This window comes from Gymnoscopelus braueri (genome assembly GCF_963280865.1).
Source record: "Gymnoscopelus braueri genome assembly, chromosome: 13".
In the NCBI taxonomy this organism is placed as follows: Eukaryota; Metazoa; Chordata; class Actinopteri; order Myctophiformes; family Myctophidae; genus Gymnoscopelus; species Gymnoscopelus braueri.
The window spans coordinates 43,979,117-44,051,205 of record NC_137615.1 but is presented as its reverse complement, the minus strand read 5'-3'; the positions used below and the strand labels follow the sequence as shown (position 1 = coordinate 44,051,205).

General features: G+C 40.9%; 4 protein-coding genes and 2 long non-coding RNA genes across 11 annotated transcripts in view; 5 read left to right on the top strand and 1 right to left on the bottom strand.

Moving 5' to 3' along the window:
- The window catches only part of LOC308099157, a 5,156-nt gene extending 4,950 nt beyond the window's left edge, over nt 1-206 (top strand). Inside the window, exon 3 of the long non-coding RNA XR_013934359.1 lies at nt 111-206. This is a non-coding gene — a long non-coding RNA (uncharacterized lncRNA). The remainder of the gene's footprint in view (nt 1-110) is intronic.
- A 96-nt stretch (nt 207-302) lies between these two features.
- LOC308098676 lies at nt 303-2,854 on the top strand. Its single transcript, XR_013934304.1, has 3 exons — nt 303-377; nt 688-788; nt 2,423-2,854. It is a non-coding gene; the product is annotated as an uncharacterized lncRNA (long non-coding RNA).
- Nucleotides 2,855-23,109: 20,255 nt separating this feature from the next.
- On the top strand, nt 23,110-25,368 carry LOC308099340 (uncharacterized protein). Its single transcript, XM_080448084.1, has one exon. The coding sequence runs from the start codon at nt 23,514-23,516 to the stop codon at nt 25,263-25,265; it is 1,752 nt and encodes a 583-aa protein (XP_080304210.1). The 5' UTR covers nt 23,110-23,513; the 3' UTR covers nt 25,266-25,368.
- Nucleotides 25,369-31,294: 5,926 nt separating this feature from the next.
- Nucleotides 31,295-52,410, top strand: LOC308099339 (uncharacterized protein). 5 transcript variants are annotated; one of them, XM_080448080.1, is made up of 3 exons: nt 31,295-31,538; nt 35,104-35,379; nt 49,582-52,410. In XM_080448080.1, exons 1-3 carry the CDS (start codon nt 31,355-31,357, stop codon nt 51,102-51,104), a joined length of 1,983 nt encoding a protein of 660 aa, XP_080304206.1. In that variant the 5' UTR covers nt 31,295-31,354; the 3' UTR covers nt 51,105-52,410. The 5 variants fall into 5 exon arrangements, with proteins under 5 accessions (XP_080304206.1, XP_080304208.1, XP_080304209.1 ...); XM_080448082.1 differs by lacking the exon at nt 49,582-52,410 and adding an exon at nt 36,361-39,229 and having other exon boundaries at nt 35,104-35,373; XM_080448083.1 differs by lacking the exon at nt 49,582-52,410 and adding an exon at nt 36,445-39,229.
- Nucleotides 52,411-55,932: 3,522 nt separating this feature from the next.
- On the top strand, nt 55,933-62,393 carry LOC308098675 (uncharacterized protein). 2 transcript variants are annotated; one of them, XM_080447083.1, is made up of 3 exons: nt 55,933-56,144; nt 57,519-57,794; nt 59,170-62,393. In XM_080447083.1, exons 1-3 carry the CDS (start codon nt 55,967-55,969, stop codon nt 60,690-60,692), a joined length of 1,977 nt encoding a protein of 658 aa, XP_080303209.1. In that variant the 5' UTR covers nt 55,933-55,966; the 3' UTR covers nt 60,693-62,393. The 2 variants fall into 2 exon arrangements, with proteins under 2 accessions (XP_080303209.1, XP_080303208.1); XM_080447082.1 differs by having other exon boundaries at nt 57,519-57,800.
- Nucleotides 62,394-67,994: 5,601 nt separating this feature from the next.
- The window catches only part of LOC308098901 (uncharacterized protein), a 4,564-nt gene continuing 469 nt past the window's right edge, over nt 67,995-72,089 (bottom strand). Inside the window, exons 2-6 of the mRNA XM_080447367.1 lie at nt 71,827-71,937; nt 70,856-70,942; nt 70,299-70,381; nt 69,560-69,760; nt 67,995-68,436 (exon numbers count right to left, since the gene is read on the bottom strand). Coding sequence (XP_080303493.1) covers nt 69,578-69,760; nt 70,299-70,381; nt 70,856-70,942; nt 71,827-71,875 — 402 coding nt within the window. The 5' untranslated portion in view covers nt 71,876-71,937 and the 3' untranslated portion in view covers nt 67,995-68,436; nt 69,560-69,577. The remainder of the gene's footprint in view (nt 68,437-69,559; nt 69,761-70,298; nt 70,382-70,855; nt 70,943-71,826; nt 71,938-72,089) is intronic.

The following is a 72,089-nucleotide window of genomic DNA, read 5'->3' as shown; positions in this document are numbered from 1 at the left end:
CCCTGGGTGTCCCTGGACACCACTTTGAGAACCACTGGTCTATGCATGGAAATGTGTGTCTTCAAACAGCAGTGCAGCACCCTTCACTAAGTTAACCCTTTCTGTCTCAGTTCACCTGATGTGTCCGAATGGACTGTCATCCTGGGCCGTCTGAAGCAGAATGGCGCCAACCCATTTGAACAGACTCTGACTGTGACAAAAATCACAGTGAGCATGCTGACCGGTGACAACAACGTGGCAGTTCTCAAACTGGCGTCCCAGCCCACCTTCTCTGACCACATCCAACCAATCTGCGTGGACACTGGACACTGGTTCAGACACCTTCTCAGCAGGTTCTACGTGCTGGGCAGTGGGCTGGGGATTGGGAGAAGGAGGAGGTGAGTCCCTAAATAAGGCTGGGGTCATTTTTGAAAATGACTGAAAATGCAACAATAGAAGTTTATACTCAGTCTTGAACTTCAAGTCTTTGAACTTTACCACACAAATTGCTCATTTTATTTTTCATTTCTTATTCAGACCCTGAGGTATATTTTGTACCATTGCAGTAATGCTCAAAATGGTTCAACTTAATTTCTTGGAAGTATATTTACATGAATGCTGTGGATTATGTGTATAGTTGTCCAGGTTAAACTGTGTCAATTTCTCTGCTTCCTCTTCTGTCTTCCTCTTCTGTCTTCCCGACCTCAGAGCAACAAGATCTACAGGAGTTTGAGACCTCTGTGGTGGATTGTGGGAACGCCTCATCTAGTAGTGACTCCATATGTACAGGAGCTGTGACACTGCAGCAGGTAGAGCTTCTCTTTTGGATACCACACTGCAGTTTATGCAAAGACTAGAAAAATGCTCCTCGGAGCACAGGTCTCCGCCAGGTCAGGTAGGTTATTTTGGCCTCCTGGTGGCGCTATAATAGGCCAATGTGAAAAGGGTGCCATTTCTTCTTGGGCCTTGCACGGCAATTGGACACTGCATTCATGATTTGAGGCATTTTGTTCCAAAAATGCGTTTTGCAAAATTAGACCTGCTGGTGGCGCTATAACAGGCCAATGTTAAAAGGGTGACATTTGCTCCTCAACCTAGTGAGAATGTGCGTGCAAAGTTTGACCGCAATCGGACGCTGCGTTCATGATTTGCGGCATTTTGTTCAAAACAAGCCACTACTGCAAACTTTAGATGTCAATCTTAGCCTATCAGGATGGAATATGAAAAATCAAACACATCCGTCTTGATCACATGACTATAGAGATCATGTGTACCTATGTGCGCGAAATTTGGATAGAATCGGAAGGAGTAATATAAAAAAATGTGTCCTACATAAGTCGGCCTCCTGGTGGCGCTATAAAAGCCAGATGTGAAAAATGCAGGGCAAAGGTTTTTCCTTGACCTCTAGGGAGTGCGCTTACAAAGTTTTACACAGATCGGTGCAGTTATAGGTAAAAACACGAATCGGCCTGTTATAGCGCCACCATGAGGCTGATTAGAAAATGTTCAAGTGGCATTTCTTCCTGGGCATAGTGGAAATATGTGTGGAAAATTTCAAGGAAATTGCATGCTGTGTTCATGATTTGAGGAATTGTGTTCAAAACGGAGCACTCCTACAAACTTTGGAAGACATTTTTAGCCAATCAGGATGGAATATGAAAAATCTGAAAGACACTTTTCGTTTAATGCCTATAGAGATACCGTGTACCGATTTGCGGGATTTTTGGACAAAATCTGTAGGAGTACTGTCAAAAAATATGTTTTGCACAAATCGGCCTCCTGATGGCGCTATAAAATGCCCATGTGAAAAATTTGGGGCAGAGGTTCTGCTGTGGCATCCAGGGAGTGTGTGTGCACAGTTTCACTGCGAGCAAGCCAACGGTGCCGGAGATTAGCTGTCCACAGACAGAATGACGGACACACGGACGGACACACGGACGGACGGACGGACGGACAGGGGGTAAAACATACTCTCTTGCCATGCCTTTCTAGCCTGGTAAACCCTCCCTCCAGAAATCTCATTTGTATTTTATCAAATGGAAATGAGATTTCCGGAGGGAGGGTTTACCAGGCTAATGCCTTTCGGCCTGGCGGAGACAATAAAGGCCAATTCATGCTTTGTCACATGGTTTTAACATCGGTAACAGATTTTCAAGCAGGAAATAATCGGTTACCTTTTCGATTAATCAAACAATCGAGAAGTTTTTTTATATACTGTATCAACAAATCTATGTATTAGAATTAATTTCATAATCTCTGAAACGATTATTTAAGGTATTGTTGAAATGTTTTGTCTGTAATGAGAAGAGAAAAAAAAGACAAATATAAATCAATGTTTCCCCCCCAAATTTGAGTTGAGTAAGTCAGTTATTTATTTTTTTATATTCGATTTCATCGATTACTTGGTTTAACCATGAACTGAATCAACTGTGTGCCTCTACAGGGTGATGCTGGAGGTCCTCTGGTGTGTAAGCAGGGTGCCTTTTGGTTCCAGACTGTGGTGTTGACTGTCTCCAACAGCGGCAATCAAACGCGGGGAAAGGCATCATCACCATCGGTTTTCACCAAGACGACCCGCTTCCAGTCCTTCCTGGTGAATACAGTGGGGAGCCTGTTGTCTCCAACTAGCACCACTTCACCCAGCGTGGACACAACCACCACATCCTCACCCAGCGTGGACGCTATCGCCACATCCTCTGCTCCTCACACTCCTTTATCATTTATCCTCCTCCCTCTCACATCACTGAGCATCCTTCTGTCTTTCTGGTACTAGCCTCCAACTGTTCCACGGGTGGAGTCTAGTGGTTCTCAAACGTTTGCATGTCAAGGACCCCCAAAATGATTTTGTATTTGGCCGCGAACCTCCATCTCAAAATATTCTTTTAGTTAGGGGATATTAAAAAAATCTTGGAATAAATTCCTTACCAAAAAAAATCTTCACCAATGTGTTTGTAAATGCACATCTCACAAAGACTGAAATGCAGTTTCCCTAGGAGAATTTTTGACAGCTGCTGAAAGTTGGGGTACCCACCATTTCCCTGCATTTCCATGCAGGGAAAAGAAAATCAAATTTTAATTCTGTTTTAAGTAGCATATGAGGGGTCAAACTAGGGTGTTTTTATGATTCTGAATCCATTGCAAGCATTTGTTTTGCACTAAAACCACTCCTTGGGCTAAAAACGGCATAGCCATCCTTTTCCAGGTATACTTTTTGTGTAAAAAGCCCATTGACATTGGGCTGTTTTTAGCCCAAGGAGTGGTTTTGGTGCAAAACAAATGCTTGCAATGGATTCAGAATCATAAAAACACCCTAGTTTTACCCCTCACATGCTACTTAAAACAGAATTAAATGTTTTTCCCTGCATGGAAATGGTGGGTACCCCAACTTTCAGCAGCTGTCAAAAATTCTCCTAGGGAAACTGCATTTCAGTCTTTGTGAGATGTGTTACTAGACACCTTTACAAACACATTGGTGAAGATTCTTTTTGGTAAGGAATTTATTCCAAGATTGGAAATTCTTCTGCTAATATCCCCTGACTATTTGGCAAGTGACACTGTTATACTACGAACAGTATAAATTAGGCTACTGTAGGCTTAGGTTGGTTGGCTGAATCAGCTGATGTGAGACCAGAACGGTTTATTATGAAGGTTTGTTAGGTTCACTTGACATAGTGCTTGAAAAAGCATTCATCTTCTTACTCATTCACAGCCAGAACTTTTTATTTTTTGCGTTTGCCCACTGCCAGAGATTTTTCATTGAAAAAAAAAAAGTACTCAGGAGCCGAGATACAAAATGTTTAAGTTTTAAGTTAACAAGGAAGTGGATGGGAGTCTAGATCTTCAAAAAAATCATATCTCCTTGGTCTTTGGGTTAAAAAATAAATGATTTATTTATTTATTTTAATTAAAAGTCGTTTTAGTCGTTCTTGGCAGACAGGGTTAAAGGACAAAAGTCGTTTTAGTCGTTCTAGGCAGGGAATGAGTTAAAATGGCCCATAATGGATGGCTGTTATTTATTGATAATCTTTGGCAGGGGACTATGCTTTGGCAACATAATACAGTATGAGTTATTGAAAAACCAAGAACAAGGCAGAGGTGAAGGACTCCATGATATGGACTTGCAAGCTCACAACCTATGACGCCACTATTATAAACATTCAGTAATGTTAAAGGCGAGCTGATATGAGGTTACTGTTAACTAACAGTATGACATGCGTCTGTTAATCAAACTTCCACATAGAGCTGTTTTATTATTCTAGACAAGAGGACGGTGCTGCATGTTGAATTTAAACAAAAAGGGCTTCCGCTAGTTACAAACAAATCTCTTTTTAAAGTTACAGTACAGTACAGAATGTTTAAGAAAATATTTGAGGCGACAAATATTCAATACATTAACAGAAACTCCATCGGCACTGCCTTGTTTGATAATTATATATTTTTTACTTTGTGGACCACCGTGATATCCAGGACGATGCCCAAAAAAGCAAAAACACATTGCCTTCTTGTTGTATTCTGGTGTTTTCACTGTTTGTTTTGGTAGACAGGGATGTCTTTGGTCCCCGTCGGGTACACCCCCGCATTCCTAAACCCCCCCACTTATACACACCCCCATTCCGAAACCCCCCCCCCCCCCCACTCCTACACCCCCCCACTCCGAATTTTTTTTTCGGAATGGGGGGGTGTAGGAGTGGGGGGGTTTTGAAAATTTGAATTAAACCCTGCCATTCCGAAAAATAGATATAAAAAATATATATATATATAATTATTATTATTTATTTATTTTTTTCAATAGAAAGTATTAAGGGAGTATTAATATATTAAAGTATTCTGGCGCAGCTGTTCACCTCCCCCCACCTGCGTGCCCCCCCCCCCCCACCGGGACCCCCCCAGGACCCCCCCCCCAGGCCCAAGGTGTCATTCATAATAATTTTATATTTTGTGCTTTGACACAGAGCGGTTGAGATTTCATTAAGCCAGATCTTTGTCAATTTTACTTGAATTCTTATCATTTTAATGTTTATATGATCTGTAAAATGTAGATTTTCATTTGGCAGCAGTCATGCATTTATTGTAATTTATTATAATGTATTTCTTATTTTCTGTCATTTATTTCCACGCACGTAACATTATCTATCTGTCTGTCTGTCTGTCTGTCTGTCTGTCTGTCTGTCTGTCTGTCTGTCTGTCTGTCTGTCTGTCTGTCTGTCTGTCTATCTATCTATCGCGCTACAGAGCTCGTAGATTGGCTATTTTTTGGTGTCTGTCTGTCTGTCTGTCTGTCTGTCTGTCTGTCTGTCTGTCTGTCTGTCTGTGTGTGTGCGTGTCTGTCTGTGTGTGTGTGTGCGTGTGCGCACAGACAGACAGACAGACATCTTTCCTGTACAAATGAGACTAACAAGTAAGTCGAATCCCATGCTATGAGCTTGTAGATCTGCTGTTTTTGAAAGCATCAGAATCACGTGCGCGAGGAGGGAGCGCGCACGCGCGCAATATTAAAGTCTTCTGGCGCAGCTGTTCATCAGACCAAGACCACAACGTCATTTGTTATTACCATTCAGGTTCAGTCCATTAATATTGTATTCAGAATAATAAAATATTATTATCATGCTATTATCATTATTAATGCGCGCACGTTGATTGACGGGTCAGTAATCACGTAGGCCTACTCTCAGAGACGCTCACATGCTCAGGTTCCTCAGATGTTTTCTCGTTAATTAACCCACATCTCGTCACATCTCACATGAAGTAATATACGCATCAGTGGTGGAAAAAGTACTCAAATGTTTTACTTAAGTAAAAGTAATACTGCAATGTAGAAACAGGCCTACTCTGTAACATGTAAAAGTACAGAATTCAAATTTTAGTAAAAGTATCCTACATAGCCCAAGTATTGTTATCAAAATGTACTTAAAATACCAAAAGTAAAAGTACTCGTTATGTAGAAGGTCCCATTTGGCAAGTTTTCAAATGTATAAAAATCCTTTGAAAATAGCAAATCTATAAGCTCACACAATACAATTATTTATTTGAGCTGGAATCAGTTTATAAGCAACAGCTGTGTAAACTGATTTTGGGTGACATTGAGTGGTTATATTTATATTTACATCTTCTAAATGTAACCTAAAAAATGACCCCCCCCCTACACCTACACAGACAGACAGACAGACAGACAGACAGCTCACAAGTTGTGAGCTTGTAGATCGGCTATTTTTCTTATAGCCTATAAAATATGGCTGTAGTGGTTAATGTAGTTTATAATATAATAATTTATATCTGCAAAGTGTAGGATTATTATTATTATTATATTATTATTCGTTGCATAGTCCAATACAAACCAATGCTTCAGTGCGATCTGCCCAGTACTTCACAGGTGTGGCACCTAGTGTTCAAATAATAGTACTGCATCTACCAAAAACACCCACCTACTTGGTCAGTGAGATATCCAATATAGGCTATGTATATATATATATATTTTTTTTAGCAGCATACAAATGCAACAATCACATTGAAAGTGTCTTAATTTCCACCAATGAACATTTTTCAAAGCATTTTCCTAATTACTTTCCTTATTCAATGTTCAAAATACTTTTCTGAACATGGTTACCCTTTTCCCAAATTGGTTTCAAACAAATATTACACACCCCTTCCCTATACTAATTTAACCCAAAAGAAATGCATTGACTGCTTTCAAGCCCTATTTAAAAGTGTCAAATAGCTGGTCTACAAGGTCACAATGTGTTGCATATTTCTCTTCTGCTATCTTCCGAACATTTTGGAAAATCTTTGCCTGTAACCACACAACAGAAATAGGGATGCCATGATGCAGGCTGGAATAAAGTGGGAGTAGCACAAACATATGAGACATATATCTCCACTTGACCAGATGCCAACGTTACTCTTTCAACATTATTATTGCACTAACAGTGACCAGACAATAGCAGCCAAACATGTTGTAGTTGAATTTTATTATACTAGACATAGGGAAAACCCGACAATCCCAAAATTGGAAATCCCATCCTAAGCTACTAACAACAGTGGTAACGAAAAACTCCCTCTATAACTTTAACTTTAACTTTAATAGGAAGAAACGTCAGGCATCCCCAGGCTGTAGGGTGGGCGGCCATCAGCCATGACCGGTCGGGGGGAAAGAGGGGGGGGGGGGGGAGAGGGAGAAGAGAAAGGGAGAGAGACAAACGGAGAGACAGAAAGAGGTAGCAATCCACAGGTGTGCTCCATGGATGCCCGGTCTGCAGTCACACTGTAGGGTAGAACCGGGACGAACGACGCGCAGGGACGGTTGCAACACGGACCTTTTTTCATGCTACACTTAAAATTCGTCACATCCGGCGACGTCACCCTCTTCGGTCGAAAACATCAGACACGATTTTTTTCCCAGTTCTGATCAAAATTGGCAGAGTTGAAGCCACTTTTGTGTATTTCGACACTGTAGTAAAAAATACCCTATTTGAGTGTTTTCCATTTGTACTGCTGTGTTTATTTGGTGCCGATTGTAAATGGATTTTGTCTGTTAGGCTAATCTGTGGGCTAACTCTCAGTGAAGGTTCCATTGAAAAATATTCATTAGCTTTTGTGCTAGCTAGCAAAACATCCGGGGAGGGCAGGGAGGGACGAACGGCGCATTAAGCCACTCGATGCATTACGGACAGGGAGGGACGAACGGTGCATGTGTAAAACACAAAGTTGAGGAAACAGACAGAGGGGACATTAACATGATACATTTATTTGACTATCAGCATGGTCATTTGCTCGTAGGGTTCTACTGAAGCATCAATGAGAGTTAGATGCCAGAAATGTAACGTTTGTACTTGTTATAGGACATTTCATCCGACCGCGCCGTCCGACCCCCGTGTATGCACCGTTCGTCCCGACTGGCGGCCGTGTGCGGAGAGTAGCGCAACGTCACTTTACTTACCGATTGCGTTCGACTCGTTTCACTAAAATTAAAACGGACTGCGGGTAATGGGAGAGGACAAGTGTCTCTTGTTCACAAAAAAGTATGGTTACATGAAATTAAGTAATCTCTGTGCAGGGAGGGAAATAGAAAAGGGTGCGTCGTTGGACCCCACTCTCCCCTACATCTGCGTCTGAGGGTCCGTAGTGATAGCGATCCATCTGTGAAGGGGAGACAGAACTCGGGGAGAAAACTCCCCGGGGAGTGGAATGAGTGGCAAGCCGTTCTGAAGTGTACAGTACAGGGTAATTTAATATTGCACTCATGGGACATCCTATGAGGTGTGGAGTCAGTATACAGTGGTGTGTGTGAATGTTGCATGTGTGAGACATGGTGTATTGCAGGTGTGTGGATGGTCAGTGATATGGACAGAAAGAATGGGACAACCTGCTCTGGGCATCACAGGAAGTTCTGGATGGTGTGCGTGACTGCATGCCAGTACTCATCGACGGTCCTGTCCCCGTTGTCGTACTGTTGGCGGATGGCCGCAATCCTGTTTGAGAAAATCATTATGCAATTAATATCAGTAATTTGACAAATTAATATAGTGGTACTGTTTTTAGGTTTGCATTTCACAATAACTTCAATAACATGACACTGAATTGCAGCCCCAAGATACCCTTCTCCTTAATTCTCCCATGTGGATGCTCCTCAAATGATCTGAGCTAAGCTTAGGTCTTTTTTAATTATTCTTAGTATAAAGGTGTCAAACCTCTCCTCCAGCTGTCGCCATTTTTTCCGCTGGGGGACCCGTGGATCTCCTCGTTCTGCCAAGATGCAGCCGGTCTCCACCTAGTTTGGGAGAATTAACCAAGCTTTGAGATTTCTGGGGAAAAAAATGCTTACCACTAGCCTTCTTCACAAATGTGTTTATAAAAGTGTCTAACAAACCAGTCTCTGCTCATCCTTCAGGCGACGAATGAAGAGCCAGATGGAGGGGCGGTGCCCGACCCTGGTGTTCCATCTGCGGTGCCAAGCTGAAATAATCATATAGCTTAATAAGAACTAGGCTTCAACATGGCCCATTGACATTCCACACCCAAATTGCTCAGTTTTATTGAAGGAAATTATTTGTAAAGAGACAATAATAATAATAATAATAATAATAATAATAAAAGGTGTTACATTCAACCCAGTTATTCGTCCGATTATCAGAACGACGGCCAAATACGCTCCAGACAGCAGACGGGAACAGCGCGGCCTCGCCCACGTAGGTGTTCTCCATGTAGTCAATGAATTCATTAACCGGGGGGTACTGGAGAATCAGACGGCGTGTCACTCTACTCCGGCAGAATGTCCTGAAATTGAGCCTCAGGACTAGAACAGGGAGGAAGCATGTGGCCATAGCCTTTCTCACCCACATTCTGACGTTCCTGTCCTGCCTGTATGGACCTGCAAACGTTGAGTGAAGAAGTAAAAATGTATAAATACTACAACTAATTTCATAAGTACTCAACACTCAATACCAACTTTTTTTTTAAACAAAATACCAAAATCCTTCAACCCATGAATGAATGGTAATTTGCCTGTTTTGAGGCTATGAAATAAATGGTAAAACATAACATTGCAAGAGGTCATTATACTGTCCTCAAATGTAAATGAAGAATATCATAATATTAATAAATTGTAGGCCTATTATGAATAATTATAATAAGGGTAATAATAATAATAATATTGCATTTGTTTGTTTATATATATATTTCATTTTAAATTATTATTTCTGGCGAAAATCAAATCACAGACAATGACTCCTAGTTGTGTTGTGTACATTAGTGTAATAGGCTACATCACTGACCTGCCAGGCCCAGATCCTGCACTTTTCGCCACAGGCTCTGGCAGAGGTGGAAAAAACATCCTGTGACTAAAGTGGCAGGCAGCTCAGTCCTGAAGGCGTTCATGAGGCCCATTTCAAAGTCTGAGAGGACTCTGTCAGGAGTCCATCTGTGTGAATGGAGGGATGGACATTATAGATGAGAGAAAAAAAAGATTATTCTATTATTATTCTTCAAAATATTTGTATTTCAGGTGCAGTGAGATACAATTGGCGTACACACTTTTCCAATTTCCAATACTTTTACCTCTACTCCACTATATCTCAGAGGCAAATATTGTACTTTTACTCCACTACATTTATGTAGTACTTTTACATTTGGTACTTTAAGTACATTTTGATGCCAATACTTCTGTACTTTTAATCAAGTAAATTTTGAATTCTGGACTTTTACTTGTAATGGAGTTTTTATAGTGCAGTATTGGTACTTTTACTTAAGTAAAGACTTTGAGTACTTTTTCCACCACTGCACGCACACACACACACACACACACACACACACACACACACACACACACACACACACACACACACACACACACACACACACACACACACACACACACACTTACGGCTCTCCTGTGACGCGCTCGACTTTTCTTTTCACGTGACGCAGGACCGCAGAATACATCACCTCCTCCTTCCCCCTCATGAGTACAAAGACGAATGGCACAACCCTCCCCATGTAAAGGCCATGGATGGTGGTCAACTGGTAGAAAGGCCTTGGACAGGTCTTAAATGTCCCATCAATGTATATCTAAAACAAATATATAATTTTATTGATACTGATATAAATTAGACATAGCCTGTATATATTGCGCAAAATTCTTATAAGTATTCGTTACCAAGCATTGATCATATTTGACATTTAAAATAATTATACATTTCAATTTAACTGACAGAATGTTTCAATGCAGAGGGGTTGGTCTAACCTGCTGGCAGTGAGCGAGTTTGATGAAATTGTCATCTGTCCCGAAGACCAAAAAATCATGTTGGCGGTTATGTCTGGAGAGGAAGTTTTCCCCATCCCAGCTGCGGGCCCATTCTCCCCCAACATTCACGTCTTGGCAGGTGTGTGGAATGGGTGGCATGAGGGCCGCCCGACGCCTCTCCAGCCTTGTGCTTAGGGCATTGAATGGGGGAATATGCTGCAGCTCTTCTGCCAGAGCTTGGGCCACCATGTCATCATATACCCGCCGTATGGGGATGGTGGGATCGGCCGCTACCCGCTCCAGCATCCGTTGGATTAGGGCGGTGGTAGATATCAGGTCCACCTCGGGAGCGTGCCCATGGTCCTCCGGAGGCCTCAGAACATCGACCTGTGGTGCGTCGGCATCCATGTCCACATAACGCGTGTGGACAAAGACATTGCATCCCCGGTAGGCACAACGCCAGTAGATCCGATCCTGCTTTGTTTGATTCCGCAGGTAGCGGAACCCATCAATGATTAGCGCTCTCCCTCCTCGACTATTGGCAACTTGTAAATAAGCCATTTTGTAAAGAACTTAGGTAAAGTTTGTTTGTAGAAGACTGAATCTGTAGTTGGCAGCTCACTCTTGCGAATTCACTGTCAAACTCGTTATGGTTGATTGAGTCCTTTTTATAGTAGCTGCTTTTTCATTGGCCATTCAATTAGTAAATTTGAAGTTCCCCATGTACAGAGCTGGTGTTAGGTTGTGGTTGATTAGTATAGGCTACTCGTTTCCTCTAATTCAATGGACATCGACACTTTCGGAAGACATTTTGCCCCCCGAACCCCGACTTCAGTAACAAAGGCTACTGTAGTTGTCACCTCTGTCAAGTGTGGTTGTCAGATGTTTAACAATTTCACTATTTGGTTTAATTTTACGCTCAAGAGCTTAATAAGCAAACAAAATGGTCCTGGAAAAAGACACACCAGGAGATATTTTGCTTAATTGTTTCTGAGAATACCTTTCAGACAGACTGGATATATATATATTTATCAGGACATCCAGACCGGTTTGCAATGACCAGTGGTGGAAAAAGTACTCAAATGTTTTAGTAAAAGTACCAATACTGCAATTAAAGTACTCTGTTACAAGTAAAAGTCTTTAATTCAAAATTTACTTGAGTAAAAGTACAAAAGTATTGGTATCAAAATGTACTTAAAGTACGAAAAGAAAAAGTATCGCAGAAAATAAAATAGCAGAAAATAGCAGATCTACAAGCTCACAACGCCTCGCATCACGAGGCATTGTAAGCTTGTAGATGTGCTATTTTCAAATATTTTTGTAATTTAACTTTTGGTACTTAAGTATATTTTGATGCGAATACTTTTGTACTTTTACTCAAGTACATTTTTAATTCCGGACTTTTACTTGTAACGGAGTAGCCTACTTCTACATTGCAGTATTTTTTTTTTTTTTTTTTTTTTTTGAATATTTTATTTTTCATTTTAATTTTTCACAAAGTATACATACATACATACAACCCCCCCACAACCCTCCCTCCTCCCCACATACAAATCCACATACATAAAGGACAGCACAGATAAAAAAAAACAAAAATAAATAAATAAAAATAAGGTACAAAAAAGAAAGAAAAGGAACATTAAGAAGAGACAAATCTGTTGTAAAAACATTAAGTAGCTTCGAGAAATAATAGATCTAGACCGAGATAGCTGTAGATAACAACCTATTCCATCTCTGATACAGGTTGAGGTAGGGACAACGTTTCCACATAGTCCAAATAAGGCTGCCAAATCTTCAAAAAAGTGTCAAACCCATTTCTTAAGCTATAAGTAATCTTCTCAAGAGGGACACAACTGTTCATTTCTGAGAACCATCTCGCAATGCCGAGGGGGGAGTCAGACTTCCATGTTATTGCAATGCACTTCCTAGCCACTCCAAGTGCCACCTCTATAAATTTAATTTTGTGTCTTCTTAGTTTTGCACTGATAGCAGTGAAATTGCCTAAGAGGCAGACTTCAGGGTCTAACGGGAAGGGAGCCTCTATAATTTTAGCCAGTGTGTCACAGAAATCATACCAGAATGTTTTAACTTTTATACATTGCATTGTACAATGCAAAAAGGAGCCTTCTTCTGTGCTACACCTAAAACATAAATCTGATATCCCAGAATTATATCTATGTAACTTTTGAGGTGTGTAATAAAGCTGATGGAGAAAATTATAATGAGTCAGTCTATATCTAGAATTAATAGTAGCAGAGAGGCTATCACGACACAAATCAGACCACAAACCTTCATCAATAGTAATATTTAAATCAGACTCCCATCTCTCTCTAGATTTGTGTAAGCCTACTCTCGGGCATTGACTCAGCAATAAAAAGTACATATTGGAAATGAATCTGTATGAACACGGGCCATTATGTAACCAATTCTCCACATCAGTAAAAACCGGTAAAGTCATCTCAGGCCCCAGAGTCCTTCTGAGATAATCCCTTAGTTGCAGAAAACAGAAAAAATGTCTGTTTGATAAGTCATATTTCCCCCTCAACTGTTCAAAAGTCATGAGCTGTCCATCTTTATAACAATGTTCCAGGAGTTTTATTCCATTGTCATGCCATGACTCCAGAATTCTATTGCCCACAAACATGGGTAGAAGCCCGTTTTTCTTCAGTGGAGTTCTAGGAGATAAGTCCGTTCTACACTTAAGAATCTTGCGGACCTCATACCAAGTTTTGATTGAATGAATTGAGAAACAATTTTTTGATTTGGCCGCAATAGTTTTGGGGTTCCATTTATAAATAAACTCACTGGCCACTGTTTCTTTTAGGGCATGCATTTCCATTTGAACCCAGGAGGGGGCATCATCACCCTTAAAAAGAAAAGAAATGAACCTCATTTGAGAAGATAGATAGTACATCTTGAAATTTGGCAATTTAAGACCCCCTTGACAATAGTCCCATGTAAGTTTCTCCAAAGACACTCGTGGAGTTTTATTGTTCCACAGAAACTCCCTGACTTTTTTATTCAAGGACTGAAAGAAGCTTTGAGGTACTGGGATAGGCAGAGACTGAAAGAGATACATCAGCCTGGGCAATATATTCATCTTGATGCAGTTAATCCTGCCAATCAAAGTAATAGGTAAGGGTTTCCATCTGTTCAAGTCCTCCTCTATTTTATTAAGTAACACAGTATAATTAAGTTTAAAGAGATTTTTCACATCCTTGTCTATGTTTATGCCAAGATATTTAAAGCCATTTGGGGACCATTTAAAAGGGGTTATTCCTTGATAGATTGTGTAATCAAAATTTGTAAGAGGAAGTATTTCACTCTTATCAAAATTAAGTTTGTAACCTGAAATGGTGCCATAATCGTCAATCAGGCTTTGTAGTTTAGGAAGAGACACAGATGGGTTTGTCAAGGTCAGACATACATCATCGGCAAAAAGGTTGATCTTGTGAGTTGACTGACCCACCTGGAACCCCTGTATATCTGCATTTTGTCTCACAGCCTCCGCCAAAGGCTCGATGGCCGCGACGAAGAGTCCTGGAGAAAGCGGACAGCCCTGGCGGCTTGACCTACTCAAGGGGAAACTGGCTGACATTTGGCCATTAGTAGTGATTCTGGCCTTGGGGCTGTGATATAGTGTTTTAACCCAATCAATAAAAGAGGGCCCAAAGCCAAATTTACTCAAAACCTTGATCATATAAGGCCATTCCAATCTATCAAAGGCATGGCTGGCATCCAGTGCCACAACAATACTGTGTTCAGGTTTAGATTTGGCCAATTGAATAATGTTGAACAGTCTGCGAAGATTATTACTGGACGATCGATCTTTAATAAAACCTGATTGATCTTTGTTGATCAATTTAGGCAGATACTGCGCTAATCTATTGGCTAGGATCTTGGAAATCAATTTATAATCTGAGTTTAATAATGAGATAGGTCTAAATGACGCTGGCTTTAAAGGGTCTTTGTTTTTTTTTATGAATGACGGTTATAATAGCTGTAGAAAAGGAATCAGGAAGAGTCTTAGTTTCAGATGCCCTATTGAGCACATCTACAAAAAGAGGAATTAACAAGTCTTTAAATTCTTTATAGAATTCAGGAGGAAAACCATCCTCTCCGGGACTTTTGTTAGACTGCAAAGACGACAGTGTTCGTTCAATTTCTGCTGTAGTGAATGGCCGTTCAAGATCATTCTGCTCTTCTTGATTTAATTTAGGTAATTCAATAGTAGATAAGAATGTATCAATTTGAGTTAAATCCTCTGGTGATTCTGATGAATACAATTCGGTATAGAACTGCTTAGAAGTATCATTAATTTCTTTTGGGTCACATGTGATCAAGCCAGCGTTAGTCTTGATAGAATTAATATTCCTTGAGCTTTCCTCTTTCTTCAATTGCCAGGCGAGGACCTTGTGTGCCTTGTCCCCCAACTCATAATATCTCTGCTTAGTTCTAAGAATAGCTTTTTCAGTTTTATAAGTACCCAATGTGTTATACTTGAGTTTTTTATTAACCAGTGAACGATGCAATTCTGTACAACCAGAGCGTTGGAACTCTTTTTCTAGATCTAAGATTTCTTTCTCAAGTTCTTCCATTTCTACTGTATATTTTTTAGTAAGAGCCTTTGTAAAGGAGATTATTTGACCCCTTAAATAGCATTTCAGACAATCCCATAGAACAAAACTATTGGGTGAGGATGGACAGTTAGTTTCACAGAAAAACGTAATCTGATCTCTCACAAACTTTTTAAAGTCTGCTTTTTTAAGAAGGGTTGGATTTAAACGCCACCTATAAGAATTTTGTATCTTTTCAGGTATTAATATAGACAGGGTCAAAGGGGAGTGATCTGAGAGTAATCTGGACAGATATTCAGATTCCACTGTTCTATGTGTTAGCTGTGTAGATAGCAGGAAGAAATCAATTCGACTATGGGTGCCATGACGGGCAGAGTAAAAGCTATAATCTCTATCCTGTGGGTGCAACTGTCTCCAGATATCAGTTAAATTCAAATCTTTCATGAATGCCAAGGTAGACTTTGCTGCCTTTGTTCTTGTCACTACATTGGTTGACGACCTGTCCAGAATCGGACATAAACAGAAATTCCAATCACCGCCAGTCAGAATATTACCCTGAGCCCTCGAGACCTGAAGAAAGAGATCTTGAATAAAAGGATCGTCGTCATAGTTAGGGGCATAAACATTCAAAAATGTCCACGGTTCTGAATACATTTCACAATGGACAATCACATATCGGCCCAGTGGATCACAAATAGTCTCCTGTATTGTCAAGGGAATATTCTTTTTAACCAATATCGCCACTCCCCTTGCTTTAGAATTAAATGATGATGCAAACACCTGTCCTACCCATTCCCTCTTCAGCTTCTTATGTTCACTTGCTATAAGGTGAGTTTCTTGTATAAAAGCAATATCAGTATTAAGCTTTTTTAAATATGTAAGAACTCTTTTCCTTTTGACAGGCCCATTTAAACCATTCACATTAAAACTTATAAATTTTACCACATTGACCATTTGTCCTATGAAATATATTTTTTTTTAACTAACCAGTCCAGTTCAGAATCTCCCAAAACTAAGTATCTAGATAAGTGTATGTCTCTTCTAACACAGGAAAAAAAGAACAAAACAAACAAACAAACAACCCTCCCCCCCGGTACCATCTTACCCAAACCTATGGCACCAATCAAAACCCAAAAGGGGCCATGTGTCTCGCACTTGTCAAACAAAGACATGCCTGACTAACTACACACACTGTCAGGTCCCGAGCTTAAAATAATAGTTAACAGTAAACCACTCATTCTTGAAAAAACAAAAATAAGCACCATGAGTGTCTATTTGGCTGACTAAGAATATAGCCACAATAAAATGAAACCGAAAAGCATCTTATAAAAATTTAAAATAAACTCAACTCTCAAAAAATAAATAAAAGCAACCATCAATGAGTGTCTCTTTGGTGCACAACAGTGTTGACCCAAAATAGCACTACTATACAAAAATCGTGATGAGATTGAAAAAAAAAAAAAAAAAAAAAAAAAACACTTTACGGTAAATAGTCGTGAATTCTCTTCTCTGATGTCCAGTTGTAAGACTACATCTTCCAATGACAATGAAAACAAACCAGAAAAAAAACTAAAATAGTACCTTAATTACTTTTCAGATTAGAATATGGTGTAAAGATAGATGTGATGATCAGTCCTCGATTCCTCCGGAGTCCCCCCCCTCTGGGAGATCCCCCACTGGGGCACCCCTTCCTGGGGAGCCCCTTCCCGGGGAGCCCCCCCCCGGGGGAGACCCTCCTGTGAGACCCTCGAGAAAAGTAGCGACCTCCTTCGGCGTTTTGAAGAACCTCTTCTTTCCATCAGGCATATCAACCCGGAGCGTAGCAGGATGTAGGAGAGAATAACGGAGGTTTCTCTTTTTTAACTCCTGTTTCACTTGGCCAAACTCCTTTTTGCGTTTCAGGAGCTTGGCTGTCACATCTGGAAAGAACGACAGGGGTGTCCCTCTGTAACAAATGGGTCCTTTCTCCATCGACAGCTTCGTGGCGAGGCGTAGAATCTTGTCTCTGTCTTGGCACTTGAGTAGGCGAATGAGCACCGCTCTCGGGTATTTATTTGATCGCGGTCCCGTCCGATGTATGCGTTCAAATATCAATGGTTCGGTGAAGTGTTCCTCACCAAAAATGGATGGAATCAATTCAGTAAAGAAACGCACCGGGTCGGTTCCCTCACTGCCCTCTTTAAGATTGGTCACTCTGATATTCACGCGTCGGCTGTAATTCTCGAGCTCATCAATTTTCTCAAGTAAAAAGTCATTTTCTCCACGCAGCTTGTTAACATCCGCGTCCACCACAACAAGCTGGTCCTCGGCTGTGCTGATGCGTTCTTCAGCCTCGGTAATGCGTGTGCTCACGCCATCAATTAAACCCCTCAGTCCAGAAATGGAACGATTAATTTCGTCAGTTTTAGAGTCCAATTTGTCAGATAGGGCCTTGTTACCCCGTCGAATCTCCTGAAGTATGCGTGAATCTGCTCCAATCTCCTCATCTGGTACACGAGAAGTATCAACAACATTAGCAACACGTTGCTTGCTAATGCTAATGCTAACAGCTGGAGCCGTTCCCTCTGGCGTCGAAGTTTGGTCCTCCATATCGTCGTTATTCTGTCGTATTCTGGCTGAAATGGATCTTGTCAGCATAACAATGTCTTAAAATAGAAAAAGTAGCACTCTGGTTGTGTTTAACTGTCAAAAAAATTAATTAAATCAGGATAAATGTCGGAGCTCCAAAACCCTGCGTCTGCCTAGCTCTGCTGCATCACGTGACCTCTACATTGCAGTATTGATATACTTAAAGTAATACTAGGTAACTTTTTCAACAAAACTAAAGTTAAATTGTATATCTTTTGCGAGTGGCAAAAGTTTCACAACACCCACTCCGTGAATTTCACCCCCGGAAGCCTTTTATTTATATATTTTCTATTGAAAGTGGACTGGGGGGACACTCCCGGGGAAATGACGTTCCTGGCCAACGTCATGACGTCGTGGCCGACGTCCCCAGGAACTACCGCAACGGTTTCCTGTTTGGCCAGGAACTACCGCGCTATAACAAAAAGGAACCTCACGCTGATGTTAAGATAATGTAGGATTGGAAGATCGAAAAAGAACAGAAAAAGAAAGCACAGCTCATGGTAACTAATGCTCCACTGGCTAAGAGAAACGATCCGTAGATAGTATAAAACAATTAAAAGATCGCTTTTTGAAACGCTTCCGGCTTCCGGTGAAAACGAATGGAATTCTGGGTAATCGAGGATTACGGAAATTGTATGCAGTGACGGTAGTGACCAGCAGAGGTTGCTAAAAATCGTTATTTGGGATTCTGCATTGTATAACTTTAAGTAAAACCTTTGAGTACTTTTTCCACCACTGTCCACTTCAGCCAGTTATGAAAGTAACTAACTACACTTTAGTCCTAGTAGTTAGGCTACTTTGCAGTTGCAGATGTCAACTATTAGCCATATTAACCACTCCAGACATATTTTATAGGCTTGAAAATAGCCGATCTACAAGCTCACAACTTGACAGACAGACAGACGTCTACCACCGATCTACCACAGCCTGGGTGTCTGTCTGTCTGTCTGTCTCAAAAGTCAGCGGCCATAATGCACAAACAAACACACGCAGTTAACCCTGACGTTACTTAAAACCGTCACTTTTGCCCATATATCTATCTATATATCTATCTATCTCTATCTATCGAGTTCATCTCGGAATTAAATGATTATATTATTATCTATAATATTATAATTATTATTAATCAGTACTGATAAATGTGCCACGTTTCTCTGATCCAACTAAGATCTAAATATCAATCTAGCAGCTAGGGGATACATTAATTCACGTTAATTTAGTCACTCTACCCAAATACGCTCTCTCTCTCTCTCTCTCTCTCTCTCTCTCTCTCTCTCTCTCTCTCTCTGTACAGACACATGCTCGCTCTACCCCAGTGCGCTCTCTCTCTCTGTAGAGACACACGCTCGCTCTACCCCAGTGCGCTCTCTCTCTCTGTAGAGACACACGCTCGCTCTACCCCAGTGCGCTCTCTCTCTCTCTGTAGAGACACACGCTCGCTCTACCCCAGTGCGCTCTCTCTCTCTCTGTAGAGACACACGCTCGCTCTACCCCAGTGCGCTCTCTCTCTCTCTGTAGAGACACACGCTCGCTCTACCCCAGTGCGCTCTCTCTCTCTGTAGAGACACACGCTCGCTCTACCCCAGTTGCGCTCTCTCTCTCTCTGTAGAGACACACGCTCGCTCTACCCCAGTGCGCTCTCTCTCTCTGTAGAGACACACGCTCGCTCTACCCCAGTGCGCTCTCTCTCTCTCTGTAGAGACACACGCTCGCTCTACCCCAGTGCGCTCTCTCTCTCTGTAGAGACACATGCTCTCTCTCTCTCTCTCTCTCTCTCTCTCTCTCTCTCTCTCTCTCTCTCTCTCTCTCTCTCTCTCTCTCTCTCTCTCTCTCTCTCTCTCTCTCTCTCTGCACTGGCCTTTTTTACTGACACACACAAACACACTGACAAATATAATAACAATAATAATAACAGTAATAATAGCATAATAGTAGTAGTAGTAATAATAACTTAATACTACTACTACTACTACTACTAAGTGTAATAATAATAATAATAATAATAATAATGACACTATGTTTTTTATTATTCTGAACACAACATTTATGGACTGAACAGAATGAGCTGAAAATATACTTTTATTCAAATAATTATTAACCCACCTCATACATGCATGCAAGTGTAGCAGGGCGGTATGAATAATTATATAATATAGCCAACACCTGGGGAGTAGCACCCCAGGAAATATTTATAATGTAAACCAACCACCTGAACATATATTACTCCTCACACAAGTTCGTTGTACAATTATAAAAAGGCAGAAAAGTAAAAAGTACAAAAAGCTTTATTGTAATAATGGTAACAGGCCAAACAGGGTAATCTCATCAATAATAAAAGTAACAAAACATTTAATAAGAAAAAAACAATCGGGCAATGCACTTAATAAAATCTATTTGCCTATAGGGCCAGTGCTGCAAGTTATAATAGAATGCCGTCTGTAGGCCTACAATCTCATGAAAATAAACCAAACCAAAGAAACAACACTAAATAAACAATAACAAAATAAGCAATAACACTAAAACAAAATAAACAGGGAGGCTGGCTGTGAGCCTGAGAGTGTGGACCAATGCGTCAGAAAAGAATACGTTCACCCATATAAGGGCATAAGCTCAGCTGGAGGGGAACCTCAGAATGGATTATCAGTGTGAGAGGGTTCTTAATGCGTGGGTTTTTGGAAACCTGCAAAGCAGCAGTGGAGTATCACGGTGCCCGAAAGGACAAACGGCCGTGTCATTCTACCATTTACAGTATAATACTAATATTCATTAAGACGGGTGACAGGAGCAGAGAGAGACAGTCACGTACCGCGGTGCAGCAAAGGCGTAAGCCACAATGGCCTGCCTGCAGCGGCGAACACCGGTAGGAGACAAACTGTAATAATAAAGGGCCATGGTTATTATAGTGCCTGAAATTAACTTGCTATACTGCGGAGAAGGAGGACCACCAACGTACCCGTTGTGCAGCATGAAGCACTGCACGCCCGGCGCAAAACGCCAACAAGATGGGTTGACACACCAGGGCTACAAAGGACACAAACGCTCATGGTCAAGTTCAAGACCATGCACTACGCAGCATAAAGCAAAGTGCATAAACAGCAAGATGGAGAGACATACCTGCGCTAATGCGCGATGAGAACACAGGCGGGCCCAACAGGCCAGCCTGCTGATAATAGACCAGTGTGGAGAGACAGACAGCTAACTGTGTTTGGAGGTGCGTTGCTTTAATACTGTGCCAATCAGCCCACTGATGAGTGGACGGCAGCTAGGGGGTCCTTGGGCTGAAAAGCCTTGTGACAGATGAATGATAGATAGATAGATGGATAGATGGATAGATAGATAGATGGATATATAGATAGATAGATAGGTCCCGGTGGGGGGGGGAACAGCTGCGCCAGAAGACTTTAATATTGCGCGCGTGTGCGCTCCCTCCACGCGCACGTGATTCTGATGCTTTCAAAAACAGCAGATCTACAAGCTCATAGCATGGGATTCGACTGACTTGTTAGTCTCATTTGTAGAGGAAAGATGTCTGTCTGTCTGTCTGTGCGCACACGCACGCACACACACAGACAGACAGACAGACAGACAGACAGACAGACAGACAGACAGACAGACAGACAGACAGACAGACAGACAGACAGACAGACAGACAGACAGACAGACAGACAGATAATGTTACGTGCGTGGAAATAAATGACAGAAAATAAGAAATACATTATAATAAATTACAATAAATGCATGACTGCTACCAAATGAAAATCTACATTTTACAGATCATATAAACATTAAAATGATAAGAATTCAAGTAAAATTGACAAAGATCTGGCTTAATGAAATCTCAACCGCTCTGTGTCAAAGCGCAAAATATAAAATTATTATGAGTGACACCTTGGGCCTGGGGGGGGGGGTCCGGGGGGGGTCCCGGTGGGGGGGGTCACGCAGGTGGGGGGGGGTGAACAGCTGCGCCAGAATACTTTAATATATTAATACTCCCTCCTCAGTTTTTTTTTTCTATTGAAAAAAAAAAAAAAAAAAACATTTTTTTTTGCCGGGCTCCCAAACTTGGGGGAGCCCCGCAAAAAAAAAAAAAAAATTATATATATATATATTTTTTATATCTATTTTTCGGAATGGCAGGGTTTAATTCAAATTTTCAAAACCCCCCCACTCCTACACCCCCCCATTCCGAAAAAAAAATTCGGAGTGGGGGGGTGTAGGAGTGGGGGGGGGGGGGGTTTCGGAATGGGGGGGTGTATAAGTGGGGGGGTTTAGGAATGCGGGGGTGTACCCAAAAAATATTGTGTGGCACTTTTGGTTGTTCCAAAGTTTTGGCATGTTAATGTAGTGATTCAGTACGTTGAGTGAACTTGAGTCCACACACAAACACATACACGTGCACACACACACGCACGCACACACACACACACACACACACACACACAGGGGCACTGTTCCTGTGGGTTTCGTTGCCCGGGCAGGCGGGCACCCAGGAGAAATGCCGAGCACCCAGCTCATGCGCCCGTGTGTGTACGCACAGTGCACACTGCACATCCGTGCATGTCATGGATTGCCAATCCATAACATCAACGACAGACAGAGAGAGGGAGCAGGCGAGGTAGAGAGATGTTTCCTCCACAATTTAAATATAAAAAACATATGTAGAACTTATATTTTGTGAGATCATCAATAAATGCCTTCTTTTATAATGTCGGTACAATGGCATTAATTAATTAGGCCTACTTTGTGTGCGTTCGTGTTTTTTTTCTTTTTCATACTTCAGGCTCAAGTGAAAGTGTGGGCTATTTAATACAAGGTGATATTTATCTGCTCCTTATTCGTTAGTTAGGCTAAACCTTTGTGAAATCTCGACTCCTTATCCACAAGTTTCCTAGTGTTGATATGGTGCTGAAATGTGCGTCATGTGAGTGAGTCATGTGTGTCATAAAAAGCCCTAGGAGGACATTCATTGGAAATTACTATTAGCAATCAATTAAAATGAGGCCTTTTTGGGGGGCCGCGGTGGGGGGAGGGAGGGAGCTGGGTTGGGTTTTAGCACCAGTGAGGACAAGCATAAATCGGCGTCTATGCGCACTCACGCACGTGCGCACACTCTGATGTTGTTCAATCATTGCTGAATGTTCTCTTCTCCTCTCCTTCTCCTCAGAGGAAGCACAGCTCAACCTCTCTGTGTGGGAGGAGGATTTCCTCACTGAGCAACAGCAGGAGTGGAATTCCAGTCCGAGGCAGAAGAACCCAGAGTCCCTGCAGACTGAGAGGAGCCACAAGGAACCTTTGAGCAGCAGCCAGGACAGAAGACCAGAGGACGACACCATCCATGACACATTCACTCCTCAGAGTGTGAAAAATAAACATGAATATACAAAGTACAGGAAGAACCTCTACCTGTCACTTCAGCTGAGCAGATACCCATAGAGACTGATGAAGAGGTCCCATCTCCAGGACTCTCTGAGGCTGAAATTGACAACGACAAGGACTGGGGGCAGAGCGATGCTACTCAAGACACAGACAGTGACAGAAGTGAAGAGTGGAGTAACAGTGGACAACATCGCACACTGACTGCAAAGACACCACGGATGAAGAAAAAGCTAAAATCCTGCATCATTTGCAAAGTGTGTGGGAAATCTTTCCTTGCCAAAGTCTCACTGGTGAATCATCTGGAAATTCACCCTAAAGATGTCTGCGGGCTGTGTGGGAGGCACTTTGAGACCGAGGCGAATTTTAAACTTCACCTGAAAACTCACATGGAAGTGAAAACAGTGGTTTGTGATGTTTGTGGGAAACGCTTTGGCAGTTCTAGCAGTTTGGGGGCGCACATGAGGATCCACACGGGAGAGAAGCCGTTCTATTGCAATGAATGTGGTAAATCTTTCAACTGTCGCCAAAATATGACACGACACTGCAGGATCCACACTGGGGAGAAGGCCGAGAAGCCATACATTTGCAAAGTGTGTGGGAAATCTTTTCACGACAAAGTCTCACTGGTGAATCATCTGAAAATTCACCCTAAAGATGTCTGCGGGATGTGTGGGATGCACTTTAATACTGAGGAGGATTTTGAACTTCACCTGAAAACTCACAAGAATTTGAAAGCAAGAGCTTGTAACGTCTGTGGGAAATTATTTGGCAGTTCTAGCGGTTTGGAGATGCACATGAGGAGCCACACAGGAGAGAAGCCATTCAATTGCAGTGAATGTGGTAAATCCTTCAACTGTCGCCACAATATGACAAGACACCTCAGGATCCACACGGGGGAGAAGCCTTACTCTTGTATCACATGCGGTAAATGCTTCAATGACCACTCTACATTAACACGACACCTGCAGACTCATTTACAGCAGACGTCGAGAAAGCGGACGTTGCAAACCAAGCGTAAAGTGTGCGGTAAAGATTTTCACGCAATGACGCCCCTCGCGAATCACGGCAAAACTCACACCGAGGACCTCTGTGGGGTCTGCGGAACACGATTCGAGTCGGAGGAAAGCTTGAAGCTTCATCTGCAAACTCACGAAAACAGAACAAAAGTGTGTGAAATTTGTGGCAAGCAGAACTCGGATATGCTAAAGCACATGAGGACCCACACAGGAGAGAAACCCTTCAGCTGCAGTGTGTGTGATAAATCCTTCAGCATACGCCAAAATATGACAAGACACCTCAGGATCCACACGGGGGAGAAGCCGTACTCCTGCACCACCTGCAGCAAATGCTACAGTGACTACACTGCATTAAAACAACACATGAAGACTCATTTAAAAGACAAAATACTCACTGTAACCACTCCTGTGTTTGACGGTGGGGATGGTAATGCGGAGGTGCAGAACAGCACAGCGCAGGTGCCGAATAAGCGAGTGAAACAACAGTTACGTAATGTGTGTTGTAAAGTGTGTGGGAAGGAGTTTCGCTCCATGCCGTCCCTTGTGAATCACGCCAAAACACACACCGAGGACCTCTGTGGGGTCTGCGGGACACGATTTGAGTCCGAGGAAAGCTTGAAGCTTCATCTTAAAACTCACGGCTACAGAAAGGTTTGTAAAATGTGTGGCAAGTGTTTTGGCAACAACACGCTTCTGAACAATCACATGACGAGCCACACGGGAATGAAACCGTTCAGCTGCAGTGTGTGTGGTAAATCCTTCAGCGTACGCCAAAATATGAAAAGACACCTCAGGATCCACTCTGGGGAGAAGCCATACTCTTGCACCACCTGCAACAAATGCTACAGTGACTACTCTTCTTTAAAAAGACACAAGTGCTGCTTACAAGAAAATACACTTGCTGTAACCACTCGAGCAGTTGAGAATTGGGATGATAATGCAGAAGGTGAATGACTGTCCGTGTCCAGCGCTGGTGACGAACCATTTTTCACTCCATGGCGTCCCTTGTGAATCACGTCAAAGATCACACTGAGGACCTCCGTGGCCCAAAAACAGTATGACCTTTGATGTGAACTTTTCAAGTGGTTCTCTGCAAGGTTATTGAAAATACTTTTTCATTGCTTTTTTTCTTTTATTTTTTTATTATTATTTTTTTACAGTTTTTTCTATTTCAGTTTGGAGATGTTAAGTGTGTTTGATGGTTTAGTTTTAATTTAACCTATAATGACATGTCCAAGATAAGAACGCAGGTTGAAAGTTCTGTGAATAAATGTTTGTATTCAGTAGTATATATATTTGTCTGGGGCAAGATTCCAAAAGGTTAGAATAAGTATTGTGTAATTAAAAAACTAAATTTACAAAAATGTATTGACGGCATTCTAAACCTGTGTTCTTATCTTGGGCATGTTATAGGTGAAATAAATGAGTCAATCTTCAAAAATATCAACGCATTGTGACGTGTTGTGAGCCTTTAGATCGACTCTTTTTGTCGCTATTTTTGAATATTAGTCCACAACAGAGCTTAAACTGTAAAATACTTGGCGTATATGTGATTTTCTTCATGATTTTAGTGAGCATTAGTTTTGTAGACACAACAGATTTTCAGTTAGTTAGTAAATCCTCTTATTTTGTTTTTACTTCAGTTAACTAAAATGTTTTGTTCAATTCCAGTTTTTGCATGTATGGAATGTAATTGCAAAAAAAACGTAATAATAATAATAATTTGAAGACTTTGGAAGTGAGATACTTTCAAGACCTTGTTAACTGAGCTCACTGGTATATTACACATAGAGAAAATTCACTATAACAATATAAATAAGCTTTCTGATATGGCAACCATTTTTGGATCACCTTGCTCAGTGTGACAGTGGACCTGTTCAGCAACAAACCTTATAGTGTTCCATCCATTTTTCACATTGAGTCCTTATGCTGGAAGGAGTGATAACTGATGATTGTTGGAGTGGGTGTTGGGTGCCTCTGTGTTCCTCGGGCCAAAATGTACTTAAAGTACCAAAAGTAAAAGTACTGAAATGTTTGAAAATAGCCTAGGTATAAAATAGGACTAAAGTGTTCAATATACGTTTTATGATGTAATCATTTATATCTGCAAAGTAACTAGTAATGAAAGTTTTCAAATAATTGTAGTGGAGTAAAAGTACAATATTTGCCTCTGAGATGTAGTGGAGTAGAAGTAAAAGTATTGGAAATTGGAAATACTCAAGTAAATACAAATACCTCAACATTGTACTTAAAGTACAGTACTTGAGTACATGTACTTAGTTACTTCCCACCACTGGCGTCGGAACGGTATTGGCTGGGCGTGCAGTGGGTTCTTCCTCCTTGTGCAGTTCTCAGTGGATGGGGTTGGTGCCCTGCCCTGGGAATGTGTCTTATTCTGTCTGCTGGGATAACCTGTGTTGCTGGGTGCTCACTGCTCACTCTGTGGCAGAGTTATGGAGCTATTTGACATTAACCTTTGCAGGAGCATGTCACTCACACCGCTTTCAAAGCAGTCTGTGTCTGTCTCTTCTCGAAATATGCACTGTTTATATTTTTTCATTTCTCATGATTTCTTCCTTTGTCTTTCTGTTTTGTGTGCCCTGTGTTGTGTTGTGTTATGTACCTGTACTATAAAGAATCACAGTAAAAGTATTATGGGGGGAAAATGCTCAGTTCTTCCTTAACCAAAGACGAACCTTTCCACAGAGTACACATCTGTTCATTATTTGGAGATATGCTGCAAACTGACGTATACATACTGTGTGTGTGTGTGTGTGTGTGTGTGTGTGTGTGTGTGTGTGTGTGTGTGTGTGTGTGTGTGTGTGTGTGTGTGTGTGTGTGTGTGTGTGTGTGTGTGTGTGTGTGTGTGTGTGTGTGTCCGTCCAAGAGAGTATAACCGGTACGAAAGTGAAAGAACACGAGTATAATCGAAGTACTCCAAGATCATGCTAGGGCTGGGGGTTCCCAAAAATATATCGAAACCGATATTTAGGGCCAATAACTGACTTAATCACGCTATTGTAGGTTAATCAAATAATTGAGAAGCAGGTTTATATATATATGTGTATATATATATATATATATATATATATATATATATATATATATATATATAATTAAATATTGAATTCCTCATATATGAACTAATTCGAATCGATTTTTTAGAATAATCAAATAGCTAATTAGTCTGATCACCCTGTATTATACTTTTTTGCACAATAGTGGTGTACAAAAATAGCTCATTACAAGCTCACAATGCATTAATGCTACGTGTTGTGAAGTTGTAGATCTGCTATTTCCACTTTTTTTATAATCGTCCTTTATCATAACCGAGGCAAAAGTTTGAAATAATCGTGATATCGATTTGAAGTATTATCGCCCAGCCCTAGGAAATGTTTAAAAACATTAAGAGAGGTTGTCTCTTTCTTGTATTAAGTATCCTTAAGTATAATTGTACTCCTAAAGCCCTCTCCAGACCAATCTGAGTCGGCCCGATTTTGGGCCGAATTGGCTTCGGGAAGCGTCGGCCAGTCGGTTAGGGGTCCGTCGGGGGGTCCGTCGGGACCTTTTCGGCCGACCCAGAGCCGACCGAACATGTTCAGCTTTTTAGCCGACTGGTAGCGCAGTGGCAGTGACAACAGAGGGCTGTCGGTGTTGCCAGATTATGTGAGAGAAACAAGCGACCATGTCTATGAAAACCTACATTCACTGTTTCTTGTTGTTGCTCCCAGAGAGAGATTGATTGATTTGCCCTACTTTTGCGCTGTGGTGATTGGGAGCAGGTGTGTAAATTTGTCCAGTGACGGAGTCACATGCATCCGTGTTTATGTATAAATATGTAATGCGCAAGCATGTAAACATGTCCTTCTGAGTGGGAGTTCAAGCATTGCATAGAGAGAGAGAGAGAGAGAGAGAGAGAGAGAGAGAGAGAGAGAGAGAGAGAGAGAGAGAGAGAGAGAGAGAGAGAGAGAGAGAGAGAGAGAAACGGAGAAAGCGGGAGGGAGAAAGAAAGGGAGAGAGACGGAGAGAGAAACGGAGGGAGGGAGGTAAAAAGCGGCAGAGAGAGAAGGAAAGAAAGAGAGAGGGAGAGAAAAAAGGGAGAGTGAAAGATTGAGAGAGAAAGAGCGAGCGAGAGATTGAGGAGACGGAAAGAGGGAGAGAGAACGAGCAATTAAGTGAATTGCTTTCACCTGCTGCTGCTGCTGCTGTGCGGAGTGTGCTACAGGGCATATCTCCGCCAAGCCAGGGTGACCTACCCAGGCTCATGAAATTCATATTCAGGCATAGTAGCCAATTAGAATGAAATCTTCAAAAACTGACTCATATACTGATACAGAACCATATATTGGCTATATATTATGGCTGTCGGGTGGAAATCTTGTATGTTCCTTTTTTATTATTATTTAAAAACAATTTAAAATCGTGAAAATAGCCAATCTACAAGCAGTAATTATTAATAATTAAGAAATACTATATTTTAAAGAGTGAAAAATCAACTAAAGTCATTATTAGTGCAAGTTCATTCACATTTCATTTGAATGAAAATAACTTGTGGGTAAAATACATTCTGTGAATCTAATGTGATTAATGTGACCCCTACTTCAGTCAGTGAAGTCCAGGGCTGAATGTGACATATTGAGACCTATATAACTAAATATTGGTCATTTGCCAACACATTATTTTGTGAAATAAATGGGTAATATTTCACAGATAGTTATACTATTCTTATAATATATTAAAATACAATCATCCTTAACCTTCAAGTTAAATGCATTATTTCCTTAAAAATCATTTTTGGACTTAAAAATCGTTATTATTTTTTTGGATGGCCTTCCTGCCCTGGCAGGAAGGCCGGGCAGGGCCTTTGTGCCCTCCAAAAAATTACAACACCAAAGGCCAAGTGGCCTTGCCCCTAAAATGACGAAATTCCAGGCTTGAATGCAATAGATGTACTCTGAGTCTGTTACAAGTAAAAGTCCGGAATTCAACATTTACTTGAGTAAAAGTACTAAAGTATTGGTATAAAAATGTACTTAAAGTACCAAAAGTAAAAGTACAAAAATGTTTGAAAATAGCAGATCTACAAGCTCAGAACTCGTGCATCGCAACACGTTGTGAGCTTGTAGATCTGCTATTTTCAAATAGCTTATAGGTACAAAATAGGGCTAAAGTGGTTAATGTATGTTTCATAATGATTTATATCTGCAAAGTAACTAGTAACTAAACATTTCAAATAATTGTTGTGGAGTACAAGTATAGACAATTGGAAATACTCCAGTAAAGTAAAAGTACCTCAAAATTGTACTTAAGTACAGTACTTGAGTAAATGTACTAGTTACTTTACACCACTGCACGTCAGTGAAGAAAAAACGCTGGGAACATCCATAAGTGGCTTTGCAGGGAAACAAGCCCAAAGTCGCTTATAATAAGCAGACCTGGCAACGCTGGCACGCTAAAAGTCAAATTAGCACATGAATGGCCAGTCGGCTGACAGACTTAAATGGTAACTTTTGCCAACCGAATACCAGTCTGTTGCAGTCTGGAGTAGTCTGCAATAGTCTGGACGAGTCTGTTTGGTGCGGAGTTGCCTTAAGTCAGAGCTAGTGTTAATTAGGCCTATATTCAATTATGATTCAAATTAAATTATCCATTTGTTTTGTATAAACTACATATCACATCAAGCATAGATTATTTTTCCAAAGATATATTTTGAGCTGAGCAATTAAATGCAAATCTTGCCTGTGAAATTCATTAGCTCTAGTCTGCCCATACCAGGCTATAAGTAAGTCTGTCAGTCAGTCAGTCAGTGTCTGTCTGTCTGTCTGTCTGTCGCAGCATTTTGTGTTTTAGGAACCATTATGGAGAGCAAAATGCATTTGCTGTACATTTGCCTCATTATTCAAGAGTGACTAGGCATTGGTAAAAAGCCTAAAACAGGGAATGGGCCCAAGGGAAAGAAAACAGAACAAAACAAACAAAAACAGCCAGTTCTCCCCAAACATCAAGGCACCCTCAACTTATTTCAATTGTGTCAATTGATACGCTATCATATCCAGTAGGCTACACTTAAGTACAATATTGGGATACCTACTTTTAAATGTTAAAAAAAAGAGAGTCTAGCATATCATTATATTACAGCTTTAGTTAGGCTGCTAGTTTTGAATAATAGAAAACTGATTTAAATAATAAATCATGATATTACAGGTTAAGCTACCCAGCAGCACGTAAAGCGGTTAAAGTCAGCCCATCTTTACCAGCTGCACCATTGATTGATACATTACAATTTACAACAATCCAATAATATGATTTTGAAATGTAATGGGCAATTCAGCACAACTAAGTTGACCTGGCCAGACAAACCCAAGAGGCCTTGGACCAGATTGTTCAGTGGGCAGATATGTGAGGATTCAAGATCTCCTCCTCTAAAAGTCAATTTACTGCATGGTATTTGGGTTTAGGAGGAAAATTCCAGCCTTGAACCTTGTTATGAATGGTCATCCCATAGAGAGAGTAAAGGTCTTCAAGTTTCTGGGTTTGTGGATGGATGAAAAGTTGACATGGAAATCTCATATTGAGAAACATAGGCAAACATCCAGACGGGCTCTGTCAGTGTGGACAGCTGGACATGTCTTGTTCTCATCTGAGAAGTACAGAAATAAGAGGCTGTAGATTTTGGGGGAATTGGCAGATCAGGGTCAATTCTTCTATTTTAATGCTTTTTTTTTACACACCAGAGGTGAATTGTCAGCATATTGGAATAACAGTCTTGAGCTTTCTCCACTCTACTGATCTACATTATATTCGAAAGTGTAGGGTAAAGCAGCAAACCCCTCGCCTGTGGAGGGCAGCATTACACTTATCAGTGTACAGCCTGCCAGAAACTAAGAAGAAGAGAAGTAAGTGACCCAGCCGGAAGTGCAACGTCGGGACAGCGGAAGTAAACAAATGTAGTTTTTTCGTTGCTCACGGAACACAGCTCAAAGACAGATCATTGCTCTCGTAAAGAGTCAGTGTTGATCAGAGCCGTTTAACAAGATACCAAGATGAGTCAAATTCAGACTGTGAAGCAGTTTCTGTCTGCAGCTGCTGCTGAGATCGTGGAAGCTGTTGAGAAGATGATCTCAGGATACGAGGAAGAAATGTTCCAGTCCAAACGAGAGATCAGTCGACAACGCAAGATGCTCGATGCGCTTCTACAACCTGAGATCAGGTTAAATAGAATACCAGGTAGGCTAAAGTATGCGATGTATCTGATTGATGTGCTTTTTTTTAGCCACGGATCCTGGAAAGGAGCTGTGATTCACCGTATCCCCCAAAAAAGACAATGTACCTGGTGATCCGTCAACATGGAGAGACATATCTCTCCTCCCCACCATCTACAAAGTGTTCATGAAATGTATCCTGTCTTGTGTGCTTCCCTGGCGGATAGACAATGACATCTTGTCATCAAAGCAGCTGGCATACATCGACAGACAAGGGATGAATGAACATGTATTTTGTTTTAAAACTGGGGTCGATGATTTTAAACATGAGTCTTCCTGGACTTTCGTGATGCTTTTGGTACTCTAACCCATAATGTCATGTTTAATGCCTTAGAGAAAACACAGCTACCTCAGGTATTTATTGATACTATTAAGGATGTGTATGAAACATCTTACATACAGGTAATATGTGGAAAACAACTCGCAGACCCAATACCTCTCCAAGTAGGCATTTACCCATTAAGACCTGAAGCCGATTCTACAAATGTCTTCTAAATCCCAACAGTATTCTGAAAAAAGTATGTTTCTATATGACCTGCTGAGACGTACACCTACCTAGGTCATAGATTTAACATAGGAGGGGAATGGAAAGAACAGGTTGATTTACATCACAACTGAGTTTACTGCTAGGCTGAACCTGATCGATGATTTACCACTGCTACTGCTGATGAAGTTGGAGGCTATTAGGCAGGTTGCCCTGTCTAGAGTTCAACACCTCTTCTCCAACGTTCACCTAGTATGCAAAACACTAAATGACAAAATAGTTAACTTAGTGAGGAAGTGGTTCGGACAGTCGGATTTAACACCCACACCACCAGAGACATTATTTTCCAGTCCAAACAGGGAGGTGAGTTTGGCGTCCCCAACGCCACAAGGCTGGCTCACTTGTTAAACATGCTAAACAATGATGACAAGACTGTCAGGGAACTTGCTAGATCTTCTCTGTTTTTCACCCTCTCTTGCCCCTGGCAGTAGAGGGCGAGCCAAGTTTCCTGGGGTTCAGAAGAAAGCCCAACCTTAAAATTGACTCACATGCTACTGGGTTTGGGGTGTCGTCAGATTGGCCTGACCTCAATGACCTCTGTGTGAGAACTGGAGTATCCCTGCTCTGGGTTCGACCTGACTTGAACACTGTAGCAGTTTCTGAGGACATTATTACCAACTGTTTGGTCTCAGTAAGGGCTACTGTTATTGATATAGAACATCATTTATCACCAGTCAAAATTATGCAGTTGATGAGCATATAGACACCTTTACAGTCAAAGCCAGATTACAGGTCCAGAATTTATTGACAGAAAAAAAGATACAAAGAGGATAATCTAAGCTTTCCATACAGTTGCAATGTTGGTGAGTTTAACATCGTTTGATACAATCAGATAGGACTCTTCTGTTTGGATGTAGGGATGTCAAGGGTTGGTATTGCAACTCTAGATCTCTTTCTTTCCTTTATTTATTCAGGGGAGCCCACTGAGAGCAAGCTCTCTTTTTCAGGGACGCCCTGATAACAGCATATAACACATATAAAATACATACATAATGAAAAACGATAACAAACATTTGAATCATATTACAATCATCACAGATGCAAATAAACAGTGTTACATGAAACAGGTGCAGTTACTATGAAATGTGTCCTCGAGAAGTACCCTAAATGTCTCTATTGAGACCAATCGCTCCAGTTTCAGAGAGTCCTGAAGTTTGTTCCATTTGTGTGGAGCATAATACATGAAGGCAGTCTTTCCTTGTTCACGTTTCTTACGTGGACTGGTATATCTAATGTGTTTTTGTGAACGTGTTGAGTGTCCAGAAACCTTTGGTTCTAAGAGCGAAGATAGGTATAGAGGAAGCTTGCCACACAAGGCCTTATAAATAAAAAGAATACAATGTTGCTCTCTGCGTACTGCGAGAGATGACCAACCCACTTTATCATATAAAATACAGTGATGGGTGTGATAGTCATCACCAGTGATAAAACGTAGGGCACTGTGGTAGACTGCTTCAAGAGGCTTAAGTGTAGAGATTGAGGCATGCATGTATAGCACATCACCATAGTCAAACACAGACATTGACAGATTGAATAACAGTTTTTCTGCTGGAAAAAGAAAAACAGGACCTGTTTCTGTAGAGGAAACCAATCTGCCCTCTTAGTTTTTTGGTTAGGTTCTCCACATGAATCTTAAAGGGTAAGACCACTTTGGTTGAGGTTTGGGTTGTGTAGTTACCTTGCCACTCCAAAGGTGGGCAAGAAATCAAAAATAATTGCTCCATTGATTAGAAATTGATAATTCAAAATATGCTCCTCATTGACTTACATTGTACGGTAAAACAACTCTCAAAGTCACTCTTTTAGCACATAAATGAACCCAAACATAGCTGATTCAGACAATATAGAGCATCACCAAACCCAGTACTGTTTGTTTTTTTTAATAAAAATGTCAACTTCCCGTTGATTTTACTATTTGAAAATCTGGATCCGGATCCGCGGATCCAGTCCAGGTTTTCTACTTATTAAAAATGGCAAAATCAACAGGAAGTTGACATTTTTATTTAAAAAAAAAACAGTACTGGGTTTGGTGATGTTCTATATTGTCTGAATCAACTTAGTTTGCGTTCGTTTATGTGTTAAAAGAGTGACTTTGAGAGCTGTTTTACCGTACAATGTAAGTCAATGAGGAGCATATTTTGAATTATCAATTTCTAATCAATGGAGCAATTATTTTTGATTTCTTGCCCACCTTGGAGTTACATCATGGCAAGGTAACTACACCACCCAAACCTCTACCAAAGTGGTCTTGCCCTTTAAATGAGAGCTTGGAATCTAGCCAAATGCCCAGGTACCTATAAGATGAGACCAGTTCAATTTGTTCACCTTTCAGAGTGTAAACACCAGTAGAGGGATTTGTGTTTGGAGATCTGGTAAATACCATGCATTTTGTTTTGTTAGCGTTCAGGACAAGCTGAAGTTGAATTAGAGCCCTTTGAAACCTATTGAAGGCAGTCTGCAAATTTGCAGTGGCCGCTTCAAGCGTTGGGCCAATGCTGTATAAAATTGTGTCGTCCGCATACAAATGGCCATCCCATTGCGGGGAGGGGAGTGCAATATTATTAACATAGAGGGTGAACAAAAGGGGGCCCAAAATTGAACCCTGAGGGACACCTTTACCAATATATAGAGAACTAGATCTAAAACCATCAGCTACAACAGCTTGTGTTCTATCAGTCAGATAATTGCAAAACCATCTGACAGATAGAGATGCCAGATATAGCATTATATCAGAATTATCAGCATTATAGTGAAGAGTTGCTTGCGGCTAGATTGTTCCAACTGCTCTGTAGAATTATTGTGTGGCACTGTTGGTTGTTCCAAAGTTTTGTCAGTACAGCAGTAAAAAAAACACACACACACACACACACACACACACACACACACACACACACACACACACACACACACACACACACACACACACACACACACACACGTTGTTCAGTCATTGCTGAATGTTCTCTTCTCTTTCCCTGCTCCTCAGATGAAGCACAGCTCAACCTCTCTGTGTGGGAGAAGAACCCAGAGTCCCTGCAGACTGAGAAGCTCAAACCTTTGAGCATCACCATAGAGCCCATTCAGGTCCTTGTGAAGCATTTTCTGTCAGTGACTGCTGATGAGATCGTGGAAGCTGTTAAAAAGATGATCTCAGGATACGAGGGAGAAATGTTCCAGTCCAAACGAGAGATCAGTCGACAACGCAAGATGCTCGATGCACTTCTACAACCTGAGATCAGGTTAAATAGAATACCAGGTACAGGTATGTGTTCAAATATATCTGATTGACGTGGTGACATTAGCCCTAGAACGGCTGTATTTCATGTATTCCAGATACACAGCCATAGATCACTACTATGCCCGTCCGGGTAGCAAACGGGATCTCTGTATATTAGTCTCACATGGTCTACATCATCAATTCTAGTAATGGTCTGAATTACAACTTGTGTTACCAGAAAAAAGCTCAGGTAAGCCTCTGATAGGCTGGTCTAAGGAGGTCCGTGGTTTCTAAATTCATTATTTATTTTTGGTCCTTAACTAGCCCAACCTGTGACCTCCCCCTTCGCTGTATCTCTGGGACTCTGTGACATAGCATTGCCATCATAGAGTTACGATATATCTATTGCCATCCAGAATCGGATGTAAAAAATAAATAATGTAAACAGTTGTTTAACAGTGAAATGTAATTTCTTCAGATGTCTCCTTTACGGCAGACATATGTAGGAACTGTGGGTGGGCTGGGGGTAGGACCGGTGACCTTGTGATTCCCATACGTTCTCTATCCATTCAGCTATGGCCACCCATACTACCTTTTATATATTTTTAGGACATTGTGAAATGGGTCATAAATGTCCGGCACCCCCAGTTCTGAATGGCAAAGCTATGTGACTGAGTCCTGGAGCTACAGTGAAGGAGAGGTCACACATGGGGCTAGTGTTCAAACAATAGTTGTGCCTCAGATGTTCGATATCTATTCATCTACCTACTGTCAGACTACCTGTTTACTACACAGCTGTTCTAACCAATTAAGTCACAGCTCCTTTGGTTACTATGGCATCAGTAGAGATGCTACAATTAAAGGAATAGTTCCGTTCTTTTTAATCCAAAGGTTCTTGGATGTGTTTGTGTGCTAGATGAAAACTATTTTTTTTAAATTGGCACTACTGAAGAACCTTGAAATGTGCAATATACTGATGATGTTTCAACCTTGTTAAATGTTCTCTTCTCCTTTCCTGCTCCTCAGGGGAAGCACAGCTCAAAAATAAACATGAAATAGACAAAGTAGAAGTTCCTCTACCTGTCACTTCAGCTGAGCAGATGATCATAGAGGCTGATGAAGAGGTCCCATCTCCAGGATTCTCTGAGCCTGAAAACGGAGATGACGATGACTGGAATGCTACTCAAGATGGAGACGGTGACAGAATCGAAGCTACTCAAGATGCACAGCACAGTGACGGAAGTGAAGAGTGGAGGCCAGGCAGACAACATCGCACACTGACAGCTAAGACAACACGGACAGCTAAGACACCACGGACAGCTAAGACACCACGGACAGCTAAGACACCACAGACGAAGAAAAAGCTAAAATCCTGTATGATCTGTGGGAAATCTTTTCATTATGAACGCTCATTGATGAAACATGTGGCAAGTCACCCTAAAGATGTCTGCGGGCTGTGTGGGATGCACTTGAAGACAGAGGAGGATTTTAACCTTCACCTGAAGACTCACAAGATTGTGAAAGTACTCAAAGTAGTGGTTTGTGATGTTTGTGGGAAATGCTTTGACACTTCCTATTTGGGGATGCACATGAGGAGCCACACGGCAGAGAAGCCGTTCAGATGCAATGAATGTGGTAAATCCTTCAAGTTTCTCCACGACTTGACAAGACACCTCAAGACCCACACTGGAGTGAAGCCTTTCATATGCGAGTTGTGTGGTAGATCATTCAGCACACACAACACTTTGACAAGACACCACATGATCCATACTGGGGAGAAGCTATATTCATGCACCATCTGCAGCAAACATTTCATTAGGTACGCTACATTAAGAAAACACATGCGGACTCATTTAAAAGACAAGAAAATCACTGTAAACACTCCTGTATTTGACGATGGGGATGCTAACGCAGAGGTGGAAGACAGTACAGCGCTGATTACAAATGAGCAGCCGTTGCGAATCATATTATGTAAAGTGTGTGGGAAGGATTTTCACTCCAAAGTCTCATTGGTGAATCATCTGGGAATTCACCCCAAAGATGACTGCGGCCTGTGTGGGATACACTTCAATACTGAGGAGGATTTTGAACTTCACCTGAAAACTCACATGGATGTGAAAGCACAGGCTTGTGATGTTTGTGGGAGACGCTTTGCCAAACTTTTCTATTTGGAGAAACACATGACAACCCACATGGGAGAGAAGCCGTTCAAATGCAATGTGTGTGATAAAACCTTCAGACAACGCAGCGGTATGACAGAACACCTCAGGATCCATAGTTGGCAGAGGCCGTACTCGTGCACCACCTGCAGTAAATGCTTCAAAACCAACGGTAATTTAAGACAACACATGCAGAGATGCAGACTCGTTGAAAAGATGACCACTCCTCCTGTAACCACTCCTGTATTTGACAAGGGGTATGTTAATGCAGAGGTGGAAGACAGTATAGCACAGACGTCAGAAGAGAGCAGCCGTTCAGATGCGAGGTGTGTGATAAATCATTCAGTGTACGTTGCACTTTGACAAGACACCACATGATCCACACTGGGGGAGAAGCCATTCTCTTGCACCACCTGCAGCAAATGCTTCAGTGACTACACTACATTAAAACAACACATGAAGACTCCTTCAACCCATGTAGACCGGGAAATAATCTGTCATTTTAAGATTTCTTTGGCTATTAAAAAATAGCAGTTATACAAGCTCATACACCGATGGCGGAGGAAACCATGCAAGGCACCAACCTGCTCATCGGGAGCAATTAGGGGTCTTGCTCAAGGACACTTCGACACTAACTCTGGGGGAGCCCGGGATCGAACTGGGAACCTCGCGGTTCCCACCCGGCCTCTCTACCGGCCACTCTACCACTGAACCATTGCCGCCCCTATCTGCTATTTTTGAAAAATCGTGAAAATGTGTGCAAATCTTTGAATATGTTTATATTTCTAAAGCAAACATTTGTAACTCAAATCTTTGCTTCTGGGCGAGTCTACAAATGTCTTCTAAATCATATATATATATATTTTTTTTATCGGTGGTTCTCAAACTTTTTCATGTTAAAGACCCCCAAAATGATATGTATTTGGCTGCGGACCCCCATCTCAAAATATTTAGTTCCAGGGACCCCCCAGAAGCAAAGATTTACAAATGTCGCTTTAAAATTTTTTTAAAAAGGTTTTGCAAAAAGTGTCACGATTTTTCATCTGCCATTTTTGAATAGCCAAAGACCTCTAAAATGACAGTTGCGTCCCTGAATTGAATGGGTTAAAAGACAAAACACTCACTGTAACCACTCCAGTATTTGACGGTAGGGATGGTTATGCTAGAGCTAGACGTTATGTGGAAGACAGTAAGTGCAGGTGACAAACATCAGTCACTATCTGTAAAGTAAAGTGTGCGGGAAGTATTTTCTCTGTATGGTGTGGAGAGCATCACCTTCACCAAGGAGACAGCTTGTGCATAACATGTTGAAATCAATTCAGTCTTTCTTCAATTTTATTTTGTTTTGTTTTCATCATGGTTTGAAACACAAAGCTGTACATTTGAGCATTGTATTCACTAATTTACTGTTTGTTAAAAGTGTAGAATATGGTAATTCTCACTTGTGTTTTGGAGTTGGCTGGTTTCTGCCCTACAGCATGCACAGATATGCTGTTACAGACAGAGAAATGGAACGGGGCGAAAACATAAACCCTGTCCACCTCCGATGACCGTGACACAACCGTCATTAATGGTTTTGAACTGTACTTACTCGTTTATTTAAAAAAAAATCTGTCAGTGTAAACCTGAAGATTGTTTATAATTATTTTTTTTATTTTATAAATCAACATGCAGCTTTGCTCAGAACCCATATGGATCCTGCTACCTTGGGTGTTTGGACTTTTGAAAGATCTGCTTCCGTGGCTATAACATTAAAAAGAGTTTATTCCCATACCACAGGTTCTTGCATGTCAATTACCTGTAGCTCTATAAGGCAATTAACAGTGTTTCACTCATATTGTTTTTTGTATTCTGTTAAGGGCCGTCCACACCAAGCACTACAATGATATCTACATCATTTAGCTCTAGTCGTGGTGTGCACTCTTCCATCCACTTGAATTAGAACGTTTTTTAAAACAATATCTTTATACAGTAGTTATAGTGCTTGGTGTGGATGGCCCTTTATGGTATGTTAAACAATGTTTTCTATCATGTTTTCTTTAAGATTACTTGTAGTGGATCATCAGTGCTCTACAATACAGTGAAAGGTGGGGTTTCTCTTGAGGTGGAGGTGAAGAACTTCAAGGGAATTGCAGGAGTCTATGATAGTTGGAAGCTTTTATGCTACATAGAAGGTGGAAGGCCATGAAGACTATTAAGTGATTAACATGAACATAAACATGCACAGTGCATCATTATCTGAACTAAATGTACCCTTCAACTTATTGTTTATACCCTGAATGACTGGTGCAGATGAGGTACAGTTACAGGTTTTGCAGCAATTGCAGAAGATATTAGGCCTTAATTGTGGAATGTTCAAGCATGCTCTAATAATGTGTACTTTACATTGACTAAAGACCATTTTCAAAATATTATATTTTTTTGCATCTTGGAAACATTGTAACATTGAGGTGCCCACTCTTCCTTGGTGTCCACTCTTCCGGTTACCATCTGAAGGACGAGTGAAGCTAGTCTGTATATATGTGTGTGTGTGTGTGTGTGAGATCCCCCCCCCCTCTTTCTCCCCGATTTAGTCGTTATGCCATTTGATTCCTCCCCACACAGTTGTCACTGCTGTTGTATCCTACTAATTCACCTGCCAGTGAGGAGGGGAGCCTTCATCCTACCCCTCCCACCCAACACTTCCTGCTGAGAGGTGCCGCCCCAGCCCATAGGAATTGGTCACCCTCCCTGCCCGGCTTCCCTCCCCCTCCCCCGAACACGGGCCAACTGTGTTAGTATAGACATTGGACAAAGCCGGATGCACCATCCGTTTGTGTGTGTGTGGTAGGGAGATTAGACGGAGTGGATGTCATGAAACAAACTATGTAATGTCCTGTTAAGAAAAGAGGATGAAAATAGTGAATTCAACTTCATATGTGAAAGCAGCTAGGAAGGTTGGATGAAATGGGAGAAAATGACACTGATTGTTTAATTAAAAAAGAAATGTTCATAGATTCTTAGAATTAACCAAAGTAGTGATGCTTGGGTTAATGTTTTTTTTTATTAAATTGTTAAATTGTGATATTATCAAACATGTCAGACATTCTAGATTTCCCAAAAGAAATGCATGCATTTAATTCACCCTGAAGCAGGTAAAAAAAACTAACCTCACTGGCATTAAAACCTGACATTACTTTGCCATTAACTAATTAATTAATTATTATATATATATATATAACTGTATGATGGAGGCTAGGTGTACATATTGGATAATATGAATGTGAAAGGAGATTATGCTGTGTTGAAGGAGGAACTGAAATTCTCCCAGAAGGTAGTGAGTATATATATATGTGGTGTACCACATTCACCATTCTTCATTTGTTTGGTAGGTACAGTAAATACATCACATCAATCATAAATCATTGTTTTCAAAGACGTACAGTAGGTTGAGCTGTGTTTCACTGCATCTTTTAGGAACCATTATGGAGAGAAAAATGCATTTGTTGTGAATATACTCAAATGCTAACAATTCACCTCATTGTTTGAGTTATTAATGGGTTTAAATAATCACTTAAAAGTTTTTATAGTTGCAATCTTGTTATATTTAGAGTTTAAAGAGAACTTTTAGGCTGTTTGCTGGGAAATTACAAATTAGTAGCCTTAAGTTGTGTTCAGTTGCACTGCTTAAGAGAGAGTTTGTTGTACTCTAAATTTATTATTATCCAGCTATAGCTTGTCATTACAACTCATTATATCCATGTATAGCTAGTAGGGGTGTGCCGATACACTAATTTCACGAAACGATACGATACGATATTTGGCTCACAACTTCGATACGATTTCGATACGATACGATACGCACTTTTTTTATAATGAAAATATATGGGGGAGAAAATGCAAACAAATAATTCTGTTTTTGCATTATTCAGACATGCAAACTTGTAGCTTTTCAGCTACAATAGCCGTTTTGAATCCAAATAGGGCAATAGTGTGACACCTGACCCAAAAAACAACATGTTGTCACCCTTTTCACCTCGGGCTGTTTGCATGCCTGACTATTATTGTAAAAAAAATAAAATCTATATATGTCTCTTTGCTTGGCTTTACAAATAGACAAACTAGGCCTACAGACTGATGCTTGCTCACTTGGGTATTAGTGCAGTGTAGATGCTGCTGACCACTGTAAAGTAACTAAGTACATTTACTGAAGTAGCTGTACTTAAGTACAATTTTGAGGTATTTTTTACTTTACTGAAGTATTTCCAATTTTCAGTACTTGTACTCTTACTCCATTACATCTCAGAGGCAAATATTGCACTTTTTACTCCACTACAACTTTAGCTACTGGTTACTTTGTAGATTTTTATTATTATTACAAAACATACATTAACCACTTCAGCTCTGTATACATTTTGGCCATTTGAAAATAGCCGATCTACAAGCTCACAATGCGCATTGTGAGCTTGTAGATCTGCTATTTTCAAAATAATTGTATACATTTGAAAACTTGTGAAATGGGGACAATGGACATTCTGCATAATGAGTAAGTGTAGGGTTAAGCACAAAACCCCTCGCCTGTGGAGGGCAGCATTACACTTGTCAGTGTACAGCCTGGAACGAGAAGTTACCCGGCCGGAAGTGCAACGTCGGGACAGCGGAAGTAAACAAGTGTAGTTTTTTTAGCTCCGTTCCGGTAGCAAATATAACACATCCGGTTTTTGAGCTAGCAAATATAAGGTTTCCGGTTGCCTTCAAAGTAAGAGCATGGCATTTAATGTTTTATGAAAGACATACATGCATTTCGAAAAAGACATTTATACAGTGGTGGAAAGTAACATATGTATATACGTATATGTATATGTATATGTATGTGTATGTGTATGTGTGTGTGTGTGTGTGTGTGTGTGTGTGTGTGTGTGTGTGTGTGTGTGTGTGTGTGTGTGTGTGTGTGTGTGTGTTTCTCATGGCATGGTGTTTTTTTCCCTCAATTTCTTTAGAGCACAAAGCGCAAATACCATTGAATATAATATATATGTATATATATATATATACGTATATGTATATGTATGTGTATGTGTGTGTGTGTGTGTGTGTGTGTGTGTGTGTGTGTGTGTGTGTGTGTGTGTGTGTGTGTGTGTGTGTGTCTCAATGCAACAACTACAGTAGTTTAAAAACAGTTTTGTCTGAATCCAGCCACTGTAGTCCACACACTAAACCTATATTTTCTACAGAGGTTGTGAATATTTGATTGTTAGGTTAGTGCATCAATGATCTTGTTGTACAGTATGTTAAAATGTTTTGTTGAAATGTATATACAAAAAATCTGTTATTTCTAATTATGCTGCCGGTATCGTGTCTGTGATTATAATGAGCAGGGGATTTGAGCAGGTCACAGCTGATTAGAAGGTTGTAAAGTAAGGGTTTTTTTTTTGGCAAACTGCAGCATCGGGTGAAGAGTAAATTATATATATATATATATATATATATATATATATATATATATATATATATATATATATGTATGTGTATGTGTGTATGTGTGTATGTGTGTGTGTGTGTGTGTGTGTGTGTGTTACATAGCAGGTTCAGCCACCCTGTGAAGACACAGAAAGTGTAGTTGTAAAAGGATTCATTCAACTTATTAAAGTTAGTCCCCTTAAGGTTATATGTTTTAGTGAAGCAGGAGTGAGACTGTGGCACGATGTGATTAAGGACAGCGCTGCATCATGGGATGCCACTGGGGGAATCATTAAGAGTAAACTAACAAAGAAAAGGATTTTGTATTATGAGATTGTAGTAAGTTCATCCACTTCGTCCGCTTCAACTCCTGTAGCATTTATGATCAGTGAACAACACACCCAGACTGTTGTAGAGGAGCTCCTCACGGAATTGAGGTGCAAAGAGAAGGAGATATTTGGTGCCAACACAACACCCATGCAGATTAATAGTGATAGGTCCATAGTGCTTTTGAAAGCCAGTATGCATATCTTCAATGGAGATAGCATGAAAATGTACTTGTTACGCTGCTGGAGAATAGTGAATGGAAAGGCAGATAGCAAAGATTTGAATTTTTGTACCATAAGAGCATGTAAGAGTCATCTGATGAAACAGGCAAGTCACATTTGCAAACAACAGTACAATACTAGAGATTATAGGTTTAAGTTGGCTATGTTCATCTTCAGCGCTTTAGTTAATGCCAAAACACTGAAACAAGCAGGTAATATAGTATCTGCTGCTTGTATTGTACTTGGTAGCAAAAGGAACTCCAGCGAGGTGGCAGCTAGTCTTGGCCGCATTGAGGATGAAACACAGAAGCTGCCAGGAATTGCAGGAATTATTGATAAAGAGCATGATCGACAAGACAATTCATATGACACTGCGGTTGATGATATATTTGATTTGACTGCTGATGTTTGTGAAGGTACATCTCCCTTCAAAGACTATTTTGAACAACTAAGGGCTACAGCCAATAATACAATTAAAACCAGCAATGACACAGGTGAAAATCAATACCATGGAGAAACTATTTTAAACAAACTGTTCTCAAAATTCCTCCCAACTATTCCAATATGGTCAGATCTACTCTCAGGTGATTTGCAGCGATTCTCTGGAGCCTATGCTGCACAAATAAACCAGGGTAAGAAAAGTACAGCTATTAGTGAGGCCATGTTCAAAAACACAAAAGTGTTGCTTTTACGAAATGAGAAACACAGACTTGACGAATGTATACAGCAAATACGCTCACTATACAAGCAGTCAGCCCTAGATTTCATTGACAAAGTAGGCTACAGGATATCACAGGCATCACAGCGTCCACAACCACCACCTGTAGAAGAGTGGAACAAAAAGAGAACTCTGCCGCCACAGCTGAGGACAGCTCTTATCAAAATAAGCCACAAGCAAATTCAAAGATTTTCTTACAAAATGACAGCTCAGCAAGTGTGCCAGACAAAACAAAGGCACAAAACAGAGGCACAAATGAGGAAATATGCAATAGTATATGCAGGTTTGCAAATAACGAGAGTAATTGTTGGCTAAATGCAACCCTACAATCGATACTGCATCTGCAAGTAGTACAAGATAAATTGAAACAGTTGACACCTACTTATATGGTTGAGATTTCATCTATGCCAGGGAATTTAGCAGCTCTCATCCAAGCGTTTTTTCAAAATCCAGGGCACACATTTGATGCTAAAACAATCCAAGACGTCACTCAAGAATTAGTCAAGAGCATCCCAGCGTTGTCCTTGTCAATGCACAATGACCCACTAGATTTGATACACCAATTATTAATCTGGTTGCATGATTGTAGTGTCCAAACAACTGCTATGGCAAAACATACAGACATCTGTAAAAAATGTGCATCGAAAGTTGAAAGCATTTCATGCTGTACCCGTTTATTATACATTTGAGTGATCTTTGCACTTAGGTACGTTGCACGCAGTACCATTTTATACTTTTGAGTGTGGTTTGCACTTCCTAGAACTTCCAAATTTTTACAGTTTTGCATGATGATTGTGTTTGAATAATGTCAAGCACCGTCTCCTGTCCAGTGTCCAGTGTCCAATTTGTATACACTATTGTCTGAAAAGGGACCTTTTCTGACCCCTGACCTCACTGGACGGCCCGCCACTTTTCCAAATACAGCTCTCCCGCTTAGCGGAGAGTGTGGCGGTGTAGAGGGGCTCTCCCCGAACGCGTGCGTACCTCCGAAGTTCCGGCGCCAAGCACCGTCTCCTGTCCAGTGTCCAATTTGTATACACTATTGTCTGAAAAGGGACCTTTTCTGACCCCTGACCTCACTGGACGGCCCGCCACTTTTCCAAATACAGCTCTCCCGCTTAGCGGAGAGTGTGGCGGTGTAGAGGGGCTCTCCCCGAACGCGTGCGTACCTCCGAAGTTCCGGCGCCAAGCACCGTCTCCTGTCCAGTGTCCAATTTGTATACACTATTGTCTGAAAAGGGACCTTTTCTGACCCCTGACCTCACTGGACGGCCCGCCACTTTTCCAAATACAGCTCTCCCGCTTAGCGGAGAGTGTGGCAGTGTAGAGGGGCTCTCCCCGAACGCGTGCGTACCTCCGAAGTTCCGGCGCCAAGCACCGTCTCCTGTCCAGTGTCCAGTGTCCAATTTGTATACACTATTGTCTGAAAAGGGACCTTTTCTGACCCCTGACCTCACTGGACGGCCCGCCACTTTTCCAAATACAGCTCTCCCGCTTAGCGGAGAGTGTGGCGGTGTAGAGGGGCTCTCCCCGAACGCGTGCGTACCTCGGAAGTTCCGGCGCCAAGCACCGTCTCCTGTCCAGTGTCCAATTTGTATACACTATTGTCTGAAAACTGACCTTTTCTGACCCCTGACCTCACTGGACGGCCCGCCACTTTTCCAAATACAGCTCTCCCGCTTAGCGGAGAGTGTGGCAGTGTAGAGGGGCTCTCCCCGAACGCGTGCGTACCTCCGAAGTTCCGGCGCCAAGCACCGTCTCCTGTCCAGTGTCCAGTGTCCAATTTGTATACACTATTGTCTGAAAAGGGACCTTTTCTGACCCCTGACCTCACTGGACGGCCCGCCACTTTTCCAAATACAGCTCTCCCGCTTAGCGGAGAGTGTGGCGGTGTAGAGGGGCTCTCCCCGAACGCGTGCGTACCTCCGAAGTTCCGGCGCCAAGCACCGTCTCCTGTCCAGTGTCCAATTTGTATACACTATTGTCTGAAAAGGGACCTTTTCTGACCCCTGACCTCACTGGACGGCCCGCCACTTTTCCAAATACAGCTCTCCCGCTTAGCGGAGAGTGTGGCGGTGTAGAGGGGCTCTCCCCGAACGCGTGCGTACCTCCGAAGTTCCGGCGCCAAGCACCGTCTCCCGTCCAGTGTCCAATTTGTATACACTATTGTCTGAAAAGGGACCTTTTCTGACCCCTGACCTCACTGGACGGCCCGCCACTTTTCCAAATACAGCTCTCCAGCTTAGCGGAGAGTGTGCCGGTGTAGAGGGGCTCTCCCCGAACGCGTGCGTACCTCCGAAGTTCCGGCGCCAAGCACCGTCTCCTGTCCAGTGTCCAATTTGTATACACTATTGTCTGAAAAGGGACCTTTTCTGACCCCTGACCTCACTGGACGGCCCGCCACTTTTCCAAATACAGCTCTCCCGCTTAGCGAAGAGTGTGGCGGTGTAGAGGGGCTCTCCCCGAACGCGTGCGTACCTCCGAAGTTCCGGCGCCAAGCACCGTCTCCTGTCCAGTGTCCAATTTGTATACACTATTGTCTGAAAACTGACCTTTTCTGACCCCTGACCTCACTGGACGGCCCGCCACTTTTCCAAATACAGCTCTCCCGCTTAGCGGAGAGTGTGGCAGTGTAGAGGGGCTCTCCCCGAACATGTGCGTACCTCCGAAGTTCCGGCGCCAAGCACCGTCTCCTGTCCAGTGTCCAATTTGTAGACACTATTGTCTGAAAACGGCCCTTTTCTGACCATTTATCCATTTAGATAAATTATTAATGTTTAAAAAAACGTTTTTGTTACACAGAAACATAATATGTGTTGTGTAGAAACATAATATGTCGTTTAAATGCTTAATTTATAGTTTTAATGTGCAAATTAACCGTTTTTCAATGGCTCCTTTTTGCTCTAGAGGGTACTCTTATTCTGAAGAGATCGTCCACCGGAAGTCTTATATTTGCTCCGTTATATTTGCTGACGGAACACTGCTAGTTTTTTTTACAGCAGCTGTGCATCATAGATAATCATTGTAAAGAGTCAGTGTTGATCAGAGCCGTTTAACAAGATACCAAGATGAGTCAAATTCAGACCGTGAAGCAGTTTCTGTCTGCAGTTGCTGCTGAGATCGTGGAAGCTGTTGAGAAGATGATCTCAGGATACGAGGAAGAAATGTTCCAGTCCAAACGAGAGATCAGTCGACAACGCAAGATGCTCGATGCGCTTCTACAACCTGAGATCAGTTTAAATAGAATACCAGGTAGGCTAAAGTATGCGATGTATCTGATTGATGTGCTTATAAAACCACGGATCTAAAAAGTGTGTGTGTGTGTGTGTGTGTGTGTGTGTGTGTGTGTGTGTGTGTGTGTGTGTGTGTGTGTGTGTGTGTGTGTGTGTGTGTGTGTGTGTGTGTGTGTGTGTGTGTGTGTGTGTGTGTGTGTGTGTGTGTGTGTGTGTGTGTGGGGGGTTGTCGTGGTCACCAGCCTTTCAAACTGCTCTTTTAATGTATTAAGTTAGAAGTGGTTGTTCCTAGTATAGCCTAATGCCCTTGACAGCACATTCATCCGAACAGAAAAGTGAATGTATTAAACGACGATAATCTCACCAACAGTGCAGCTGTACGGAAAGCTTCAATTATCCTCTTTGTATCTGTGAAGTCTTTGTTTCATAAAAAATACATCATACACATGTTATGGGCTACTTTCTGCCAATACATTCTGAGCAGGTGATTATTTTTCTAAGTGTCAGAATTTGGAACGCAACGTCCTGCCGCCTCGTGCATTATGTGCAATTCATTTAGAAACAGGTAGTATACAGGACAGTTGAGTGATTTCCAACGTGCACTCCAACATGTAGAAAAATGATAACCGGCACAGAATTGATTGACAGAAAAAAAGATACACAGAGGATAATCTAAGCTTTTTCAGTACAGCAGTAACACACACACACACACACACACACGTTGTTCAGTCATTGCTGAATGTTCTCTTCTCCTTCCCTGCTCCTCAGAGGAAGCACAGCTCAACCTCTCTGTGTGGGAGAAGAACCCAGAGTCCCTGCAGACTGAGAGGAGACACAAGGAACCTTTGAGCATCACCATAGAGCCCATTCAGGTCCTTGTGAAGCATTTTCTGTCAGTGACTGCTGATGAGATCGTGGAAGCTGTTAAAAAGATGATTGCAGGCTACGAGGGAGAAATGTTCCTGTCCAAACGAGAGATCAGTCGACAACGCAAGATCCTCGATGCGCTTCTACAACCTGAGATCAGGTTAACTAGAACACCAGGTACAGGTATGTGTTCAAATGTATCTGATTGACGTGGTGACAATAGCCCTAGAATGGCTGTGATTAGGCCTTTTACAATTATTGCATAATCGTCTAATCAAAATTATTTGAGATAATCAAAATTATTTTTTGCCTAATCGTTATTATCGTGTGTTGAAAAATGTTGAAAAATGTTCACACATTTTCAAATATAAAAAAAATCTGAAATCGCAGATCTACAAGCTTACAACGCGTTACTTTGTGATGCTTTTTTAAAAATTGTATTAAAATAATTATTAAATATGTCAATCATTTCTTTGTATATTTAAGTTATTTGCCATATCTGCCGTGTGCAATTTTTGATTACGATGCCTAAAAGGCAAACAGATTTATTCATATGTTTCAATGGCCAAACACACAATTAAATCGTTAATCGCAATTATTGGAGTGACAATTAATCGTCGACTTAAATTTGTAATCGTGACATCCCTAGTTGTGATATTACATACATTTCATGTATTCCAGATACACAGCCATAGATCACTACTATGCCCGTCCGGGTAGCAAACGGGATCTCTGTATATTAGTCTCACGTGGTCTACATCATCAATTCTAGTAATGGTCTGAATTACAACTTATGTTACCAGAGAAAAGCTCAGGTAAGCTTCTGATAGGCTGGTCTAAGGAGGTCCGTGCGTTGCTAAATTAATATTTCTGTCCTTAACTAGCCCAACCTGTGAACAGTAGTGCCAATTAAAAAAAAAAAGTTTTCATACAAACACATCCAAGAACCTTTGGATGTGCGATATTAAATGCAAAAATGTAAAATAAGCGGAACTATCTGTTTGGTTGCTACTATATATGTCTATGAAATTAACTCAAGGACCCCAACGGAAACAAGTCCGCAAGGACTTTTTTGGCCGGACCTTTTAGACAAAAGCATTATAAATGTAACTGTGTTGTTTTACATTCTTTTGCCTAATAAAAATTTCAATCAATCAATCAATCAATCTCTTTAACTACAATGTTACACTTTTAACATTGTGAAGCAAGAACCTTGAGATGTGCGATATACTGATGATGTTTAATCCTTGTTAAATGTTCTCTTCTCCTTTCCTGCTCCTCAGAGGAAGCACAGCTCAACCTCTCTGTGTCCCTGCAGACTGAGAGGAGCCACAAGGAACCTTTGAGCAGCAGCCAGGACAGAAGACCAGAGGACGACACCATCCATGACACATTCACTCCTCAGAGTGTGAAAAATGAAATGGACAAAGTAGGAGAAGAACCTCTACCTGTTACTTCAGCTGAGCAGATGATCATAGAGGCTGATGAAGAGATCCCATCTCCAGGATTCTCTGAGCCTGAAAATGAAGATGACGATGACTGGAATGCTACTCAAGCACAGCACAGTGACGGAAGTGAAGAGTGGAGGCCAGGCAGACAACATCGCACACTGACAGCTAAGACAACACGGACAGCTAAGACACCAGGGACAGCTAAGACACCAAAGAAGAAGAAAAAGCTAAAATCCTGTATCATCTGTGGGAAATCTTTTCATTACGAAAGCTCATTGATTAAACATTTGGCAAGTCACCCTAAAGATGTCTGCGGGCTGTGTGGGATGCACTTGAAGACAGAGGAGGATTTTAAACTTCACCTGAAGACTCACAAGATTGTGAAAGTACTGGTTTGTGATGTTTGTGGGAAATGCTTTGGTACTTCCAGCAATTTGGGGATGCACATGCTGAGGAGCCACACGGAAGAGAAGCCGTTCAGATGCAATGAATGTGGTAAATCCTTCAAGTTACCCCACGACTTGACAAGACACCTCAAGACCCACACTGGAGAGAAGCCTTTCATATGCGAGTTGTGTGGTAGATCATTCAGCACACACGACACTTTGACAAGACACCACATGATCCATACTAGGGAGAAGCTATATTCATGCACCATCTGCAGCAAACATTTCATTAGGTACGCTACATTAAGAAAACACATGCGGACTCATTTAAAAGACAAGAAAATCACTGTAAACACTCCTGTATTTGACGATGGGGATGCTAACGCAGAGGTGGAAGACAGTACAGCGCTGATTACAAATGAGCAGCCGTTGCGAATCATATTATGTAAAGTGTGTGGGAAGGATTTTCACTCCAAAGTCTCATTGGTGAATCATCTGGGAATTCACCCCAAAGATGACTGCGGCCTGTGTGGGATGCACTTCAATACTGAGGAGGATTTTGAACTTCACCTGAAAACTCACATGGATGTGAAAGCACTGGCTTGTGATGTTTGTGGGAGACGCTTTGCCAAACTTTTCTATTTGGAGAAACACATGACAACCCACATGGGAGAGAAGCCGTTCAAATGCAATGTGTGTGATAAAACCTTCAGACAACGCAGCGATATGACAGAACACCTCAGGATCCATAGTTGGCAGAGGCCGTACTCGTGCACCACCTGCAGTAAATGCTTCAAAACCAACGGTAATTTAAGACAACACATGCAGAGATGCAGACTCGTTGAAAAGATGACCACTCCTCCTGTAACCACTCCTGTATTTGACAAGGGGTATGTTAATGCAGAGGTGGAAGACAGTATAGCACAGACGTCAGAAGAGAGCAGCCGTTCAGATGCGAGGTGTGTGTGATAAATCATTCAGTGTACGTTGCACTTTGACAAGACACCACATGATCCACACTGGGGGAGAAGCCATTCTCTTGCACCACCTGCAGCAAATGCTTCAGTGACTACACTACATTAAAACAACACATGAAGACTCCTTCAACCCATGTAGACCGGGAAAGAATCTGTGTAATTTTAAGATTTCTTTGGCTATTCAAAAATAGCAGTTATACAAGCTCATACACCGATGGCGGAGGAAACCATGCAAGGCACCAACCTGCTCATCGGGAGCAATTAGGGGTCTTGCTCAAGGACACTTCGACACTGACTCTGGGGGAGCCCGGGATCGAACTGGGAACCTCGCGGTTCCCACCCGGCCTCTCTACCGGCCACTCTACCACTGAACCATTGCCGCCCCTATCTGCTATTTTTGAAAAATCATGAAAATGTGTGCAAATCTTTGAATATGTTTATATTTCTAAAGCAAACATTTGTAACTCAAATCTTTGCTTCTGGGCGAGTCTACAAATGTCTTCTAAATCGTAGTTTTTTTTTTTTTTTAATCAGTGGTTCTCAAACTTTTTCATGTTAAGGACCCCCAAAATTATATGTATTTGGCTGCGGCCCCCCTTCTCAAAATATTTAGTTCCAGGGACCCCCCACAAGCAAAGATTTACAAATGTTCGCGTTTAAAAAATATGCATTCAAAGTTTTGCAAAAAGTGTCACGATTTTTCATCTGCCATTTTTGAATAGCCAAAGACATCTAAAATGACAGATGCGTCCCTGAATTGAATGGGTTAAAAGACAAAACACTCACTGTAACCACTCCAGTATTTGACGGTAGGGATGGTTATGCTAGACGTTATGTGGAAGACAGTAAGTGCAGGTGACAAACATCAGTCACTATCTGTAAAGTAAAGTGTGCGGGAAGTATTTTCTCTGTATGGTGTGGAGAGCATCACCTTCACCAAGGAGACAGCTTGTGCATAACGTGTTGAAATCAATTCAGTCTTTCTTCAATTTTATTTTGTTTTGTTTTCATCATGGTTTGAAACACAAAGCTGTACATTTGAGCATTGTATTCACTAATTTACTGTTTGTTAAAAGTGTAGAATATGGTAATTCTCACTTGTGTTTTGGAGTTGGCTGGTTTCTGCCCTACAGCATGCACAGATATGCTGTTACAGACAGAGAAATGGAACGGGGCGAAAACATAAACCCTGTCCACCTCCGATTACCGTGATACAACCGTCATTAATGGTTTTGAACTGTACTTCCTCGTTTATTTAAAAAAAAAATCTGTCAGTGTAAACCTGAAGATTGTTTATAATTTTTATTTTATAAATCAACATGCAGCTCTGCTCAGAACCCATATGGATCCTGCTACCTTGGGTGTTTGGACTTTTGAAAGATCTGCTTCCGTGGCTATAACATTAAAAAGAGTTTATTCCCATACCACAGGTTCTTGCATGTCAAATACCTGTAGCTCTATAAGGCAATTAACAGTGTTTCACTCATATTGTTTTTTGTATTCTGTTAAGGGCCGTCCACACCAAGCACTACAACGACATCTACATCATTTAACTCTAGTGGTGGTGTGCACTCTTCCATCCACTTGAATTAGAACGTTTTTTAAAACAATATCTTTATAGTTATAGTGCTTGGTGTGGATGGCCCTTTATGGTATGTTAAACAATGTTTTCTATCATGTTTTCTTTAAGATTACTTGTAGTGGATCATCAGTGCTCTACAATACAGTGAAAGGTGGGGGTTCTCTTGTGGTGGAGGTGAAGAACTTCAAGGGAATTGCAGGAGTCTATGATAGTTGGAGAAGCTTTTATGCTACATAGAAGGTGGAAGGCAATGAAGACTATTCAGTGATTAACATGAACATAAACATGCACAGTGCATCATTATCTGAACTAAATGTACCCTTCAACTTATTGTTTATACCCTGAATGACTGGTGCAGATGAGGTACAGATACAGGTTTTGCAGCAATTGCAGAAGATATTAGGCCATAATTGTGGAATGTTCAAGCATGCTCTAATAATGTGTACTTTACATTGACTAAAGACCATTTTCCAAATATAATTTTTTGCATCTTGGAAACATTGTAACATTGAGGTGCCCACTCTTCCTTGGTGTCCACTCTTCCGGTTACCATCTGAAGGACGAGTGAAGCTAGTCTGTATGTGTGTGTGTGTGTGTGTGTGTGTGTGTGTGATCCCCCCCCCCCTCTTTCTCCCCGATTTAGTAGTTATGCCAGTTGATTCCTCCCCACACAGTTGTCACTGCTGTTGTATCCTACTGATTCACCTGCCAGTGAGGAGGGGAGCCTTCATCCTACCCCTCCCACCCAACACTTCCTGCTGAGAGGTGCCGCCCCAGCCCATAGGAATAGGTCACCCTCCCTGCCCGGCTTCCCTCCCCCTCCCCCGAACACGGGCCAACTGTGTTAGTATAGACATTGGACAAAGCCGGATGCACCATCCGTTTGTGTGTGTGTGGTAGGGAGATTAGACGGAGTGGATGTCATGAAACAAACTATGTAATGTCCTGTTAAGAAAAGAGGAGGAAAATAGTGAAAGTGAATTCAACTTCATATGTGAAAGCAGCTTGGAAGGTTGGATGAAATAGGAGAAAATGACACTGATTGTTAAATTAAAAAATAAATTTTCATAGATTTTGAGATTTTTCCCAAAGTAGTGATGCTTGGGTTAATGTTTTTTATTAAATTGTTAAATATTATAAAACATATCAGACATTCTAGATTTCCCAAAAGAAATGCATGCACTTAATTCACCCTGAAGCAGGTACAAAACGTAACCTCACTGGCATTAAAACTTGACATTACTTTGCCATTAATTAATTAATTAGTTAATTAACTAGTTAACTGTTTGATGGAGGCTAGGTGTACATATTGGATAATATGGATGTGAAAGGAGAATATGCTTTGTTGAAGGAGGAACTGAAGTTCTCCCAGAAGGTAGTGAGTATATACATACATGTGGTGTACCACATTCACCATTCATTTGTTTGGTAGGTACAGTAAATACATCATGAATCATTGTTTCCAAAGATGTACAGTAGGTTGAGCTGTGTGTCTGTTTCACTGCATCTTTTAGGAACCATTACGGAGAGCAAAATGCATTTGTTGTAAATGTACTCAAATGCTAACGATTCACCTCATCGTTTGAGTTGTTAATGGGTTTAAATAATCACTTAAAGTTTTTATAGTTGCAATCTTGTAATGTTTAGAGTTTAAACTTGTTGTTTGCTGAGCAATTATACAAATTAGTAGCCTTAAGTTGTGTTCAGTTGCAACTGCTTCAGAGAGTGTGTGTGTTGTACTCTAAATTTATTATTATCCAGCTATAGCTAGTCATTACAACTCATTATATCCATGTATAGCTAGTCATTACATCATTGAATTCTATGTGTCTCTTTGCTTGGCTTTACAAACTATGCCTACAGACTGATGCTTGCTCTCTTGGGTATTAGTGCAGTGTAGATGCTGCTTACCAGGGGTGTAAGTAACCAAGTACATTATCATAAGTAGGCTACACTTAAAGGTAGGGTAAGTGATTTGCTTTGGTTAAAATAAGTGTTAAATAGCTCTATATTCTGATAGTACTCATTGCTATAGAGTGTCTGTTCATTATTAGGAGTCTCCTTGTCTCTCCACCTCTTTATTAAACAGAAAATGCATTTTCGTTTCAGGTTCAGTTTCATTTCCAATTTTATCCAACCAGGACAGAGAACTCAATCAGGATACAGATTAAACAAGTGAAATTGGAAGTGATGACACTAAGAAATGAGCAGACAAAATTGGAACTGGAACACTATACAAATTAAGCTTAAAAATTGGTACTTTCTCCTGATTGGCTGAGATTTTGACACCTACCGAAAAATGTATTTTCTGTTTATTAAAGAGCTGGAGAGACAGGGAGACATCTGTTACTGAAAAAACACTATAGCAATGATTACTATCAGAATATAGTATTTTAACCTTTTAACAAAATACTTTTTGTTTTAACCAAAAAATATCACTTACCCTACCTTAAGTACAATTTTTAGGTGTTTTTGCTTTACTGAAGTATTTCCAATTTTCAGTAGGCCTACTTGTACTCTTACTCCATTACATCTCAGAGGTAAATATTGTACTTTTTACTCCACTACAACTTTAGCTACTAGTTACTTTGTAGATTTTTATTATTATTACAAAGCATAAATTAACCCCTTCAACCATACATTTTGGCCATTTGAAAATAGCCGATCTGCAAGCTCACAATGCGCATTGTGAGCTTGTAGATCGATTTTCAAAAGAATGTTATAAATTTGAAAACTTGTGAAATGGGGACAATGGACATTCTGCATAATGAGTACTTTTACTTTTGGCACTTTAAGTACATTTTTATACCAATGCTGTTGTACTTTTACTCAACTAAATTTTGAATTCTGGCCTTTTTCCACCACTGCATCTGAGAAGTACAGAAATGAGAGGCAGGAGATGTTTGGGGAATTGACAGATCAGGGTCTCAAAGTCTTCTCTGTTAAGGCTATTTTTTTACACCAGAGGTGAATTGTCAGCATATAGGAAGAACAGTCTTGAGCTTTCTCCACTCTACTGATCTCTACATTATATTCGAAAGTGCAGGGTTATGCAGCAAACCCCTCGCCTGTGGAGGGCAGGATTACACTTGTCAGTGTACAGCCTGCAGGAAACTTAATAAGAAGAGAAGTAAGTTACCCGGCCGGAAGTGCAGGACAGCGGAAGTAAACAAATGTATTTATTTTACAAATTTACAGCATCAGACACAATCATTGCTCTCTTTAACGGTCAGTGTTGACCACTGATCAGAGCCGTTTAACAAGTTACCAAGATGAGTCAAATTCAGACCGTGAAGCAGTTTCTGTCTGCAGCTGCTGCTGAGATCGTGGAAGCTGTTGAGAAGATGATCTCAGGATACGAGGAAGAAACGTTCCAGTCCAAACGAGAGATCAGTCGACAACGCAAGATGCTCGATGCGCTTCTACAACCTGAGATCAGGTTTAGAATAGGTAGGCTAAAACCAACGTTCTCAAAGTGGGGTCCGCGGACCCCTGGGGGCATAGCCAGGGGGTCCGCGAAATAATTCAAGAGTATTATTCTTTTAAATACTTTTTTTGAATTATTTTATAAAATTACTTTTATGATTTTTTTTTAATGATTATTTTATTGTGATTAGATATGTGATGTTGATCCCTGACAATTAGTTGACTTTTGGTGAAAAGATATTGCAGGTATCGGTTGATATCGGAATCGGAAAATGAAGAGTTGGGCAATATCGGAGTATCGGATATTGGCAAAAAAAGTCTATATCAAACATCCCTAACAAGTTTATTATTTTAAAATTGAAGCACCACTAAAATACACCTTTAGACTGGTCATTTTACATGTCTGTTTTTATTAGGACTATTAGTATAGAAGTGTTTCTGAAGTCTGAACCATTAAGATCAGTTACTTGAAAAGTGTGCTGTCAGGTTTTGCACAAAAGCAATTTGAATAAAATGTCTATTGGCACATTCCTATAGTAGTAGTGGTTTCTGTTTATGACTATGAAATGGGTCTGAATGATTTTGATTGAAACGTTTTTAATACAAATAGTTCCAATGGCATCTAAATGTACACATGTTGTTGTAAGTATATGCTTGTCGGTGCTGCGAGGATGAGGGGGTACCTGGAAAAAAAGTTTGAGAACCCCTGCGCTAAAGTATGCGATGTATGTATGTGATTGATGTGCTTATAAAACCACGGAGCTAAAAAGTATCGCGCTCGTTTTCAATAATGCAACGTCCTGCTGCCTTTTTGCATTTTGTGCAATTCATTTAGAAACAGGTGGTACGCTGGACCGTTGAGTGATTTCAAACGTGCGCTTCCAAACTCCAGCACATAGAAAAATGATCACCTGCACAGAATTTATTGACAGAAATAAATATATAAAGAGGATAATAAGCTTTCCATACAGCTGCAATGTTGGTGAGTTTAACGTTGTTTGATACAATCAGATAGGACTCTTCTGTTTGGATGTATGGGATGTCAAGGGTTGGTATTGCAACTCTAGATGCCAGATATAGCATATCATCTAAGAGTTGCTTGCGGCTAGATTGTATGGAAGCGTATACATGCCATAATTCAAATGAAATTGCAAATTCGAAAATGCAATTGAAATGAGAGAAATGCTTTTTAATCTTCAGGAAATGAACGCATTTTTTGAGACAAATAAATGTAAAATGCAATAGCATTTGCATTTATTGTTCCAACTGCTCTTGTAATGTAGAATTATTGTGTGGCACTGTTGGTTGTTCCAAAGTTTTGTCTCTACAGCAGTAAAAAAGACACACACACACGTTAAGTCATTGCTGAATGTTCTCTTCTCTTTCCCTGCTCCTCAGAGGAAGCACAGCTCAACCTCTCTGTGTGGGAGAAGAACCCAGAGTCCCTGCAGACTGAGAGGAGACACAAGGAACCTTTGAGCATCACCATAGAGCCCATTCAGGTCCTTGTGAAGCATTTTCTGTCAGTGACTGCTGATGAGATCGTGGAAGCTGTTAAAAAGATGATCTCAGGATACGAGGGAGAAATGTTCCTGTCCAAACGAGAGATCAGTCGACAACGCAAGATGCTCGATGCGCTTCTACAACCTGAGATCAGGTTAAATCGAATGCCAGGTACAGGTATGTGTTCAAATTTATCTGATTGACGTGGTGACATTAGCCCTAGAACGGCTGTGATATTACATACATTTCACGTATTCCAGTTACACAGCCATAGATCACTCCTATGCCCGCCCGGGTAGCAAACGGGATCTCTGTATATTAGTCTCACATGGTCTACATCATCAATTCCAGTAATGGTCTGAATTACAACTTGTGTTACCAGAGAAAAGCTCAGGTAAGCCTCTGATAGGCTGGTCTAAGGAGGTCCGTGGTTTCTAAATTAATAATTCTGTCTTGATTTTTTCTTTTTGGTCCTTAACTAGCCCAACCTGTGACCTCCCCCTTCGCTGTATCTCTGGGACTCTGTGACATAGCATTGCCATCATAGAGTTACGATATATCTATTGCCATCTAGAATTGGGGGTGTCATTATTTTCCCTAGATTTCCGGAGGGGGGGAGGGGGGGTTACCAGGCTATGTTTTCCCAACATTGTATAAAAAATGTAAAGGTAGTCCTATATTTATTTTCTACAGTACAGATGTCTGTAAAGACGGGGAAAGCGGCACAGGAACACGCTTCTGTATTTAATTCAGCTCAAACTATAAAAAAATTAATTCAATAAATGTAAACAGTTGTTTAACAGTGAAATATAATCTCTTCAGATGTCTTCTTTACGGCAGACATCAGTAGGAACTGTGCATAATAATATTTTTTCTCACTGTACATTAGCAAAACATGACATTTCTCCTCTGTTTACCCATCCTAACTACTAGGAGCAGTGGGTGCTATTAATACAATGTCCTGGGAGCAGTTATGGGTTAAGTATCTTACTCTGGGATTATACTTTGACACTTTGACCTTGTGATTCCCATACGTTCTCTATCCATTCAGCTATGGCCACCCATACTACCTTTATATATTTTTAGGACATTGTGAAATGGGTCATAAATGTCCGGCACCCCCAGTTCTGAATGGCAAAGCTATGTGACTGAGTCCTGGAGCTACAGTGAAGGAGAGGTCACACATGGGGCTAGTGTTCAAACATGTTTCAATGGTTGTGCCTCAGATGTTCAATATCTAATCATCTAGCTACTGTCAGACTACCTGTTTACTGCACAGCTGTTTTAACCAATTAATTAAGTTACATTGGTTACCATGGCATCAGTAGAGATGCTATAATTAAAGGGATAGTTCCGTTCTTTTTAATCCAAAGGTTCTTGGATGTGTCTGTGTGCTAGATTAAAACTGTTTTTTTAATTGGCACGACTGTTAGAGACATGTCCACAGGACACTTTTAGCATTGTGAAGCAAGAACCTTGAGCTGTGCGATATACTGATGATGTTTAATCCTTGTTAAATGTTCTCTTCTCCTTTCTTGCTGCTCAGAGGAAGCACAGCTCAACCTATCTGTGTCCCTGCAGACTGAGAGGAGCCACAAGGAACCTTTGAGCAGCAGCCAGGACAGAAGACCAGAGGAGGACACCATCCATGATGCATTCACTCCTCAGTGTGTGAAAAATGAAATAGACAAAGTAGGAGAAGAACCTCTACCTGTCACTTCAGCTGAGCAGATGATCATAGAGGCTGATGAAGAGGTCCCATCTCCAGGATTCTCTGAGCCTGAAAACGGAGATGACGATAACTGGAATGCTACTCAAGATGCACACAGTGACGGAAGTGAAGAGTGGAGGCCAGGCAGACAACATCGCACACTGACAGCTAAGACACCACGGACAGCTAAGACACCACGGACAGCTAAGACACCACAGACGAAGAAAAAGCAAGAATCCTCCTGTATGATCTGTGGGAAATATTTTCATTACGAAGTCTCATTGATGAAACATGTGGCAAGTCACCCTAAAGATGTCTGTGGGCTGTGTGGGATGCACTTGAAGACAGAGGAAGATTTTAAACTTCACCTGAAGACTCACAAGATTGTGAAAGTACTGGTTTGTGATGTTTGTGGGAAATGCTTTGGCACTTCCAGCCATTTGGGGATGCACATGAGGAGCCACACGGCAGAGAAGCCGTTCAGATGCAATGAATGTGGTAAATCCTTCAAGTTTCCCCACGACTTGACAAGTCACCTCAAGACCCACACTGGAGAGAAGCCTTTCATATGCGAGGTGTGTGGTAGATCATTCTTCGCACAGAACACTTTGACAAGACACCACATGATCCATACTGGGGAGAAGCTATATTCATGCACCATCTGCAGCAAACATTTCATTAGGTACGCTACATTAAGAAAACACATGCGGACTCATTTAAAAGACAAGAAAATCACTGTAAACACTCCTGTATTTGACGATGGGGATGCTAACGCAGAGGTGGAAGACAGTACAGCGCTGATTACAAATGAGCAGCCGTTGCGAATCATATTATGTAAAGTGTGTGGGAAGGATTTTCCCTCCAAAGTCTCATTGGTGAATCATCTGGGAATTCACCCCAAAGATGACTGCGGCCTGTGTGGGATGCACTTCAATACTGAGGAGGATTTTGAACTTCACCTGAAAACTCACATGGATGTGAAAGCACTGGCTTGTGATGTTTGTGGGAGACGCTTTGCCAAACTTTTCTATTTGGAGAAACACATGACAACCCACATGGGAGAGAAGCCGTTCAAATGCAATGTGTGTGATAAAACCTTCAGACAACGCAGCGATATGACAGAACACCTCAGGATCCATAGTTGGCAGAGGCCGTACTCGTGCACCACCTGCAGTAAATGCTTCAAAACCAACGGTAATTTAAGACAACACATGCAGAGATGCAGACTCGTTGAAAAGATGACCACTCCTCCTGTAACCACTCCTGTATTTGACAAGGGGTATGTTAATGCAGAGGTGGAAGACAGTATAGCACAGACGTCAGAAGAGAGCAGCCGTTCAGATGCGAGGTGTGTGTGATAAATCATTCAGTGTACGTTGCACTTTGACAAGACACCACATGATCCACACTGGGGGAGAAGCCATTCTCTTGCACCACCTGCAGCAAATGCTTCAGTGACTACACTACATTAAAACAACACGTGAAGACTCCTTCAACCCATGTAGACCGGGAAAGAATCTGTGTAATTTTAAGATTTCTTTGGCTATTCAAAAATAGCAGTTATACAAGCTCATACACCGATGGCGGAGGAAACCATGCAAGGCACCAACCTGCTCATCGGGAGCAATTAGGGGTCTTGCTCAAGGACACTTCGACACTGACTCTGGGGGAGCCCGGGATCGAACTGGGAACCTCGCGGTTCCCACCCGGCCTCTCTACCGGCCACTCTACCACTGAACCACTCCCTGTCTGCTATTTTTGAAAAATCGTGAAAATGTGTGCAAATCTTTGAATATATTTATATTTCTAAAGCAAACATTTGTAACTCAAATCTTTGCTTCTGGGCGACTCTACAAATGTCTTCTAAATCATAGTTATTTATTTTTTTAATCAGTGGTTCTCAAACTTTTTCATGTTAAGGACTCTCAAAATGATATGTATTTGGCTGCGGACCCCCATCTCAAATATGCTAGACGTTATGTGGAAGACAGTAAGTGCAGGTGACAAACATCAGTCACTATCTGTAAAGTAAAGTGTGCGGGAAGTATTTTCTCTGTATGGTGTGGAGAGCATCACCTTCACCAAGGAGACAGCTTGTGCATAACGTGTTGAAATCAATTCAGTCTTTCTTCAATTTTATTTTGTTTTGTTTTCATCATGGTTTGAAACACAAAGCTGTACATTTGAGCATTGTATTCACTAATTTACTGTTTGTGTGTAGAATATGGTAATTCTCACTTCTATTTTGGAGTTATCTGGTTTCTGCCCTACAGCATGCACAGATATGCTGTTACAGACAGAGAAATGGAAAACATAAACCCTGTCCACCTCCGATGACAGTGACACAACCGTCATTAATGGTTTTGAACTGTACTTACTTTTATTTTAAAAAAAATCTGTCAGTGTAAACCTGAAGATTGTTTATAATTTATTTTTTTATTTTATAAATCAACATGCAGCTTTGCTCAGAACTGCTACCTTGGGTGTTTGGACTTTTGAAAGATCTGCCTCCGTGGCTATAACATTAAAAATAGTTTATTCCCATACCACAGGTTCTTGCATGTCAATTACCTGTAGCTCTATAAGGCAATTAACCGTGTTTCACTCATATTGTTTTTTTGTATTCTGTTAAGGGCCGTCCACACCAATCACTACAACGACATCTACATCATTTAACTCTAGTCGTGGTGTGCACTGCACTCTTCCAGCCACTTGAATTAGAACGTTTTTTAAAACAATATCTTTATAGTTATAGTGCTTGGTGTGGATGGCCCTTTATGGTATGTTAAACAATGTTTTCTATCGTGTTTTCTTTAAGATTACTTGTAGTGGATCATCAGTGCTCTACAATACAGTGAAAGGTGGGGTTTCTCTTGAGGTGGAGGTGAAGAACTTCAAGGGAATTGCAGGAGTCTATGATAGTTGGAAGCTTTTATGCTACATAGAAGGTGGAAGGCAATGAAGACTATTAAGTGATTAACATGAACATAAACATGCACAGTACATCATTATCTGAACTAAATGTACCCTTCAACTTATTGTTTATACCCTGAATGACTGGTGCAGATGAGGTACAGTTACAGGTTTTGCAGCAATTGCAGAAGATATTAGGCCATAATTGTGGAACGTTCAAGCATGCTCTAATAATGTGTACTTTACATTGACTAAAGACCATTTTCCAAATATTAAATGTTTTTGCATCTTGGAAACATTTTAACATTGAGGTGCCCACTCTTCCTTGGTGTCCACTCTTCCAGTTACCATCTGGAGGACGAGTGAAGCTAGTCTGTATGTGTGTGTGTGTGTGTGAGATCCCCCCCCCTCTTTCTCCCCGATTTAGTCGTTATGCCATTTGATTCCTCCCCACACAGTTGTCACTGCTGTTGTATCCTACTAATTCACCTGCCAGTGAGGAGGGGAGCCTTCATCCTACCCCTCCCACCCAACACTTCCTGCTGAGAGGTGCCGCCCCAGCCCATAGGAATAGGTCACCCTCCCTGCCCGGCTTCCCTCCCCCTCCCCCGAACACGGGCCAACTGTGTTAGTATAGACTTTCGACAAAGCCGGATGCACCATCCGTTTGTGTGTGTGTGTGTGTGTGTGTGTGTGTGTGTGTGTGTCATGAAACAAACTATGTAATGTCCTGCTAAGAAAAGAGGATGAAAATAGTGAAAGTGAATTCAACTTCATATGTGAAAGCAGCTAGGAAGGTTGGATGAAATAGGAGAAAATGACACTGATTGTTTAATTAAAAAAGAAAAGTTTCATAGATTTTGAGAATTCTCCCAAAGTAGTGATGCTTGGGTTAATGTTTTTTTATTAAATTGTGATATTATCAAACATATCAGACATTCTAGATTTCCCAAAAGAAATGCATGCATTTAATTCACCCTGAAGCAGGTAAAAAAACGTAACCTCACTGGCATTAAAACTTGACATTACTTTGCCATTAACTTAATTAATTAGTTAACTGTATGATGGAGGCTAGGTACATATTGGATAATATGGATGTGAAAGGAGATTATGCTGTGTTGAAGGAGGAACTGAAGTTCTCCCAGAAGATAGTGAGTATATATATGTGGTGTACCACACCATTCTTCATTTGTTTGGTAGGTACAGTAAATACATCACATCAATCATGAATCATTGTTTCCAAAGACGTACAGTAGGTTGAGCTGTGTGTCTGTTTCACTGCATCTTTTAGGAACCATTATGGAGAGCAAAATGTATTTGTTGTGAATGTACTCAAATGCTAACAATTCCCCTCAATGTTTATGAGTTATTAATGGGTTTAAATAATCACTTAAAAGTTTTTATAGTTGCAATCTTGTAATGTTTAGAGTTTAAAGAGAACTTTAAGGTGTTTGCTGAGAAATTACAAATTAGTAGCCTTAAGTTGTGTTCAGTTGCAACTGCTTAAGAGAGTGTGTGTTGTACTCTATTGTACTCTAAATTTATTATTATCCAGCTATAGCTAGTCATTACAACTCATTATATCCATGTATAGCTAGTCATTACATCATTGAATTCTATGTGTTTCTTTGCTTGGCTTTACAAACAGACAACCTAGGCCTACAGACTGATGCTTGCTCTTATTAGTGCAGTGTAGATGCTGCTTACCAGTGGTGTAAAGTAACTAAGTACATTTACTGAAGTACTGTACTTAAAGGGATATTTCACTTTCAAAAAAACTTTGGGTCATTTTATCGTCTACTCAGGCTTTTGTGAGCCCCCAGACCGTTTTTAAGTTGCTTGATTTAGTATTTAGATATTTGATAATCATTTTATCAGACACGCCCCCTTCCTATTCAAACCCATTATAACTTCAAACTCAATTTTTAACCTGTTAGATAGATTCATCAAAAACACCCGTCCTTGGTTCTGCTGACTCACCCTGCCCTCCTAATACGTGAGGGGGCCGTGTTTTTTCGATTACTTTTTTCATTTATTTTATTGTATTTTTTTATTGTATTTAATTTCTTTCATTTTCCAAAAAAAATATTAAAAAGAAATGAAAAAAGTAATTGAAAAAACACGGCCCCCTCGCGTATTAGGAGGGCAGGGTGAGTCACCAGAACCAAGGACGGGTGTTTTTGATGAATCTAACATGTTAAAAATGGAGTTTGATGTTATAATGGGTTTGTATAGGAAGGGGGCGTGTCTGATAAAATGAATATCAAAATCTAAATACTGAATCAAGCAACTTAAAAACGGTCTGGGGTGTTCACAAAAGCCTGAGTAGACGATAAAATGACCAAAAGTTTTTTTGAAAGTGAAATATCCCTTTAAGTACAATTATGAGGTATTTTTATTTTACTGAAGTATTTCCAATTTTCAGTAGTTGTACTCTTACTCCATTATTATTATCTCAGAGGCAAATATTGCACTTTTTACTCCACTACAACTTTAGCTACTGGTTACTTTGTAGATTTTTATTGTTATTACAAAACATACATTAACCACTTCAGCTCTGTATACATTTTGGCCATTTGAAAAGGTCACCAGAGATTTCGACCCAGGACGATTCGACCCGGACCATTCGACCCGCTCTCGACCCGCTTGGACCTGACATTTCGACCCGGACCGCGAGAGAGAGAGAGAGAGAGACAGAGAGAGACAGAGAGAGAGAGAGAGAGAGAGAGAGAGAGAGAGACAGAGACATAATAATAATAATATGTACATTGATTTACCAAACAATTATTATTTGTCCCCATCCACTATCACTGGGAGTCTGGGTTTGACTCCCGCTCGGGACATTACTTTTTCAAACAACAATTTTTTTTCGCCAATAAAGTATAGTTTTGGACCATGACGGAGGCACACCGACTCAGGAGACCTTGAGGCCAAGGAGTCGCGCCCGAGCGCCTCCAGGCGCGAGTGCCCGCGACGACCGGCCGATGGTCTCCTAGTCGACTAAGTGCCGTCCGAGTTATGTACCGATAGGCACAGAATCGTAAATGATGTTGTGGGGACTGCGTTTGCCCTGCTGAAAAAACCAGCTTAGACCAGCCTAAGCTGGACCAGCTGGTTTTAGCTGGTCTTGGTGGTTGACCACCTTAAGGTGTGTTTTGGACGTCCAAAACACACCTTAAGCTGGTCTTGGTGGTTGACCAGCTTAAGGTGGTAGGTTTTGCTGGTTTAAACTGGTAGCTGGTTTAAGCTGGTAGCTGGTATTTTTGATGGTTTAGCTGGTTTAAGCTGGTAGCTGGTATTTATGATGGTTTAGCTGGTTTAAGCTGGTAGCTGGTATTTTTGATGGTTTAGCTGGTTTAAGCTGGTAGCTGGTATTTTTGATGGTTTAGCTGGTTTAAGCTGGTAGCTGGTATTTATGATGGTTTAGCTGGTTTAAGCTGGTAGCTGGTATTTATGATGGTTTAGCTGGTAGCTGGTTTAAGCTGGTTTAAGCTGCTATCTGGTATTTATGTGTATTCAGGTGTATTCTGGATATGCAGTGACCAACTTTGCTGGAGAGGATGCATGATCATGGTGAATTTCATCCAGGTGCCCACAGCACGTGGTATATTTAAAAAACAGTAGCCTACAGTCATTACAACTCATTATATCCATGTATAGCTAGTCATTACATCATTGAATTCTATGTGTTTCTTTGCTTGGCTTTACAAACAGACAACCTAGGCCTACAGACTGATGCTTGCTCTTATTAGTGCAGTGTAGATGCTGCTTACCAGTGGTGTAAAGTAACTAAGTACATTTACTGAAGTACTGTACTTAAAGGGATATTTCACTTTCAAAAAAACTTTGGGTCATTTTATCGTCTACTCAGGCTTTTGTGAGCCCCCAGACCGTTTTTAAGTTGCTTGATTTAGTATTTAGATATTTGATAATCATTTTATCAGACACGCCCCCTTCCTATTCAAACCCATTATAACTTCAAACTCAATTTTTAACCTGTTAGATAGATTCATCAAAAACACCCGTCCTTGGTTCTGCTGACTCACCCTGCCCTCCTAATACGTGAGGGGGCCGTGTTTTTTCGATTACTTTTTTCATTTATTTTATTGTATTTTTTTATTGTATTTAATTTCTTTCATTTTCCAAAAAAAATATTAAAAAGAAATGAAAAAAGTAATTGAAAAAACACGGCCCCCTCGCGTATTAGGAGGGCAGGGTGAGTCACCAGAACCAAGGACGGGTGTTTTTGATGAATCTAACATGTTAAAAATGGAGTTTGATGTTATAATGGGTTTGTATAGGAAGGGGGCGTGTCTGATAAAATGAATATCAAAATCTAAATACTGAATCAAGCAACTTAAAAACGGTCTGGGGTGTTCACAAAAGCCTGAGTAGACGATAAAATGACCAAAAGTTTTTTTGAAAGTGAAATATCCCTTTAAGTACAATTATGAGGTATTTTTATTTTACTGAAGTATTTCCAATTTTCAGTAGTTGTACTCTTACTCCATTATTATTATCTCAGAGGCAAATATTGCACTTTTTACTCCACTACAACTTTAGCTACTGGTTACTTTGTAGATTTTTATTGTTATTACAAAACATACATTAACCACTTCAGCTCTGTATACATTTTGGCCATTTGAAAAGGTCACCAGAGATTTCGACCCAGGACGATTCGACCCGGACCATTCGACCCGCTCTCGACCCGCTTGGACCTGACATTTCGACCCGGACCGCGAGAGAGAGAGAGAGAGAGACAGAGAGAGACAGAGAGAGAGAGAGAGAGAGAGAGAGAGAGAGAGACAGAGACATAATAATAATAATATGTACATTGATTTACCAAACAATTATTATTTGTCCCCATCCACTATCACTGGGAGTCTGGGTTTGACTCCCGCTCGGGACATTACTTTTTCAAACAACAATTTTTTTTCGCCAATAAAGTATAGTTTTGGACCATGACGGAGGCACACCGACTCAGGAGACCTTGAGGCCAAGGAGTCGCGCCCGAGCGCCTCCAGGCGCGAGTGCCCGCGACGACCGGCCGATGGTCTCCTAGTCGACTAAGTGCCGTCCGAGTTATGTACCGATAGGCACAGAATCGTAAATGATGTTGTGGGGACTGCGTTTGCCCTGCTGAAAAAACCAGCTTAGACCAGCCTAAGCTGGACCAGCTGGTTTTAGCTGGTCTTGGTGGTTGACCACCTTAAGGTGTGTTTTGGACGTCCAAAACACACCTTAAGCTGGTCTTGGTGGTTGACCAGCTTAAGGTGGTAGGTTTTGCTGGTTTAAACTGGTAGCTGGTTTAAGCTGGTAGCTGGTATTTTTGATGGTTTAGCTGGTTTAAGCTGGTAGCTGGTATTTATGATGGTTTAGCTGGTTTAAGCTGGTAGCTGGTATTTTTGATGGTTTAGCTGGTTTAAGCTGGTAGCTGGTATTTTTGATGGTTTAGCTGGTTTAAGCTGGTAGCTGGTATTTATGATGGTTTAGCTGGTTTAAGCTGGTAGCTGGTATTTATGATGGTTTAGCTGGTAGCTGGTTTAAGCTGGTTTAAGCTGCTATCTGGTATTTATGTGTATTCAGGTGTATTCTGGATATGCAGTGACCAACTTTGCTGGAGAGGATGCATGATCATGGTGAATTTCATCCAGGTGCCCACAGCACGTGGTATATTTAAAAAACAGTAGCCTACAGTAGCCTATATAAAAGTGAGCAAAATCCACAAAGTCATAAATAATCATGTATCAATTTCATACATAACAATAATTTATTAAACACTTATAAAAAACCCTCAAAAACAACATTTAAATAACAAATAAATGTATAAATAAACACATAAATACATGAACTTCAACCTGAGGAACACACTAACACACACACAGTGTTCAAATGACTGGAAAAGAGTGAGAGAATATGAAAAATCGGACAGATCCGTCTTGATTACATGACTATGGAGATACTGTATACCGATGTGTGTGATGTTTGGAAAACATCTGTAAAGTTGCAGCCAAAAATGTGTCTTGCAAAAATCGGCCTGCTGGTGGCGCTATAAAGCATTACCCCCATATCAACCCCCCCCTACACAGACACACAATTTCTTGTCCTTTCTATTGATGTCCTGGCCATGGTCCATGGCCTTCCTCTTTGTGAGAATGTTCTGCCCCTGCAGCCACCAATGGAAACAGTCTGAAAGAAAACAAACAAGAACCCCCAACAATAAAACAAATATAATTAGCAATATACTGCATGGGGTGAGTTAAATGAATTGTGATGTTTTGAGAAAAACTTAAAGTAACTTAAACTTCACCCATTTTCAACCTTATCTTCATATAACTAACTGATCCTCGCTAATGTTCATTATACAATGGCACCATTTCTGTCTACTCGTTCTGCCACTCATTGGTGGAATGTGGACAGTTCAGAAACCTGCCTACCAGTGACATCACCAATGGAGATTCCAAGCTAATAGAAACTACAGTGTGTCTCTACCTGGAAAGTTTGAATGCAGAAGTAGAAGCCATTGTTCTTGCATTAATAATGAACAAATAAAGTTGTTCTAAATGACCAAACCTGCCTACCGATGATGTCAAAGGTAGGCAGATTTCTAAACTGTCCACGACCTATCAACGAAACACAGAGTGAGTAGACATAAATGGTGCCATCTTAAAATGTGTATTAGTGAGGACCAATTATATGAAGATGAGTTGAAAATGGGGTGAAGTGTTTTTTTAACCCCGTGTTTCAGTTCAGTTAGAAAACATGCATTTGAATGAAAAAGGTGGGTGGACAGTGGGCAGGCAATAAGTCAGATGGCTACAATGGACAACAACAATTTGGGGGAAAAAGCTACCCCTGCCAAACATGCATGTAGGGCTGCCACTACCAATTATTCTACTTGCGATTATTCTATTGATTACTTTTTTGATCTACAAGCTCACAACACGTCCAACGAGTTGCAAGCTTGTAGATCGGCATTTCTTTCAGCCATAAAATCGATTTTATTACAATAGAGTATTTTCTTTTATGATTGATTAATAAGCTTAATATAATCTCTTTTCCAGAAGGTGACATTCCCGTTTCCCGATCAGTTTTTCATAGCTTCATTTGATTGGCTACAACCAACATCTCCATATGTGTTTCTGGTTGAAACAGTATGCTGCTGAGACAACCAAATGAAGGTATGAAAAACTGAACAGGTAACGCTAACGGGAATTCCACCTTCTGGAAAAGAGAACTACAGTCATGCACAGAGCAGATTGAATTATGAGATCAAGTCATAATGAACCCCCCCACCCCTCAGTAAACATACCTCTTCTGAGTCCTGCGGTCAGGGGGGTTTGGCCTCCCCCTTGCTAGTGGGGCATTCTTTGTAAGGCTCCTGCATGGTCTTCAGGGTTGTTGTCCCCCAAATGGCAACAGCAAGCTCCTTCATGAACAGGGAGTCCTTGGTGTTTGCTGCCACCATCTTCCAGATCTCCTTTTCGAGCCACACACCAGAGCCAATGTGGACCTGAAACAGAAGAAAACAACACATGTTTTAGAAATTAAAAAACATTTTACCATGACATTTCAGACTCATTTTTGACAAAAGCAGGCCCACTTCAAACAGAATTTACTGTAAAGAAATTACATTTTCAAGGACCCCCAAATGTGGACCCATTTAGAAAAGAGTTGGTGCCATGGACCTCCAATAGAGAAGATGTTAATTGTTGGATTACATTTAGTACAGAATTCTACAACTGTCTATACTGTAGGTGGGGAGAGTTGAAGTAATTCTTATACAGTACATTGTCATTGGATTACATTCTAGCTGGTAAAATAGTAGTGAAATTAACCTTTTCCACCCGGCATCCCTATTTTGTTCATGCCATAGGCAAAACTGTTCAAAAATAGTTCAAAAATAGCAAAACATAGCTGATCTACAAGCTCACGATGCATCATGACACGTTGCCTATTTTTGAAATGATAACTGTTTCTTATTTAGCTGGGGACACTGTGGAACCCCACTTTTAAGAACCACTGTCCTACACAGTATGTTTCTTCAATACCTTGTCACCGTTGCCGTCAAACATCCCAGGTGTCGATGCCAAATCGTCTGACTCGGGGGAAGAGGAAACGGAGGAAGTTGCAACTGAAAATGTAGAGAATCATATTTAAGCTCCTTTTGGCAGTATCACAGTACTTATATTGTACACATTGTCACCATTTTCCGTAGAACAGTATCACTGTCTAAACACACCTATGCTGTCACTGGTTTGCTTATCTGCAGCAGGGATGTCAGGCTTTGCTGCAGAGCTATATTGGGGCCCTTCCTCCAGTTTCTGTTTTGCAATCTCTAATTTGTTGCATCTTAAAGCATGAACAGGGTACGGAAAAATAAAAAATAAAAACTGAATTGATGTATGCCTTAGTAGGATACCAGTTTAATAATGAGCCTAGCATCTGTCCACTCCATTTAACATGTTTTCTATATAATGTTTTTTAATATTTGTGGTCAAGATCTAAGTAAAAAAGAACATGAGAACAAATAACCAACATATCGATATATACAAAAAGAGAAGAGCAAACTCATGCAACTGTTTCGTTAACATTAGTCATTGCTTACTTAGTTTTAAGATGCTGTAGGTCCAGCTCCAACTCTTTGGCCTTCTTCTGGGTATGACTGTACTTGACATTTCGTCGTGGATAGCGTCTAAAGGTAGTGCAAGTAATATATTTTGGATAAAACAAGATGTTTTTTGTTAGAAAGTTAAAGTGGAATAAAATGTAATTTTATGCAACCTGTATCGTAGAGTATATTAATACAATATAACTTATACAATCTGTATGTTAGAGTATGTTAATACAAATAATACAATATAACTTATATAATTGGGGTGGTTGTATTTAGTCTCCCTGCTCTTCTATTGAGACATTTAGATAGTGTCAAAGGTCATGTCTCACCTAGACACAGGATCTGACATGAATTTTGATCTGATGGTCAAGATTCAATGTATCACCTGAGCAAGCAGGCAGGCTCTATTAGCTCAATGGTAAAAGGTTACAGCACTTGCTCAGGAAACCGGGTTCAAATCCGGGATAGAAGAGGAAAGTTACATAGTGCAGCTTTAACCCATTAAGACCTGGGGCCGATTCTAAAAATGCTCTCTAAATCCTAAAAGTTTTTTGAACATAAAAGGAAAAAGATTTGAGGTACAAATGTTCACTTTAAAACATATATATTCAAAGATTTTCAAAAATAGCAGATCTACATGCTCATAGCGCGCCACTCGGTGTCGCGCTATGAGCTTGTAGATCTGCTATTTTTGAAGCCAAAGGTCTAGCCAAAGAAATCAAAACAATTACACAGATGCGTTCCTGGTCTAAATGGGTTCAAATTTTGTATGCCCACTTCTTTGTGTCATCACTTCCAATTGTAACTTATTTATCCTGTATCCTGTATGAGTTCTGATTGGTTAAATTTGGTATTCCTGGAAATGCATTTTCGGCTTACTAAAGAGGTGGAGAGTCTGGGAGACCCCTGTTACTGAACAAGCAATGATTACTTTAACATTTAACAAAACAATATCACTTTACCTTCAAACTGTTTTCTTCTCTTTGTGGGAGGGGGGGGGGCATAACACATAATGTTTCTCTCTGGGTTCCTTTTTCTCTTTTAGTAGGGCTGCAAACCATTCATTTTGGCCACTGCAGCCAAAGAAATGTGTAATAATAACAGACAGACAGACAGACAGACAGACAGACAGACAGACAAGGGAATCATTAATGTTCAGAGTTCACGGGATATTAAAACACTCTGTAGCTTCATCACTGAAAGCGTGTGTCCACACACACACACA

Coding starts and splice junctions, on each gene's coding strand:
- LOC308099340 (XM_080448084.1), top strand. CDS start 23,514: ATGAAGAAAAAGCTAAAATCCTGCATCATTTGCAAAGTGTGTGGGAAA.
- LOC308098675 (XM_080447082.1), top strand. CDS start 55,967: ATGAGTCAAATTCAGACCGTGAAGCAGTTTCTGTCTGCAGCTGCTGCT. Junction 56,145..57,518: donor TGAGATCAGGTTTAGAATAG/GTAGGCTAAAAC, acceptor CCTGCTCCTCAG/AGGAAGCACAGCTCAACCTC. Junction 57,801..59,169: donor AAATCGAATGCCAGGTACAG/GTATGTGTTCAA, acceptor CTTGCTGCTCAG/AGGAAGCACAGCTCAACCTA.
- LOC308099339 (XM_080448079.1), top strand. CDS start 47,267: ATGAGTCAAATTCAGACCGTGAAGCAGTTTCTGTCTGCAGTTGCTGCT. Junction 47,451..48,199: donor CAGTTTAAATAGAATACCAG/GTAGGCTAAAGT, acceptor CCTGCTCCTCAG/AGGAAGCACAGCTCAACCTC. Junction 48,482..49,581: donor AACTAGAACACCAGGTACAG/GTATGTGTTCAA, acceptor CCTGCTCCTCAG/AGGAAGCACAGCTCAACCTC.